This window comes from Melospiza melodia, chromosome 5, assembly GCF_035770615.1.
Source record: "Melospiza melodia melodia isolate bMelMel2 chromosome 5, bMelMel2.pri, whole genome shotgun sequence".
Classification (NCBI taxonomy): domain Eukaryota; kingdom Metazoa; phylum Chordata; class Aves; order Passeriformes; family Passerellidae; genus Melospiza; species Melospiza melodia.
In genome coordinates this window covers 33,787,218-33,854,907 of record NC_086198.1, presented here as the reverse complement: position 1 = coordinate 33,854,907, position 67,690 = coordinate 33,787,218, and the positions used below count along the sequence as shown (strand labels likewise).

The 67,690-nt window shown below is 40.5% G+C and overlaps 2 protein-coding genes across 3 annotated transcripts; one reads left to right on the top strand and one right to left on the bottom strand.

The window, feature by feature from the left end:
• The first annotated feature begins 10,841 nt into the window (after positions 1-10,841).
• Positions 10,842-54,847, top strand: TBC1D9 (TBC1 domain family member 9). Of its 2 annotated transcripts, XM_063156976.1 has the most exons (21): positions 10,843-11,062; positions 24,344-24,454; positions 26,908-27,026; positions 28,625-28,853; positions 29,793-30,054; positions 31,151-31,358; positions 34,130-34,336; positions 35,712-35,882; positions 36,337-36,487; positions 37,871-38,085; positions 39,431-39,548; positions 40,476-40,761; positions 41,460-41,589; positions 44,281-44,379; positions 44,507-44,575; positions 45,837-46,077; positions 49,124-49,189; positions 50,429-50,515; positions 51,403-51,477; positions 51,617-51,717; positions 52,658-54,847. In XM_063156976.1, the coding sequence occupies exons 1-21, from the start codon at positions 10,936-10,938 to the stop codon at positions 53,375-53,377; spliced, it is 3,792 nt and encodes a 1,263-aa protein (XP_063013046.1). In that variant the 5' UTR covers positions 10,843-10,935; the 3' UTR covers positions 53,378-54,847. The 2 variants fall into 2 exon arrangements, with proteins under 2 accessions (XP_063013047.1, XP_063013046.1); XM_063156977.1 differs by lacking the exon at positions 51,403-51,477 and having other exon boundaries at positions 10,842-11,062.
• Positions 54,848-56,121: 1,274 nt separating this feature from the next.
• On the bottom strand, positions 56,122-66,565 carry ELMOD2 (ELMO domain containing 2). Its single transcript, XM_063156978.1, has 8 exons — positions 66,382-66,565; positions 65,139-65,167; positions 64,447-64,541; positions 63,446-63,575; positions 62,511-62,644; positions 61,868-61,936; positions 60,304-60,437; positions 56,122-59,944 (listed from the first exon to the last, which is right to left on the bottom strand). The coding sequence occupies exons 1-8, from the start codon at positions 66,524-66,526 to the stop codon at positions 59,787-59,789; spliced, it is 894 nt and encodes a 297-aa protein (XP_063013048.1). The 5' UTR covers positions 66,527-66,565; the 3' UTR covers positions 56,122-59,786.
• Between the last annotated feature and the right edge of the window lie 1,125 nt (positions 66,566-67,690).

Below are 67,690 nucleotides of genomic sequence, written 5' to 3'. Positions count from 1 at the left end.
ATCCCGCATCTCACATCCCGCATCCCGCATCATCCCGCACCACATCTCACATCCCGCATCCCACATCCCACATCCCACATCAACCCGCACCACATCCCGCATCCCACATCCTGCATCTCGCATCCCGCACCACATCCCACATCTCACATCCCGCATCCCACATCTCACATCCCACATCCCGCATCCCACATCCGTGTCTCTCCAGCAGGAGGCTCTCCCGCCTCGCGAATCCGGCCTCGGGCGCCCTGCCCGCGCCTGGCTTCATTTATTGAGCCAAATCTGTGACTATTTGCCGTGCTAAACAAGCGAACATCCCACTGTGGAGGGTTTCTCTGATCTCCCTGGAGCGTTCCTGTCGGTGACATCTTTTATGAAAAATCCTTTCCGTAGGATTTTTCCTCCTGGGAAGCTGGGAGGCCTCAGGAACAAAATGTAAACAATGGTTATCTGCTGCTGTGGAATGCAGCAGGTGCATCTGGGATTGGCCCATGTTGGATGTTTGTAATTAATGGCCAATCACAGTCAGCTGGCTCGGACAGAGAGCCGAGCCATAAGCCTTTGTTATCATTCTTTGCTATTCTATTCTTAGCCAGCCTTCTGATGAAATCCTTTCTTCTATTCTTCTAGTATAGCTTTAATGAAATATATATCATAAAATAATAGATCAAGCCTTCTGAAACATGGAGTCAGATCCTCGTCTCTTCCCTCACCTGAAAACCCCTGTGAACACCGTCACAGGCAGCCTTGCTGCTTTGCTGTATTCTGCAGAGCATGTTTTCTTCTCTGCTTTTAATGCAAGTTCTCAGCTGTTCATATTCTGATCACACAGGAGGAGCTATTTTCTGCAGCAGCAGCAACCTTCTGTGCTGACTGTGCTGCATGTGAGAAGGCCTGGTATTTGATTATCACCAAAAAAAACAGGTGGAGAAAAAGATGGTTCTCTAGGATGGATATGAATTAATTTGAAGTATGGTGGGGCTTTTTGATGGAAGATTGTTTTTGCAATTCATCCTGGGGAGCTGCCTTGGGCAGAGGAGCCACAGCTGCCTTCAGAGCTGGCTCCTGGGATGGAGATGGAAATCACATTGGGCTTTAAGTTAGCTAGAGTTCTGTATCTGCTTTGAGCCCTTCTAGTTAGTCCAGTATCCAATATCTCCTATAAGAAGCACCTAGAGAGTCATAAATACTGCAGGATACTAAGCACTTCCTACCCCCATTAAAGATGGATATGAGAATGGGTGTTTGTTCTGTAGAGAAAGCTTAAGGGATGTGTAAAATGCCCTTGCAGAAAACAGCCATGTAGTAATAATGTAGTTACTTACTTCTGCCTGAGATGAAGGTGTGGAAGATGTGAGACCTAAAAGCAATGGAAGGAAATAACATAATGCAATATCCTATTGATCTGTGGGATTTTCCACTGCTTGAGATGATGGCGCCACAAGCAATGTTTGCAGTTGTACTGACTAGAATTAAAATAATTATAGCATGGAAACAAATCATGACAAAAACTCCTTAGGGCTTAAAGCTCTCTGCTTCTCACTTGTGGGCTGATGGGGTCCAGGGGCTTCTGCCATGCCTGTATATTACTGCAATGCCCAGTTATATGTGCTGTGAGTGCCTTCTGTCTCAGTCTGGAGCCATGGTAATATGGAGCTAACATGAAACAGTTGACATCATTCCTTTTCAGGATGCAGCAAAAAGTGTCCACTACACTTCAAGCCAAATATATTTTCTGCTATTCGAAAGAAAAAAAAATTAAAATAAAATCCAGTGACTGGAGGAGCCAGGGGATTTTTTTCATGGGAAGGTTTTACTGCTTTAACTTGCATTAAAGCTGATCGATGAGGACTCAGGTTGCATCATCCTTCGTAAGAGAAGCCTGGCTCACAGGAATAGCTTCTTCTCTAGTGATATGCTGCTTCAAAGGGCAGGTCTTGGAGGCCACACAGGGATTTAAAAACAAGCCCCAAAGTTACTCCATCAGTCCTCTGTGAAGTGACACATAACAGTTACCAATGAGAACAAGGCAGACCACAAAGGACTGATGCCTTTCTTCCTGCATCCTCATTTTCTTCCCCCGACCCCAATACCCATGTGTACCCTTGGATCTTACCAAACAGTCATTAACCAGACCTGTGGGTCTTCTCTTCACAGCAACAAATGGTCAGGAGGCCAGGTGGGAACTGAGAACTGTGCTACAGACTTTCACACAGGCTTCAGTTCAATACTTACAGCACTGGCTGGGGAAAGACACCTTAAAATGTGTCTGCTGGGTTTTCAGCTGCTCATCTAGGAGCAGGCACTCATAAAGCTCTGTGTTTTTATCCACCAGCCCAAAAATGTGTTGAAAATATTCCTGTCAGAGCCAGGTAAGACAATTTCCTTTTCGGTTCCTAATATCCCCTTACGTTGCCATAATATCTTGTTTTCCATGTGTACTTGCTTTTCTAAAGAAAGCCCAAAGGCAGGTGAGCAAAATTCTTTGCCCATTGGAGCCCCTTTCCCTCCCAAGTGATGCTTCAGCTCTGAATGAGGCTCTGCTATCAGCCCACAGGGATTTCTGCTGGCTCTGGAGCTCAGCATCTGAGTCATGCTCCAAAAATAGCCAGGGAAATGTCAGCCCAGCCAAAGTCACTGCCTGATTAACGAGGAGCTCTCACAGTTCCAGGTACGTCCAGATACGCTCCTGATCTTAACTACGGAGCCAGGCTTTTTAAAAATAAATATATCATAAATTTTATGGGTAGCGAGTGCTTTTCTATGCATGTGCTCAGGTAGTGTGTGTGTTAAGCAACATGCAAAGATGTTTTGCTAGGGCTGGTAGCTAACCAAAGTTGCCATTAATGACAAGGAAGGGAGGGGGAAAGCTTTTAGGCTGATATTGCTGAGGTGCTCTCCTTTAAAAGAGGAAGGAAATGTGACTCTCTGACAGACCTCCTCATGCTTGATGCAGCACAGCAGGATGCTCTCTGCAGGCACATCCTCCAAATAGCTTTTCTACCTCAAGAGTAATCGCTTTCTCCCTGCACATCACAGCTCTTGTGGGCACATGAAGGTAAAATCACATAAAAAAACCCTGTCAGAGGTACTCAAAGGTAATCTACTGATTGGTAATCAAAGGAAAACCTCCAAACCTTGAAATTATTCCTGCTCCCATGCTTGTGAGCTAACATGCAGCTGCTAAAGTACCATTTGAAAGTAGTTTTAATAGCAATCATTTTTAATTTTGTCCTTCTTCAAAACACAGGTCTACACATGAAAACCAGCTTAGGTCATGGGAGGTGTGGGTTTATACTACTATATTTGTAACTGAAGGGTTCCTTGGAGCATAATCTTATTCTGAGAGGAAAAATGTAGTCACTTGATCCAGATCAATATAATTCACTTTCAGACCTAGGCTTGAAGAAGTTGAATTTGTTCTTAAATGTGTCTGAGGAGTTACTTTGGGATGATTACACAGGTTATCCATTACACTGGAGCTTCATTCTTTGAACAGATTAGCAGATTCCACCGATTTATTTTTCCTGCCTTTTTTCTCCTCCTTCTCTAATTACTTTGATGCTCTGCTGCTAAAAGCAGGCAGGAAATGCTCAGAGATTGACCTAGAGCTGGCAGCCAGCCTGTGGAAACCTCAGCAGCTCAGAACAATGCTTCCTTAGCGCTGTTTCTCTCTGCTTTCTGGAACTAGAACTGGCGTTTTATTATCAAGATGATCAGAAGGTAAATGCCTCTCCACAAATTGTCAGGGTTGGGGATTTATTTGATTGGTTTTTAACAGGAAATGTGGCAGAAGCAGGTGTGTGACTCTTTTGCACACTATCCACCTGTGACTGGGCCTCCTGTTTTTTGTATATGTTAAATGTCATGGGCTGACTACAGCACCGTCTCAATATCCTGATGATGGTCTGCAGAGAAATGCTCTCTAGAGGTCCTTCTGCATTAGAAAGAGGTTGTTTCTTCATTTTGATCCCAGCAAGACACACCCTACGTTTAAATGGATTTTACTTTGTTGATGGTCCTCTACTACAGATGATTAAGGAGGGTGCCTCTGATTCAGAGATCCCTTCAGTGCTGTTCTCGCCCCGGGTTGTGTGTGACATCTGAAGGTGTCACAAGTTTCCTTTGTGTTTCTGGGCACACTGAGGACTCTCACAGATTTGAACAGAGGGTGTTAGATACTTTTGCAGGCATAATGAGAGGCTGGGGTCTAAAGCTTAGAGCCAGCCATTGAAACTTGAAGATTTGATTTTCAACTACTTGATCTTTTTTTGCAGAAACAATCAAAGAATCACAGAACTGTTAGGTGTACTAGTTTCAAAGCAAATTAGGGGGAGATTCCAAGCCAGAATGGTTTGTGTTGAAATAGACCTTCAGGATCACCTAGTTCCAATATCTGGGTTTGTGTTAGTGTGAGATTGCCTTCATCTCCACAGCAATCTCTTTCTGTATCAAGAGCTTGCTTCCTTCCCCCTCCTTGCTTTTTATAGGAAAGAAAAAAAAATCAGTCTGATCCAGACACACATGACTTTCCAATATCTGAAAAGCTCTGTGTCTCTTCTTGCCTTGAGAGTAATTCATCTTTTCAGAGCAAGGCACAGATGCAATAAGTCAGGAAGCTGTGCAGAGAATAAAAAGTATTTCTGGCTGCTTTTCTCTCAGATGTACACAAATTGATTTCTGAGATTTTTCCATTGTGTGTATATATATATATATATATATATATACACACACCCATGCATTTTGAAATATATTAGGGCTAGTGATTATTTTATGTAAAATTGAAAATTGAACCAATCTTTTCTGAAGTTGTTGTGCCAGATTACCTTAGAAACTTTTCCACCTCAACTTTCTTGATTAACTGCCTTGCATTTCCATGACTTTTTTTCATGGCTACAGAAATTTCACTCCATGCATAGGCTGCCAGAAAAGCTGAATTCTGAGATATAAAATAGCTATTTCTCCTAAATTACTTGTAAAATGTTAGGGATTGAATGCTTGAGCCTCCATCCCACAGCACAAAATATGCAATGATAGGGACTTTGGTCTTTATGTGAAAGCCATCTGTGCTCCTACAGGAAAAAAACCCAAAGTACAACATTTTATGGTCATTATTTTCAATGTTATTTTTGTCTGCAGTTGCTGAGTTGTGAAGAGCTGTGTGCTGTGGACTTTTGAGATAGCTGCTGCCCATGAATGGTTCTGAATGGGGAGGAAAAAACCCACAGGTCATCAGGTTTTTCTTTGGCATTTGAAAGCTACTAGAAGGGACAAACCAAAGTCATTAGTATGAGATTACAAAATTGTTGATAATGCATGTACATACAATATAATAATACATCATAAATTAATTCTACAGAGAAACTAATTAAGTTCATCCCTGGAGAACCTCTAGAGCAGTACTGAGAATTTCAGAGCTTCCAACTGGTAAAAACACTCACTTGTTAAAAGACTGGCTGTTGTTAATAGAAAATTTCAGTGTTTTGTTCCTAAACTTGTTTCAACCCTGGAATCAGTTTAAGATACCCTACAAGTTACTTAGAAAGGAGTTTGGGGTTTTTGTGTATGTTGTTATGTTTACAGAATGCTCTGCATAATTCATAGCTGATAATTTATGGAATAATGTAGTGTTTTGATTCAAAAGTATGCCTAACTACCCAGCACAGCTAAAGATTAAGTAATGCCTCTGGTGCCCTACCAGAATTGTTGTGAAACACTTTCATAGTTAGTCATACCCAGAAAAACTAGTGAAAGTGCTGAAAGTGGTTTCCTGTTGTGGTTATATGCCACTAACAACTCTGTTTCTGGATGCTGCACAGAAAATAAAACAACCTACAAAGCAGCTTTTTTGTATTTTAGTGTAGCATACAATACTGCTTGAAATGTGTATTTCCTGACAAATTATTTTGAAATATTCACTCAATACATCCTACTCTTTTCCTTTTAGGACAAAATAGAGATTTCAGGAATAATCAATTTCAGTAAGGCAGTCATGGTGTGCAACACTGATATACTTACTAACTGTGAGATAATCACTTTTCTCCTTGAATCTATTAAGTAAATTCTTCCACTTTCAATCATAGGTACAGGCATATTTTATTCCCTTTCTGATTTATCATTGCTGTCATCTTTCTTTATTTCTGTCATCTACAGTTTGTTAACTGTTTTTTCTTCCCAAAGGTAGTTTTGACCCTTCTGATATGAAACTCTTTCTGGAATGGTTCCTTTAATTCTTTGGTATTCCAGTGTCTCATCACCATGTTCAGTCATACTTGAACCCTCAGCTATTTCCCTGTCTTGGGGTGATTATATGATGATTAGTTTATTCCCTGATCATTAATTACAAACATCCAACATGGGCCAATCACAGATGCACCTGTTTCATTCCACAGCAGCAGATAACCATTGCTTACATTTTGTTCCTGAGGCCTCTCAGCTTCTCAGGAGGAAAAACCCTAAGGAAAGGATTTTTCATAAAAGATGTCTGCGACAGGGACTGATGTTCACATCCATTTGTCCAAACTGCTGCTTTTGTTCTTCTCCATTCCTTCTTCCATATATTTTTATCAGTTGTCTTTTTTTCTGCTTCTATATTTACATATACTTTTATCTTCTTTCCCTTCAACCTTAACAATTTCTTTCAGTGTTCTTCTTTCATTTCTCTCATGCCTTTCTTTCACTTTCATTTCACAGCAGCCAAGAATGGGTTGAAGAAATGATTCATCTTCCTCTTTTAGTCCTGGCAAAGGTTACAGAATGGCTCCAAGGCACGGGTTTCCTCTGACTTCTGATGCTAACAAGTGATGGCTTTCCAAATACTTTGCATATTTGCATCAAGACAGGATATGAGCCTCCATCAGGAACATTTTTTTGGAGTGCTTTTGCTATTTCCACATATGTGTATGAGTAGGTACCCTGGAGCTTTGTACTAATATGTTTTGGTCCAGTGCCATAAATAAGGGAAAGCCTAGTTTTGCCTTAGAGCAGAACTGTGGGAAGACACCAGGACCTTTTTGGGTGTCTGGGAAGCAGGCAGCTACTGAACTGAATTAACCTGGAGCTGTGCAGCTTCCAAAAAGCCTTCTATCAGAGAGGCTGGCTGTGTGATGGTAAGGGGATTGGTGGAGAAGCTGTCAGAGCATCCAGACTGCTACAGCAAGGTAAGTGAGCATTGAGGTGTAAAAAGATATCAGAATTCCTATAAGACATTTAACAAAATTACACAAATCCCTAGAAATGCTGGTATCACGACCATCTTAGATGTAACAGTCCATTTGAACTGCAAATCAAATGAAAAGCAAAGTAGAATATTAATTGCATTGGAAACTCCTGAGGTAGCCCATGTTGTATTTCAATTGGTACTGAAGTTGTAATTCCATTGCTGTAGCTGTGCATGTGCATGACTTGTTGACTGTGTGACTTTCTCAACAGATTTCTGATATTTTCCACAACTGCCTTCAGTGGCTGTTTTCAAGCAAAGAGGAAAATTCCATAAAATTCCCCTAGGTTTATGAGCTCTACACCACTTGGAATATCCACCTGAAAAGATCCAAAATATAATTTTCTGCAGAAAACCACTGCCTCTACACGTAGTCGGCTGCAAAATGTGATTTATTTTAGATAGATTTTCCTAGGTAATGGGACGGAAGGAAAATGGTTACAAACGACTGATGAATCATTTGTAAATATTCCTTAGGGGAATATTCCTTATTCTTACCAATACCTACTGGTCCCTCATTCCCTCTCCAAATTCTGCCCATACAGTTCCCTTGGGACAGGCAGCACAGAGCAACTCCTTCCATAGGAGCCACAACACAATCACAAACAAATATGAAGTAATTGCCCAGAGCCCACAGCAGCAATTTTCTCCAAGAGGAGAGGAAACTGTTGTTGTAGTCTGAAGTTTGCCACTAATTTTGTATTTTTATGTCCAAGCAGCCAACTTCTGTATTTTCCTGAAACTTGCACAATGCTATGTGCTGGTACTCAGCCAGGTCAGTGTTCTTCTACTTGGCTTGTTCAGAAAATTAGCAGAAACCAATTTATCTGCTTGGGTTTTTGCAAGGCTGTGTGGAACTACTGCAATGGCAATCCTCTCCTAAGTTAGACCAAGTACAATGACATTGTGTATGGGAGATTTTCACGTATTCCACTGCAAATGAGTACAGTACTTTCAAAAGAATTCAGCTCTTCATATTTCCATATCTCAACTAATCTTGGTGCTGTCATATTATTTTCAATAAGCAGGCAAGTGGTAAACAGTTTATTACCCATCATTTACATGTCAAACCAAGCATATTTTATCAGCATTTCAGTAACCATCTAGCTCCTTCATGAACATGCAGCAGAAGTTTTTAAGTGTCAATTCAGACACCAGCTGCCACATAATAATTTTTAAAGTATTTAGTGGCAGAAAGAAACATTGAATAAGAATCCAGCTTCACTGATTGCACTGAAGTTGCATTATGTGTTTCTAATACTTTGTGAGCAAGTACAGAACATCTCAGACACTTAAAACAAACTAGGGAAAATGAAAATAAAACCAAACAGCAGAATAACTTGTGAAATACTTAAGTTGATGATTATTCAACTATACCCCATTTGTCCCAATAAATAACTGCAAATTGACTTAGCTCTGTAAATCCTTTAATACACAGATGTTTAAGTGGACAGACCATTATCTTGGCTTTTACTTGTTTTAGCAGGTAGGCTTATTCCTCATTTTTCATGGAGTGTTGCTTCTCTAAATTATTTCACATCAGATGTGCACTCTGTTTTAGGATAACACAGATGACAAAACCAGAAGAGCAAGGGACATCATGAGAGGGTAAACAAAATTTATTCTGAATTTAAGGATAAACAAACCCAACTACATTATGAGTGGGCAATGTTAATTAAGTCTTATGACACATATCAAAGTATTTAAATTCAGATACTCAGCATAAGCAATTAATGAAGGGATTCTGGGGTAAGTAATTACTGAGTATTAATACTCTTAAAGCCAAATTAAGTCCAGCATTTCTCTGTTGTTATGTCCAACATAACTTACGTTGTTCCTCAAGAAATTTGTCATCCCCAACTGGTTAAAACAGTTAATTACATGAGCATGCAATGAGACCATCAAAATCTTTGAAAGCACCTTTATTCCTTGCCAGTATTTGTTTTCGAACATTCTCACTCCTGTCATGCTAAAGAAGCAGTGCTGAGGAAGCTGTTGGTGAACTGGTTTGGTGACTTCTCATCTGCCTGCTTGCTGGTGGCTCCAGAGGTGCCAAAAGGAAGGTGCATGATGGATTTGGATCACTGAATTTCAGAAAAAGGGCCAATTCTGCTGTTACCAAGATGTATACCTCCTTTTTTCTTTTTTTTTTTTCCCCTAGCATCACACTGAAGCATGGTAGTTGTGCCATTTTTAGGGCACTGCTACATTAAAATATCAGCTGCCATCAAATGTTTGTTGCCTTTCCATTTACGTTAGTAACTGGCTCAGCTGCATGTAGTCTCCTAAGGCATGTTCAAAGAGCTGTTTTTCTTCTCAGCTTTATCATTGTCACCTTTGTTATCATAGGAAATTTATTAACTTCTTTGGAGTTTTCATTCTTAAACTTTTCCTGTTTTCATTCTTAAACCTTTCCTGTTTTCATTCCTCTGGAATATCGCAGATGTTGGAATTCATACCTTTATCTGTATAGTGATGCAGTTTGCACATGTTAAAGCAAGCAGCTCTATTAATTAGCTAGTCAGACTTAACTAGGGACTGGTTTAGTGTATCACTGAACTTTGTTACAATAACAGAATAATTAATCTGCCCAGTGCTAACAAATACTTCCAGGATGAGAATACAATTGTTCTTGCACAGTCTTGTGGAAGCAGATCCTGACAAACAAAGCTTCCTTCTGTTGTGGCAGGGTGAAAACTTTGGTCAATAGAAATAGTAGGGTCGATATCATATGTCTGAATTTTGCCAAAGAAATTTATTTGTAACAACAGATTGTATATAAAATTAACTTGGTCATAACGCCTGGGTGTAAAACCAACCCACAGAGAATGGTGGGTTTTGGCCCGCTCATGAAAGCCTGGACTCCACTATAAAGTACAGCCTGCATGAGCAGTTTGTGCCCAGAACGTGGCTTCATGTCGTGTTTGGGGCTTAATTTAGCCTTATCAACGTCTTTAATAAAACAAAGACACATACCTGATTGGAAAGTAACAATTTTATACCTCAAGGGAGGGAGGTCAGCGTGTACAGTCCTTTCCTGACAACTTGGAAACCAAATGGCATTCGGAGCTACAAGGGTAGAAAATGTGTTATCTATACACACTAGTGTTCCCTTTGAGTATGCTTTGTTCTAGGGCTCTTGAGGTTCTCAGAAATTACCCTCGACTTTAGCAGGCGGGGTCTCGCCGGAGCAGAGGGGCAGCATCCCCTCCCTCACCTGCCGTGCTTTGGATGTGCCCAGGACGCGTTTGGCTCTCCGGGGGCGAGCCGCCTTGCCGGCTCGGGCTCACCGTGTGCGCTCCGGGCAGGGCGGCACTCGGTGCGCGGCTCCGGCCCTCAGCGTCCCCGCGGAGCGATGCCGGGCGCGGCCCCGCCGCCGCCGCCGTGCCCGTGCCCAGGTGCGGGGCGGGAGGAGCGATCGGCGGCGCGCACGGCGCGGGTGCGCGCCGGTCCCGCGGGTGTTGTGCGAGAGGCAGCGCGGAGGGGCCGGGCCGGCGTTGATGTCACCGCTGCGGCGGGAGCTGCCGCCGCCCCCGGCCGCTGCAGCCGCCCCTCCGCGGCCGGTGGAGCGCGGGTAGGCGGCGGGGGCCATGCGGCTGCTGCCTCCGCCCGGTGCCCGCCGGTGCCGCGGCGGCCGGGCATGGTGGCGCCCGGTGCGGGCGGTGCGTGCGTGAGCCAGCCCCCAGCCCGCCGGGCCTGCTTTTGTCCGCGCCGGGAGCATGTGGGTGAACCCCGAGGAGGTGCTGCTGGCCAACGCGCTGTGGGTGACGGAGCGGGCCAACCCCTACTTCATCCTGCAGAGGAGGAAGGGCCACGGCGGCGATGGCGGCGGCGGGGGACTGGCGGGTAAGGGCGGCGGCGGCGAGGCCGGGCGGGGCCCTCGGCGGCTCCCGGGCGCGGGGTCCCTCAGGGCCGGGGCGCGGGGTCCTTCAGGGGCCGGGGTCCCTCGGGGGCCGGGGCGCGGCTCTCCCCGGTCCCACCGCCCGCCCCAGCCCGGGAATGCGCCGTGGTTCCCACGCGCATTCGGTGTGGGAGCGCACCGGTGACCCACGGCTCCGTGCATCAGGGTGGGACTGCCGCACGCTCTGGGAGAATTTCCTTGCCGAACCTTTAGCACGCGTTCCGTAAAAAGAGGCGGTGTTGTAATTCAGAAATTTACGAAGGAAATAGATTTGCTTCGGCTTGTCCGTATTTTGCAGATGTCCTTGTGAAGTATGTTGCCCAAATGCTTTGTTTCCGATTGCTGGCAGCTGGAGACGTTTGGGTCATACTCATCTAGGTCTTAATAATACTGTGCATGTATGTTCATCGAGGTCTTCCACCCTTTCTTAGGCAACGCATATGTGTTTATATGAGATTGGAGATGCAGAACCCAATGGTGTTTCCTCTGGTACTTCTTGAATTGGTACAGAATAATGAAGCTGCTTCTCCTGAAACCTGCACACTGTGCTTCCTTCTGTGCGCACTTCCATGATGATTAGTACTTCAGGCTAATCAAAATAAACATACGGACTGCATCTGTGTTTGGTTCAAGGTCCTGTACGTGTTTACTGTGAGATTAAGTGTTTCTTCAGACCTTCAATGCTCTACGGACTTGTAAACAGTTCATAATGTAAGCTAAGGCACTGCTGTGAAGTGTGTTTTCATTTCAGACTGCTGAGGCCTCCAGGCAGTGTTGTGTGTTGCTATACTGCCTTGTTCCTGTGTGGGAAATGACCAGCAGCCACTCCACATTGGCCGTACATTTCTACATTTTTTAACAATCCTTTGAAGTGTGGACAGGATTGACAAACCTATAAAAAAACGTGTTTTGCCTCAAAAGTTCATCCTTGCTTTGCTTACTGAAAATTTGTTTTCAGGCTCTCCTTTCATGGATTGCCCCCTGGCCTCATAAGGTCTGAAAAGACATTCTTCTACCTTTCTGACTTTGTTATCTTTGAGTTAGAGATGGTTTTAGAGAGCCATCAGTTTTCCAGTCATTTCTCAGTTATTGTGGAGACAGGTTGAGAGTTTGGGGTTCTGTTCTTCAACCTGCTTGCACAGTGCATGCATATCCAAGTGTTCTTGCAGCTGGATGTGTAATAGTCAGATTGGTGATACCACTTTACAGATGGAGAAAAGACTACTGGAAGATCTTGTCCTTGTGTGGAAGTAGGATTCATAAATGGTGCACTCTTTTTTTATTTCTCTGTGGAGGCCAGAATAAGCCTGCAGCGTTTGTTAGGAGCTCAGAATAGAGAAATAGTTATTTGTTTCTGCCTTTTGGAATTTAAATATTTGAGTGCTGTATCCATTATTTTAGTATGTGAATGAAGTCTGTATAGTCTGGATATGAGTATTATTTAGAAGGTGAAATTCTCCATATATTTTGAAATGGGCTGTCAGTGCTCTTACTCTTAGCTCTTACTAGTGCCTGGAACTGCAGCTGCTGTGGCACTGAGGTGGTAGCCACGAGTCAATTTCCAGGGGTTTTGTTTGTTTCTACCAGAAAAGGGCTGGTAAGAAGTTGTAGCTTTTTCCAGTGTCTTGCCAAAACTATAACGAATCAAACCCCTGTAACTAACTCATTTGTTAGAGTCAGCAGGGTTTAAAGTAACCTATGGGAACTTACCAGACCTTGTGCTGAAATGACAAGGGTTTGTGACACACAGAAGGTGGGAGAGCACGGGAGGGATGGATGTAATCTCCAAGCCACTGCCAATGTGACAGGCACAGTAATAAGTGCAACTTAGGTTTATTTTATTTTTTTTTTTCATGGAAATGCTGGAGTTTTCTGCTGGTTCTGTTAACAGCTGTTCTGCCAGTAAAGGGACAAGGAAGGTGGAGAAAGCCAGTGGGTTGTTCTTGGTAGGAAAGACTGATTAAAAGCAAGGTATTGAGGGATCTAGCTGATCCTGAGATAAAGAATGAACATAGTAAACAGGATACATAATTTGTAGTAATTACAGCATTTAGGATGACCCTTTGGAAGCTCCCTAGATGACACTGACCTTGTGACAAGGGTGGAGTTTACCTGGTCAAAAGTAAACAGGGAAAAAAAAGAATTTTGGGTGTGGTAGGCTGCATTTTTTTTCTCCTTTATTAGTGACATAATACTGAAATTTGGTCAGATATAATCTAATAAGTTAGCCACCCATGAATATGGTATAAAATTTAGCTTAGTTGCTCTGTGGGAAACTAACTTACATGTCCTTGAAGTTGACTAGAAATATTGTATACAAGATTTTTAACTGTGCTAGGGATGATCTCAATTCATATTTGCAAGAGAGGATGTAAATACAGCTGTCCTTTTTTTGTGTGATCTAACTTTTGCTGACTTACGCTCCCTCATTATTGACTCTTGAAGTCATTTGTCTTGAATTGTAGAGTGAGAATTGACTTTCAGATTGATGGGAGTGTGGGTAAGATGGCATTAGATGGCTGCACCATGTTAACTTAAGCAGTGGCTAGACGATGAGAAGCATTGATTCTCTGGCATTGCCCTCAAATCTGGGTTTGCCATGAAGCTGTCATCGCCAAACTGATCAGGGCTAAGTGTACTGCCCCTCTCTCCATCTGTGAATGTGGCAAACTTCTTTTGGCGTGTCAGTCTAAGGCCAAGTATTTTATGTAGCCTTGGGGGTGGGTGCAAGTGCTTCCTGTTGGCTTTGTGTTGGAGCAGAACAACAGTGCTGGAGTTCTCTGTTCTCCTGGATCCACTCTGAGCGCCTCAGTGCTTTGCAGGAAAAGGACTATCAGTCACTTTGGGGGAAGGGGTGGAAAATCTGGTGTTCTCCTCTTGGCCTTGGTTTATGCAGCAGTTGAACAGAGAAACTCTTATTTAAATACCTGTTTGGACATTGGAGACCTTTTCTCCGCTATATTGTATTGTAACAAGCTAGGAGAATGATGGTGATCTCTTAATGTGTCAGGGCAGCGCTGATTAGTGAGTCCATAGCAGTAATCTCTGCTAACAAGGTGCATTAGATCAGTGGTTTACTTCAGAGATAGAGCTTTCCTCATAAGCAGTGTGGATCCATTTTTATACTGAATCAGGGTCTGGACCCATTTAAGTTATTGTGTCACTGTCATTACTGGTCACATCAGTGGGGCTTTTCTTCGTAATTGTGCCTTAATTGAAGGGCTGTTTGGATTTTATTTTCCTTTTTAACAAGGATAAAATAGAAAAGATTTTAAATTGGATTTTAAACTGGATTTTCATAGCTGTTCTGCAAACTCACATTATCTTGCATCACTGCATTAATCTTTCAGGACAAGACCAAAAAATGTACTTTTCTGCTTTAAAGGTATTTGATGGTTGATGAGCTTTCTCTGTAATTAAATTGTTTCATGCCTTGCACATAATGCCATGGTCAGAAGTTTCATCTTCCTTTAGTTCACCAACAGGGAAAAAAGTATTTTCTTTCCTCATATTCTTCTTGCTTCTCTGGGCTACCAGGTCCTTTGGCCTGTATGACATAATTCCTTCTTCAGAGGAATGTGGTGTATTTATTTCCACAGCAGCCTGCATCATCTGTTGTTGTGTGCAATCTGTAGCAGAGGCATTTGGACAGAACACAAACCCAGATCTCTGCCATCATGTGGGCACTGTGCCCTCTGGGACAGTATTACTTTATGGATATAAAGATCTTGAACATGCCATAAACCTTTTAAACAACTAAAAGGTCATGTGTTAAGTATATCTTGCATTCAGACGCAACAAATAGGTTTAAAAATGCCTCTTAACTTCTTTCTGCTATACTGTGATAATGTTTGCCAAACTCCTCTACTTCAAGACATTATAGTAAGGAATTATTGCACCTGGTAATGGGTGGCAGAGCAATGAATTCACTTGGAGCTTCCAGGAGGAGACACTGAGGTGTGGTACAGTCAGCTAGTGGCTGCTGTGCTCCTTTTGCCTGTGTACATCTGTGTGTGTGAAGCAGAGATTAAATTCCAGGTGACTTTGTTTAAATGTTATTGTGAGATCTCTGAATCCCAAGGGAAGTAAGTTGTTCTTAGCAAGAACTGTTTTAGAAGTGAATTCTTTTGCAAGCAGGGTATCTGTACTTACAGCTGGGACAGTGCCTGTGTGAGAGATGCAGGAGGAGCTGTAAGTCCATGCCGTGTTGCCAAGAATGATTCAAATGTTTCAGCAGAAGAGAGCAGATGGAAATGTGCTGACTTCTGGTGATAAAAGGATCTGATGAAATACTACTTCTCCCCAGATATTTTTGCAAAAGGAGTTGTCATTTAATTTCCACACTGGAAGGGCAAAAAGGAGAGGTTCTGAGCTCGGCTGGCTGATATGACATATCAATGTCAGATCTGATATAATTTTTAATGCTTTGACAGTGTTCTAAATTGAAAAGCTTTTCTGCAGCCTGGCTGGACAGCACAATTAGTATTTCACATTTGGAGCTGAGATTCTGTCTTGCTCACAGCCTCTCAGTTCAGAGAGTTGAGGAAGAGATTACTTGAAAACTTGTTTATGCTTAAGACTCAGAAAAGTTTTGGCCAGTTGTTCATCTGCCTGAACAAAGTGTGGTCCGTGTTTTAACAAAGTTGTCACTTTCTGCCTTTGTTGACTCAAGCAGTTGGGGTTTTGCATGTCAGACTTGCATGAGTACAAAGCGTGTGCTCTCTGATACTTGAAATACAGTGTTTATCAGAATGGATGCAGTTAGCATAATGGGTGAGGGTGGTCCGCCTGTCCAGCAGCTTTCTGTGATTGTTTTGGCGCACAGAGTGGAAGCTGGTCTCTCCTGCTCTGCTTTCCTTTCTCAGTACATCGAATCTGCTCTGATTCTCTGAGCTGCTCCTTAGGCTCTGCTGTGGGTGTGTTTGCTTCCCCACACCAGTCCATTTCCACTTCAAGGAACCTGCAGATGTCTAGGGCTGAGTTGGTGTTTGATTCCCCACACTGACTCACAGTCATTCTGTTGAATTCCCAGATGCTTTTCCTGGTTCCTCACTTCCTGCCTAATACTTCTCTGCATCTCTAGCTCTTCTGTTGGCTCTAGAGACATCTCGAGTGCCTGAGATGTAGCTTTGCTTCTCCCTCTAATATTTCTTGGTCAAAGACTTTCCTTGCACAGTAATTTACCTCCGATACTGTGAGCAGTGTGGCCTCTCTAGGCTGCTGAGCTGAGCTGCCTTTTGCCATCTTTGCCCTTGAAATCATGTTACTGTTTGACACATGGAATTCCAGGGTGGCCTGCTCCTTTTCCTGAGATCTCTGTAGGAAACTGTGTTGGAAGTGTTGCACAGGATCACAAGATAGTAAGCAGTCAGTCTAGGCCACTTACTGATTTTCTGCATTATACCAGAGTTTGTATTGCTTACAGGGTTTTTGTTATTGTTCTTTGGTCCTTCACTGAAAGGGGTAGATGTAGCACTTCTTCACATCAGTTTCCATATTTCCATCACTGCATCCTGATCAATGTTGATATTCAGAAATTACATTTGCATTTTGACTTTAAATCTGGTGCTTAGGTGATCTTAGGTTCTAGAGGGCTTCTTCCAAATCTTCCCATTTGTTTTCTTTCCAAAAGAAAGGTTGTGTTTTCTATGCTGGATTTTTGATTTTTTTTTTCCCCCTGAAGTTTCCAGGTAGGGGTGTTTGAATTTCTACCACAGCAGTAATCTTGATTTCACCAGTACATTTTTAATGTTTTGGATTTTATTGTTCTTTCCTCATAATCTGTCTTGTTCTTCCCCTCTGTTTTTTCCAGTATTTTATCAGCCGGAGTTATTGGGATCTTCCATTCAGCATTGCTCATTTCCCTGGTAAAGTGCCTCCTGTGATAGCTATTGAAATCTGATTTATCTGCAGGTGTCCAATCAGAACTGTGAAAATTTAAAATTCTAAAATTCTCTATTTCTGAAGCTATTGCTTCTTTTCGGATTTAGCTTGTATTTCAACATGCTTCAGGTCTGCTCCTTTGAGTTCAAGCTGTTTACTGTGCCCCCTTCAGTCCTCAAACTAGATTCAGTTTACAGTAATTTTTCTTAGGTTAGGAGTGATGTTTGGAGGTTTTTTCTGTTTTGTTGTTGTTTTTTTTTCTTAATGTGCTCATACTTACTTGATTTATTCTTTCATCTTACACAGTTTATCTGAATCTTATGTTGGTGCAGATTCAGATTTAAATTTTCCTGTTGGATGAAATTTATTAAATTTGCTTATGCTCCTGTGACAGAATGGGATACCTTAAAATAATTAGTTGTGAGTGAAGTTCAGTGACTTCTCTGCTGTTTTGATACTTGATTATGCTTTCCCTAAGTGTTTTTTACAAACTTATGAGTAATTGTTTATATCACACCTAGAAGGCATTTGATAACTTCATCTATATTTTTCTCACCATTTTCCCATAATTTCATAAAGTCTGGTGTGATTGATATGTAGTATAAATTTTTTTTCAGTAGTGTGAGATAAGTTGTTTGGGGTTTTGTCAAAATACCAGTTTTCTCAGTGCTGTAAGCCTTCACATACTTGTAACTGTGACATGTCCTGTCAGTGCTCATCTCTTTCTGTGAGCTCCAGCTTAGCAGAAGTTACAAAAAGTTGAAAAAGCTGAAAGTCTAAACCCAACCAGATTTAGGTTCAAGTTAAGATACAGATATTTTACAGGGTTGGTCATGAGTTGTTTGGACACCTTAACAAGTACAGCTGATAGCTTTCAAATTAACACATTTGGAGATAAGCTGATTCAATCACAATTGTTAAACTTGAAGGGTGGCTGAAAGCTTCATTGTTTCTTGCTGTTTTATCTCTTGGTAATCAGGCCAGATATCACACCAGCCCTTCCCAAGCTTTTTCTTTAAGTATCGGTGGTTAGTTGTTCAGTCTCCTCTCATTTGTGTTCATCAGCTTGAAGACAGAGAAGGTAACTACTGGTTTTGCTGCTTTTCTTACTAAATGTCAGTAGAGTGACAATTCTTCCTCAGAAGCAGTCTCACTGAACATGTTTGAAAACTCCTGTGCAAATAAAAGGGTGGCTGGACAAATCTATAGAACTATGTTGGTCAGAAAAGAGAGCAGCAAAGGCAGGCATTGGGGAAAACTTAACCAATCCTATGAATTCCTTCTTAATTATTTAAGAAATATATATATAATTATTAATTTATTATTTCATTAAAGAATATTAATTGTTGTAAGTCCAGAGGAAGAATTTTGTTTTCTTGATGCTGCATTAGATGCCCATATAAGGCACATGGGAAGACAGTTAGAAAATAAGTCTTTAGAGGTCATTTGACCTTGATTTATATGAATGAACACCTATTAAAAAAGTGTAGCCCTTCATGACGTTTTAAGGGCAATGTTGTGGGTATTATTGCCAGTACTGGAAGTTTAAGACTTGGTTATTTTTGTGTGGTCTGTAATATTTTCAATTTATATAGGCATTCCTGTGAAATTAAATCAAGTAGCATTGACCCTCCCTTTGAAAAGGATTTGTCCATAGTATTGCCCATGGAGTTCAGGCTGTTGCTCTAGGTCGAGTTTTGACAGACAAGTAATGGGATGATCTCATCCTGTAATAAAAAATGAGAGAGCTAATAACATAAACTGCCTTGAGAAAGAGTGGAAGAGTGAGGATTCATTATCCTTAGTATGAAAAACAATACCTAGTGCTGTATGCTTCAGTTATGTGTTGTTAGGAGTTCTTGTTTTTATAGCTCAGGAAGCAACCCTCCAATTTTAGGAAGAGTTTATTCATTGTCCATTAAATCAATATAAAACTGAATGCTCAAGGTGTAAATATGATTTAAATCAACCCTATTGATTGGAGCTTTCTTAAAGATCAGCTGACATCTACAATCTAAAGAGGTGCCGTGGGTGTTTCAGGTTTATGAGCAGAGCTCATTATGTGTCCATCTTACTTTGCTGGAAAGAGGAGTCATCTTTAAATACTGAGGGCCCTTTAAGCAGTATGTGTTTGATTCAGTGTTGGAATGTCACAGTGCCTGTTTTGAAAAGGTCCTGCTTGTGACACATGTGACATTCCAAGTTTTCCTGGTTGTGCTGTTGGGCTCCTTCACAAACAGGCTGCTGACATCCATGAGACTCTTTGAGTGACAGCTCATGAGCCTGGCTCTGAGAGTCACCTGTATTATATCTCAGCTCTTTTGCAGGGTATTATTTTCTATTTACTCTTAGTGCTAAAAACATGTGTGCTCTTTGTTTATACATTTTGAGATAAAGATCTCCAAACAAAAGGTATTTTGAGGTGTGGATTCATGTGCACCTGGAAGGAGGATGAGACAGGGCAGGGCTCTTGTCCCTGTGAAGAGCCATGTGAATAACACACGTTTTGCACTCTGGCAAACTGGGGAAGGGAGGGCCCAGCAGTCAGTGGCACCAGGGCATCCCTCAGCTCGAGGCAAAGGGTGACACATGCTGCCTGTGTCACTGGAGAATGGATGTGTCACAGCTCCCTGGTGTGTGCTGAAAGCACCTCTACTCTGAGGTTTGAAATTGCTAGGAAGCACCACTGTCTGTTACTATCCCAAGCTTTTTGGTGCTTGCTGTGCAACACAGCCAAGGCTGCTGGTAGTTCTTAAGCTTTGAAGTGCCGTTATTTATTATAATTCATTTGCTTCAGTGTTTTAATAAGGTACACTAGAGGTAATGTATAATCCAGATCCTCACTTTTGAATATGTAATCCAATTTAATTTGAGCAGGTAAAACACAAAAGCTCTCAATTATAATACTGCTGTGAGGGGGACTGTAGAAGGGTGATAAAGACTACTCAGTCTTTGTGGTTTTAATGACAATGTGGCTTTCTGTGGAAAAGGGTTACTGTTTGTCATAAGAAAATCCTTTGCTAATAAAGAGTTTGTTCATGTGTACAGTGCATAAACTTGCTTTTCCTTTAAAAACACAGGTAATTGATGTTTTACAAAGACACTTGCAAGTTATTATGAAAGATAAAAGAAAGAAAAGAAAGAGAGAAATATTCCTGCGGCAAATATCTGTGCCATGAATATCCAACTAGTCACAGATATTGAGACTTAGGGCAGGTGTTTGAGTCATGTACTCTGAGGTGTGCATGCTTAAAGTGTACCAGGTTGGTTCTGCAGGCGATCACCTGATTTCATTGCTGTTTGTGGGTAGTTTGTAATCAGTCTGGACTGTAAGTCATCTGAATACTGGTCTCTGAGGAGCAAGGACTGCAGTGGTGCTTGGAAGAATCTCGTCTGGCTGAAGCTATTGGCTTAGTTTTCAAACCAAGATGACCTGTCTTTCTGAAAAATGTCCTTTGGTGAGATAGGAATGATTTGTGAAGGAGGTCTGTGTTATGGAGGAGGTCAGGCTTCATGTGGTCTTAATCCTTTGTAGCAAAAACAACAGGTTGAAAATTGGTTGTGGTTGTAAGGATGCAAGTAGAGCACATCATACATTAATTAATGAATATAAACGACTAATCTGTACTTTCTGCAAGGGTTATAGGCTCCCCCTCCAGCTTCTGACTAAATGTGAGCCACCACTGAATGTGGTCAGGTAAGTGAAATGCAGTGTGATTTCTTCCTTCAGCACAAAGTGCATTGGGTAACTGAACCTCTCTTCCAGCAATTCCCTCTGGTGCATTGTATGTCCTTCCAGTAACATGATGCAAGAGCAATTGCCCAGGCCCTCAGCCAGCTGTGGCTTTGTATTCCCTGCTTCCAAATACTACATATCATTATTTTTCCTCTGCTAATGCCTGTGTTTTACAGAAAAGAAAGAGAATACTGATCAATCTTCTGGACCTTCACTTTAGAATTCAAGCTTGCAAAAGAGGAACCTGACTTTATTAAAAAGTTGTATCAAGCAAAGTGAAGGCATTATGCCTCCCTTTTCCCCTCCTGCCCCATGTATAGGTATGGTTGCTCTGGAAATTTGGCACGTGTGTGTGAGGGGACTGTTTGTCCCCTCATGGTTACTCATGCTTGAGTGCCTTTAGGATTGGGGCTCCCATCAATTAGCCAGATGCTAATCCTACAAATTACACCGTGTGCTTTAAATAAAACTTGTCTCATGAAAACCTCTTGCTTCAACAAGGGCTTGTAGATCTAGTATTCTTACATTGGAAATTTCTCACCTTAGTTCATTATGCAGTCAGAAACCTGATGAAATAATGGGAAAAAATTTGCAGTCAGTATAGTCATGTGATTTGATGCCTGGGTAATTCACTGGCTCTTGCCCAAGGGCCAGTCTGATATAAGGAATATGATTCTTGGTTGCCTGTTCTGTTTCTATAGAAACTCAGTTACTTAATCATGTCTGAAAAGGTACTTGCTATGTGAAGAATTCATGAGCTAATGAACAGTATTAAAATTCTCTTAATTTTTTTTTAATTTTCATTTCTACTTAATGTAGAAAATCCTCAAACAGATTATCAGTATGAACTGCTGTGATTTCATTCTGGTTGCATCACATGTCTGCATTGCAAAAAAACCCAACAAACAATAAATACCCAAACCCAAACCAACCAACACTGATCTAACAACACAAAAAGGAATAGAACAGTTCATGAAGGAGAGCAAGCAGGCCCAGCTGCATGATTGCACGAGTTTTCATGTGATAAAAACACATGCTTTTTTTTTAATATCACACATATCATCTGTCAGAACAGCTATTGCATGATACAAGTAAATGTTACTGATAAACTGTCAGTTGCAGTTAGCTTGCTAAGCGCAGATTTGAATTTCCCTGTGATGTTCTGGAGTTCTGTCAGATTTCTTCCTTTGACCTCACTACATGGTTATTTTTTCAATTTGTTTACTGAAAAGCTTCTGAACAACTCCTACTTACTGCACCATTGGAGAGTATTCTTTGTTTTCTTTTCTTTTCCTACCTGCCATGTGTTTTTTCAGTCCCTGCTGGCTTCTCTCTTTGTTGGTGTTTGTTTTTTTTTTTTTTTCATAGTGCTCTTCATATTTCTTAAATGCATTGCTCTGTCTTACAGTGTTTGTTGGCACAGGGGGATGTTCATCTCCTCTCTACCATATCCAGAGGAGAAGAAAGTAGGATGGGAAGTTCCTTTGAACCTGATGTTGCTGTTCAAGTCAGTTGGTTTATTCTGATTTTCTAGTCTTACCTGCCTATCCCAGGTTTTACAGCACTCCAAGAACTAGGGCAGAATTGTTTGGCAGGACCACCCATATGCTAATGAATTTGGAAATACAGCAGGAGGAAAGAAACAAGCATGTTTTTAAAGAATACAGGGAATGAGCAGTGTTTCTGTATCTCAGAGAAGATTGCATTTGGCCAGCATACAACTTTATTTAGATATTACATCATGCCTGTTGCATATTTATTACTGTCAGTAGTCATGTGAAGCTGAAAAGCAAAAAGAAAATATTCCTGCTGTATTTGCAGCAAACCCAGCTAATGAACAAAGTGCAGTGTCTGCTTGGTCCCCACTTTAGCTGAGCAGTACTGGAGGCTTTGTGCTGTACCTTGGTTGAAGTGACATGTGCTTTCTGGGCCAGGGCCATACTGCATTTGTGAAGCTCAGATGGAGAGGAAAAAAATAATTAAAGGCACATTTTAACCTACCTCATTCTCCTGAGTTTGAACAGAGCCAGGGTGTATCTAGAAGGGCTGGTGGAGAGTTGTTCAGAGGAAGCTTGTCAGTGTACAGCCAGTAATCAAAATGTGAGAGAGATGAGGGGCAACGAAAGCTAGGGAGACAAATGCACGCTGGGGTATTTTACAGTCATGTTTTGTGTTTGTGTCCTGTAATTGTCAGATAGCTTTGGAGCACACCTTACCAATGGCCTGATGTGCCCAGACTTGTTTCTCATGTCTTGCCTAACTCTTGCATTAAGAAGTGGTGCATGTTAATTCATTGAGCACAAAGAGATTACAGTTGATCCAACATGAGAAGATCTGTATAAAACAAAATGCAAATAAAAGGGATAGAATGGGAGAAGTACAAAATCACTGCTAGGTGGGGCATTTCTTAGTATCAGTTTCAGATCACATTTGTGGGATCTACTGAGATGGAACAAGGGTACTACTTTTGTGTCTTTATGATGCACAGCACAAATCTGAAGAAACAGCAAGGGAAGCAATATTGCATATACCAGTTTCAGCAGAGAAGAACTAATAAAACTATGACAGTAAAAGATGAACACATGAGGCTTGAAAGGAGAAGAGAACTCCTAACAGGAGAGTTTTAAAATGCTTTTGGTGCATGCAATTTATTTCGGCTGTTTGAAAAAAAACTCTAATTTCTGCCCTAATAAATATTTTCACAAAAAATCTCTGAAAGTTCATCCATTTGTTGTTTATCTATTTCAATTTTTTTTTTCCCAAACAATTTTCTGAGAACTTCAACATGAAAATTTAAATCTGACATTGCTGCAGGGGAGATGAAAATTCTTTGTGGAGATGAAAAATAGGAAAACTTTTACGTAGTTTTAAAATTATGTAAAAAAACCTCTCTTCTTGCAGAGAGTTTGGGAGGGTAGAGTTTTGTGTTATGTGTAGTTTATTATAAAAATAGGATCTAGAAATTTTGGAAGTAGAGTTAGGAATTATTGGTAGCTGTTGGTATGCGATTGCTGGTGGCTCTCTCAGTAGCAAAGAATTTTCAGTGCTACTTCTGGAAAACAGTATGGCTTTGTCTTTCCTCAGTATCCTTTCATCTGAAAAACAGCTTGACTCTTAAGGCATTTTAATCCTTCCTACCCTAAATAATCAGCTGTTAAGTAGCACAATTATTTTTGCTGGGAAAATAGTTTAGTTTTACCTAGCTGACATTCAAGTTTTGAACCCTTATAGGATGTATTGTCTGGGACTTCTTGTTGGTGTTGGAGGAGGGTTTGTAGTTGGTAGGTTTTTTACTGCTCAGGGTTCCAGCAGTGTATGAAACACAGGAAAAACTAAATAACTTTTAAACATGAATTTATAACACAGCTACCTTCTGCTTTGCTTCAATTTGCCTGTCTTTATGCTAGCATTGATGTACATTAAAGAGTTGAAGTCTTGTTTAAGCTGAAGATGTTTCCCTGTTAAATCATTCTCCCTCTTTACAGCCTGAGACAAGAAGTGTGAAGATGAATATGTAGATCTGGGTTTTGCTGTGGAGGGTCAAATGGAATGGGGAGGGGCTGCAGAGCCCTTTCCTGTGTATTCATCAGAATTTCCTCTCCTGCAGGTCTCCTTGTGGGTACTCTTGATGTTGTGTTGGACTCCAGTGCCAGAGTGGCACCATATCGAATCCTCTACCAAGCACCAGACTCCTTGGTCTACTGGACCATTGCCTGTGGTAAGGACAAATGCACTGATGTGGGTTTTTATTCTTCCTGGACTCTGTGTCACATAACATAATAGAGAGCATCCTTCCTGCTGAGCACAGTCATGTCAGGACAAATAAATGGGTCAGAAGGAAAACCGGCTGTAGTGCTGAAATTCAGTGGCACTGGAGTTTCTGCTAGTCAGACTTGGAATGCCAGCATGGGAGAGTGTGTTAACCACAATGACTGAATGCTAACAGAAATGGAGCAGGGATGGAACATCTATTTTTTCCTACTTTTCTTCTCCCAAAGGTGTTCCTAGACCAGCAGTACCCATTCCTCCTCCTTGCATGCTCTTCTCCATGGCCAGGGCTCACTCCTAGAGCACCTCTGAAGTGAGCATTCCTGGGTGAGAGAATGGTGGAACACCTGAATTATAGCACCCCAGTTACCCACGCAGGGCACCTGGCTTCCCTTGCAGTGGTAACCAGGAAGAAAATGCAGCACCAGCACTCACACAAACACTGAACAGCAAACAGTGAGACATTTCCTGTCTGCTCCAGGATAAATACCAGCTAGATCCCAGGGATGCCCTGCTTCCTGGATGTTTATTTCAGACACTGTGTGGTCTTTCTATGTATGATGTACTTAGAAGTCAGCAAGATGGTAGCTAGGTTAAAGTTAACTATAGAACTCTATGTTCTTACACAGATGCAACAACTTTTAAGAGCTTTGGTCTTTAATGCTCCAACTTGGACAGATCTGGTTATGGTCCCATAATAAATAAATGTACCATACATGTAGAAATGTACGGTGCTGCTGAACTGTGAGAATTTTGTTGTTCTTCTGAGAAAGATATTGTGGATTTTATGTAGAAGTACTCTGTCTTCATTTAGGCTAGTATTAATAAACATGCTCTTCAATTATGAATCTTAGCCCTAATTGAAATTGCTAATGTAGTTAATTTATATATCTGTGATTTCCGTTTGTGGAGTATTTCTTAAATGTTTAGTCTCCTAATACCTGGTTGATAGTTTAGTTGTTTTGATCAAATTAAAAGACTGCATTGGTGTAGTCTTGTCACTTGACTTGAGGGGAATAGTGTGGATCTTGCAGGGAGATAAAATTTTACAGAGAGCAAATAATTTATCTGTGCAACCTTGAAGCTGAGCAGCCCAGTGTTCCCTAAGGCTCTGTGCTGTGGTTATTTTATGAATTTGCAACTAAGCAATTCTTTCTGAACTGATCAAGGGTTGTTGAAATGGTACAGGTTACTAAGGGCTTTGGCTGCTTTTAGCTGTGCAACTCTCATTTGTTCTGCACTGTTCTCTAAGGGTAGACTGTTGGTTATTTGGTACTTGTAATCTGTTTTTACAGAAATTTGTCTTTTTCTCCTGCCTTCAGTAAAGAAACTATCTCCATCTTCAGTAAGTAGCTGTACAGAGCGACTTGAAGAAATGCGATTGTTTTGTGATTTGTTTGTGATGTTTGGTCTTGCTCAGTGCAAGAGTATTCTGAGGATGAAAGCAATCCAGGGGGATTGTCTTCTCTAAAATGACTGTTTAGACAGATTTGGATGTGAAATGTCTTGGATATTAACACTACTGATCTGGGCCCTGTGAGCATTCTGGCTGGTGAATCTGAAGCCTTATGGCTCTGGAGAGAAGCCTTGTGAACAGCCCTTTCTCCAGTGCAGGGTTGAGTTAAAGGTGTCACAGCTTAGAGTTCTGTTTATTGAATTATACAGGAGAATTTTTATTTACTTTTCAAGAACAATTGATGGTCTGGGAATGCAAAATGCTGTACACAATCAGCCTTTCATATTGTAGTAGCACTTCTGTGTCCCATGCCAGTGTCCCTCCCAGTGTGCTGTGCTCAGTTGAAGGTGAAAATGGTGCTATATTAAGTTCTGTTTGGAAGTGAACAACTTTTTTAGATCCTTCTCCACCTATAAAGTTAATTCTTCTAACAGTGGCTTTGTGTGTTTTTCAGTTATAGAACTGCTGTAAACAGGTTTTTTGTGATAATGGTAATTATATGCATTTTCATGCAAGTTGCTATGTTGTAGCTATTTTCATTTTTATTTCCTGCCACTCTTGAGGGCTCTGTATTTTGAAGTGCAGTGTTTTAACTGTTAAATTTGGTTTCTTCCCCTTTCCTGAGAGTCAGAGTTATTGAATAATTTACCTTAAAGGCCAGTGTTGGTAAAATGGTGAATACTTTTAATATGCTAAGATAGGTAAAAACTTTCCAGCAATAGTGATAAAATAACCTGTAATTTAAAACATTGCAGCAAGTATGTATTTTAGCCCTGAACAAAGAGAAAGACCTTGCCTGTCATGATGAATTGTTGAGAAGTGGGGTGTAGGTTTTGGGCTGATTGTGTGATCTGCTGTAGGGGAGACTGGGAATTAAAAGGACATTGACACTAGTGAATTATTTATTTTGTGACTTTTGGTTTGTTTGTTTATTTGTTTTTATATAGGTTGCTCAAGGAAGGAAATCACTGAACACTGGGAATGGCTGGAACAGAATTTGTTGCAAACTCTTTCAATCTTTGAAAATGAGAATGACATAAATACATTTGTCAGAGGAAAAATACAGGTAGTGTATTAATTACTGCAGTTGTTGTTAGTGATAAATATGACTGGGGAAAGAAAAATGATGTGACTTTGAAATAAATTGGAGCTGGTAGTTCCCAGGCTGCTCTGCCTTTTTGAAGGACTACCAGATGCTAAGTAGCAACATGTGTGTAAAAATCAGGGAAACTGGGAATAGTGCATGTAGCTTAGAACAGTGTGATTTAAAAAAAAAACATATAAATATATAGGCAGGTCTTAAGGCATTGCAAGTTCTAAAATTAATTGCACTGTCTTAAACTTTGACAGTTGTCTGTGCTACTGTTTTTCCATTGCAAGGCTTAATTTTAACTTTTTTCATGCACTCATAATGTCTCCTCCCCCTCTTCTGTGCAGTTAAGTCCTGTAGTATTGGTATTTGCACTCCATATAGGTGTTAGGGTTGCTGGTTCATTGATTTGTTTCCTTGGTGGGAAGTGGGAGTGTTGATTTTCTCAGAATTTCTTTTTCTCTTTATAGGTCAGATAATAACTATACTGGCAAAAAGTACTTTTTTTTGTACTAAGAATTATCTAAAAATACATACTTTTTTCAAAGATTGTAAGAAGAATTGCTGTATTTATTGGTGTGTGTTCAAATTATTGGCTTTGTCTCATTCCTCTTTTAACATTTTGTATCATAAGTCAGCTCTCTTACAAATCCTACAGTTGCTTGTGTTTCCCCAGTGAATCAGGCATGAGTGCTATAGATGGTCATGGAAATACCTTATATGTGTGTTTTGAAATATAATCCTTAAGGAAATTGTTGCTTCTTAGATTTGGATCAATACTAAATGTGAACGATGTTTCTCTGTCTTATACTCTGCTCTTCATGTAAATATGGAGCAAGTTGAAGGCAAAAAGTCACAAAAAAGGCAAAAATTTTATAACTTTTATATAAAAGACAATAGAGATTGGGAAAATAAGCAAATAAAACAGAGTATAGAACAGAAGGAACCGTAGTCTTTAAAAATATCAAGAAACACTTTTTGACCTGTTGCCTCTTCAAATTTCATGAGGGTCATCTGCACCTGAAAGTGGGAAATTTTTTCCACTCTATTAGTAAGTCTGATTGAAGATTTTTTTTTTTTTCTTCTTTCTTCTCCCCCCCCCCCTTTTTTTGCTCTTTTATGCTCATGGTCCAATAAGAGGGGTCGTAGAAGTAATATGAAATTTTCTGTAAAGAAAAACAGTTCCTTTTTTTCTTCCCTTCAGAAAAATGTCATGTGAAATCCTGTGTCTGTTTCCCCAGGAAGGAAGAGGAAAATACTGCAGGCCATGGGTGCTTCACGGGGCTGTTAGGAATGTTTGAGTTAGGTTGGATAATTTAAAACAAGGCACTGGCAAGGGGGTTGGTGTTTGGTTGCTGTTGACATGGGCACAGCAGGGAGTAAGGCCATCAGAAAGAAAACCTTGAATAAAGTGAATAACTACACAAGCCAAAGAGTGAGCAGAACAGTAAGAGCTCCCTGAACGACTTCCTTGGCAATGCAGTAACCATTGTGGCCTGGATGTCAGTGGGAATTAGGATATCTGATAGCCCATGGCCACTAACAGGATGTGTTCTGGTTTTATTCCCTGCCAGGGCATCATTGCTGAGTACAACAAGATCAATGGCATCAAGGAGGATGACGACACTGAGAAATTCAAGGAAGCCATAGTGAAATTTCACAAGCTGTTTGGGATGCCAGAGGAAGAGAAATTAGTGAACTACTACTCCTGCAGTTACTGGAAGGGAAAGGTTCCCCGGCAGGGCTGGGTGTATCTCAGCATCAATCACCTCTGCTTTTACTCTTTTCTCATGGGCAGGGAAGGTATGTTAGCAGTGGAATGGTAATTTGTGCATCTCACAATGGTTAGGAAACAAGTTAAATGGTTAGCTTGTTTCTTTTCACGTACTGATCACTGAGGATACAAAGACACTGCTGAGGAAAGGAGAAGCAGGGAGCAATTCCCTGATTAGTCACACTGCTTAACTGGGTGCTTGTTCCCTTGTTTGTTTGGTCTTTCTCAAAGTAGTTCTCTGTAAAAAGGAAATAGGGACAAGATCACACCAGTTCTGACTTTCTTTTCTGCTCTTGCACAATCCTCACGTACTACTCTGGCAGACTTTGCAACCTTAAATCAAACATCTACATTTGTTTAACACCAGAACATCAAAAAGGTTTCAGAGGAGACCCAGAATAAAGAACTGCTTAGTGTGGATGCAACCAGTCTGCTCTGCAGGGAGTTAATTCAAGGCACAGTGGAGTTGAGCAATTCAGCACTATTTTTGGTTATGGGCAAGGGATCACTCTTGGGATTTAGCCCCTGCTTTAAGGACACCAGCTGTATTGGTCCTGGGAGAAAAGCTTAGGTTCTGTGTGGCTGTAATATTTGAAACTTTTTGCTGTATAAAAATAAGACAAGCCTGTCTGATGTGTTCAGACTGTGTTTCTTTGCTTCCATAGGGAAAGGAGATCAGAGTCTGAGCTAGTGCAGTGACAATAATAAGTCATGTTAGCTTACCTGGCCTTGCAATGCTTGTGTGGTGTTCTGTAAATAAAGTAAATGATATTTAAACTCTTTTATCTCCTGTTTGTCAGGTGACAGTGGTTTGTTTGTACAAACTTGATCTATTTATGCTGTGCTCCCAACTTCTCAGGGTGCTAGAAAAAGTCAGTTGAATGCATTTTATAGGACGAGGAAGCTAAAAGCTCCTGAATATGCTCATTTTTGTACTGAACCTTGTTTTTTTGTTTGCTCCTGTTCAGCAAAGTTAGTTATCCGTTGGGTTGATATCACTCAGCTTGAGAAGAATGCTACGCTGCTCTTCCCTGACATGATCAAAGTGAGCACGAGGTCAAGTGAACATTTCTTCTCAGTATTCCTTAACATCAGTGAGACATTTAAACTGATGGAACAGCTTGCCAATATAGCCATGCGACAGCTTTTGGACAATGAAGGATTTGAACAGGACAGGTCATTGCCCAAACTGAAAAAGAAATCCCCCAAAAAAGTGTCTGCTCTAAAGCGGTACGTAGCATTGCCTCTTACTCGTTTGTTCCTCCTCAGTCCTTGTACTTGCAGGATTTTGTCCAAAAGTTTTCTAATGTTGCGGCTATTTACTGCTACTCCAAAAGGAATGATTGATTCCAGCAGTGGCAAAATGTGAATAATTATTTAAATATAATTACTTGGTATCTTGTTGAAATAGGAATACGAGCATGTTACAGAAATAAGCTTTCTTGAGCCAAATGCTCATTTGTTCAGAATCTGTTTAGTGTATCTCCTGATACTGGCCACATTTTGGTATCTGTTATAAGGCCATTTTATGTCTGTATGGGAAGGTAATGAAGTGAGTAATGTGCTGTTAAGAACTATACCTAGTATTCATATTTTATCTTATCACTGGAATTGAGGAATTAGAGTCTAGATTAACAGTTCTGTCTGGAATATAGTTTAGGTAACAGCAATACAGAAATTGACATAAAATTCTAAGGAATGAAAAGTTATCTGAAAAATATTTCTTCTTCTTTTATATCATACTTCAGCTTGTTAGTTTCTTTTTCATTTTTTCTTTATATGTCATTCATGTTAGTGTACCATACAGAATTATAGCCAGTGCTTGTTTATATTTCGCATTATTTAGTGACATCTGACACGCATTGTATCACTTTTGTTTGTCCTTACTGTTGAGTGTTTTGCGCTGAATGCATTATCAAGACTAAGTCTTGAAATTGTTACCAAACTCTAACCTTAAGGATTCCATAATGTTAATAAAAAAGCCTCAAAGAAGCATTTTTTTATTATTAATAGCAAAAAATGGATTCACTGTATATATTCTCAGAAAGTGCAGCTGAATATGGAAGGCTCACTCAATCTTTCCTCTCTGAGAAGTGAAGATGAATGTCTGAGTCATTCATGGCAGACTTTTTTCTCAGGTGGTTTTAGAACCTTCCAAAAGTGAAGACTGTATCTCCACTATAGGCAAATTATTTCCAGCTTTTTGCTGTACACTCCTTGCTTAGCTATGTGTTGCAGGTAACTTGCAATGATTTGCGTAAAATATATCTTAAAATGTATTAATACGTTCCCTAAACCAAGGAAATCTTTCTGTGGATTTTTTTAGAGATCTTGATGCCAGAGCAAAGAGCGAGAGATACCGCGCATTGTTCCGACTCCCCAAGGATGAGAAATTAGATGGACACACAGACTGTACTCTTTGGACTCCTTTCAACAAAATGCATATTTTGGGTCAGATGTTTGTGTCTACAAACTACATTTGCTTTACTAGTAAAGAAGAGAACTTGTGCAGCCTTATTATCCCTCTTCGAGAGGTAAATACTTGTATTTTTTAATTTATATGGCAATTTAAATAAGCAGTGTCTTATTTAGCTGTGATTTTTTTATTTTGGTGGGGGTTTTGACTATATTTTTTTATTCTTTTTGGAGAAAAGCCTCTTTTCATCCTTTTTATCTCTTGTGAGCATACCATACTGATGTGTTCTAGGTAATATTTAATGACTATCTATCTTAGTTCATGGTTCCTACTACTGAAGCTTGCATGGAATTTTTTCTATCAGTTTTCGTAACCCTTGTGAATTCTTCCTCTCTCATATCTTGTATTCTGATTTACAGCCCAATTTTACGTTTTTTTGTGCCTCATAGGGAGGAGTGGAGGGTGAAACTTCCTAGAGTGGAAATTCTGTTAAAGAATCTGTCAGATAAGATTTACTTTTGTCAGATGTAATAAGATTCATAATCCTAAAGTTTTGAGTTGCCTCTTCACACAGACTTGCAATTGTTTATTCTTGTATGTGGAAAATATTTTGTCTGTATTTTTCAAATTGGTGTGTTTCCCTTTTCAAAGCTGGTTGCTTAAAGCAGATCATCAGTAAGAAGAGTTTCTTTGATGCAATTAAAAAATAATTATGTTGGGGAGTTTTTTTATGGTTGACTTGATTTGTGGGTTAATGGAAAATTGTGGTAAGTAAGTTTTGGAAGTAGTAGCAAAGCTGATGTAACCAAGGACAGTTTGGCTTGACTGAAGAACCATGGAATACTTCAAGGCGCTGTTTTCCCCTGCAAATCATAAAGAGTAAAACGAGTACATGTTCAGAAACTTTGAAGTACAGGTTCTCAGCAGCTTGTTGCAACCACTTTGGTTGTTTGGGATGAGACATTCAGTTATGGTTTCACTGTTTGTCTGAAAATCAGAGGGAATGGCAGTCCTGCAGGTAAAGTGGTGGAGAAGGAGTCAAAGTCTTTATTTAACAGGACCTCTTTTCCTGAATGCAGATTCAGCAACTGCTTTTGATAGCCACAGTCACAGCTGCACAGGATTCAGAGCAGCTCCAAAGCTTTAAGAGACAGAAGTAGGTGAAGGAATAAATGCTTCTGTTTGAACAGCTTCAAGTCTCAGCACCAGCAAGAATAGTAAACCAGGGGGGTAGTGCCAGTCCTCAGAAGATCTGATCAGTACCTGTAGTTATTAAAGGAAACCTTTCTATCTAATGAAAGCTTTGGGTTAAACCTTAAGTTAATTCCAATGTTCTGTAATATCCTGGAGGTGTTTTGACAGATGAGACAATAGCAAAGCATTGATTCAGAAATTATGAAGGGGAAAGATGCTTTTCAGTGGCTGACTGCACTGCTCACTGCACCTTCAGCAGGTGCCCTCTCCAAGATAAAGCACCTCAGATATGTGTGTGTGTCTGTTGAATAGGAAATAAGTGGATATCAGCTCTCATTATAGCAGAGTTCTAATTAGGCTTGCTTTAATAATGACTGTCCTGTGCCTTTAGAACCTGTATTGTGTGCTGATTGTACTCAGACAGCTTTTAAGTGGAACAGGAAACATAGGGAACACTGTTTAGCTAACTTCAATATGCTATTAGTGAAGTCCTTTAAGTTAACAAGTAGCTAGTAGATTTGTAGTTAACAGAAAAATAAAAGGAGGTGGAGAGAACAGAGAAGTGGTTTAGCCCCTGAGTGGTGCACTGCAGTCTTTAAGTCTTCAAAGAGAGTGCATGAAAAATAGTTACCCTATCCATTTAGGTAGAGCTATTAATATTGTAGTACTCATGTCTTACCATTGATTTCTGGTTTTAAAAAGGTTAAAGGAGCAAGAGTCAAAGTCCTAGTGAAATTAAATGTCCTGCTTTCTGTTCTGAAGGCAGTAAGTCAGTTTTCATTAAGAAATCATCTAAAGTAATAAAAGCAATAGTTCAAAGTATTTATAATTGTGATTTGTGTTTTGTTCAGTGTATGAACTGCACAAGCTTGATGGACTGATATGTTTATGAGGTAATAGTTGGTAATGTTTAGGGCACACAACTGTTACATAATTCATCAACAGTGTATGACTTATCCCTGAGATTTCTGTGTGTTAATGTGCTTTACCAAAACCTCAGGGAACTCATTCTCTGTACTCAGTAGATTGTGGTATGAGTACTGTTTACAGGCTGGAGTTCAGTTCGATTAGTGACTGTTCCTGTAACAACTGAAGGCCATTGAGAAGCCTCCACCTCTCTGGGTTAGATATTTTCCTTTGTAAGGGAAGACATAGGGCTAATTTCCCTTTGTTGCAAGTTCCTGTGTACTGTGAAAATGCATTTAAAATACCACTGTGCAACTGTTTTCACAGTATATAGCTGTAGTACAGTTGTGCAGGAGCATCATCTCAGAAATTGTTTATTCACATGTATTGGCACTAAAAGGTAGGCCAAGGTTTCTGTGACCTGTGCTGATGACGTTAGGAAGCAAGAGAGGGATTTGGAAGTCCTACAAAAAAGCTGATAGATTTGTATCCCACAGATGGAATTTTGTTTTACTGATTCTTTTAAAATGCAGTCTGAGTAAAATCAGCTAAGTAGTGCAGGGGAGTTTTGATGGAAAATGTACTGAAACCATTTGTTTGAGGGCTTACAGCCTTTATCTTTCAGGCTTGTAAGCCCTTGTATGCAAACCATGTTTCTGGCAAAGGGGTGTCCACTGGGATTTGATATAAGGGTGGAAGGAGAATGGCTTTATTGTATTAATATGGTTTCTTACACCAAGCAGCTTGATTACCTAAAGATCTTAAGCTGTAGCAACTGTTTGTTCCTAGGTGACAATAGTGGAAAAGGCAGACAGCTCCAGCGTGCTGCCCAGCCCACTGTCAATCAGCACGAAAAACAGAATGACATTCCTCTTTGCCAACTTGAAAGACAGAGACTTCCTTGTGCAGAGGATCTCAGACTTTCTGCAACAAACCACCTCAAAAATATACTTGGATAAAAATATTTCTGGAAGCTATATCAGCTCGGATGATGAGGTATGTGAAGGAACACGAATAATTTACTAGAAGAGGATTTTAACTGGTGTGGGGAGAGGAAGCACCTTTACGTTTTTGTAAAGCTAAACCTTTAGGCACAGAAATGTGACCTCTTTTTTGTTAATGCCTTTGAGCTGAAGTGTTAAAATTTGTCAGTTAGGATATCTATCTTTTTCATGTTAAACCTAAGAGAAGTGTCATAGTTAATTAACTGGTTAATTGAATAGTACTTTTAATATCTATTTACTTGTTCCAACTGAAATGTAATTCTGGAATTTTAATAATTTGAAGAAATTATCAGTTGGCACGAAACTCCTTTTATTCAAGACTTTAGCTGCTAAATCCTGTCTTTTGATTCTTCTGAAAACAATGCCTGAGCTGAGCTGGCTTGTATGTGCACTTCTAGTGAACTTTGGAACATTTGACCTAACAGGAAAAAACCAGCTCTGTCCTGAGCATCAAATGACCCTATTCTGAACCACCTCCTTACATATGTGTGCAAAGTAAATAGTTCTTAAAAGTTATGACTAGATACACTTTTTTAGGTGCTTTGAATGTCAAGCCACCTGCTGAATTACAGGTCATATAACAACCTCATCAGTTCTGTTAAACCCAGCAAAGTATAATAATTCAGATCTCAAAGTAGAAGAGGCTTTTGTGGTGTATCATTTTGGTATGGTGTTGGTATATTTCACATTCCAAGTCTGTCCTAAGCCATACCTTAGTACTGTCCTGTGGAGCCCTACCCTATTTGCAATGTGTGTGTTCAAAGAATTTTTCTACTTGCTTTGTTGGGGGTGAGGTATAATTACTGTGCTGTTGTATACCAGAGCATGTAGGCATGTATAGTGCTGGAACTTTTGCTGTAAATGGATCTAAGTGTTCTACCTACTGAATTATAAACACAAATTATTGTAAGCATTTACTACAATTCATAATATGACTACATATCTAGATACGCATGACTGACTTGCAATTTCAGGCATTTGGTGTGAACTGCTCCATGAGATTTTACTATGATACAGTTTCAAAGCTGTTTGAGAAGTCAGAAAATCCTTTTTCTTCAAAATACTTTTCTTCCAAATCACAACCTAGTAGTCCTATGATGTTGCCAGATCAAGGGAGCTGTTCTATTGCCCAGGGCTACTTAGGGCTGACATTACCCTAGCAGCTCTAGTTCTAGAATTTGGTTGTGTTTCAGGAGAGCTGTTGAGAAACTGGAAGCTATTCTGTTATTTTCTCTCTACTGGTTAATTTCTGCTGGCTTATGTTTTTGTTAACCGTTAGCATGTATACATTTTGAGGTAAAGTGAAGTAAAAAGTCCAGACACTGGCTCATCTTTATGCCTGTATTGCTTGTGACTGCTTTCTCCAGGTGTTTACAAGGTCAAGTAGTTTAATTTCTGCCAGCCCTCACAAAAGCCTGAGCTCCGAGTCAGAGGGAGAGCGGCAATTCAACCTCAATGATAACGGAATTCCAACAGCAACTCAAGCTTTAATGACAATGTATCGGCGCAGGTCACCCGAGGAGTTCAACCCTAAGCTGGTAAAATACACTTCTGAGTGCTCCACCTGACTGAAAAGGCTGTCAGATTATGTTTGCCTTAAAACCCATGTTGCTGACCCAGAAGAGTTTGATTCTGACAGACAGTTAAGAAGAGGCAGTATTTTTCACAGAAGTAAAGGCTTGAACATATTGTTGTTTTACCAGTACAAATAACTTCACTACATAAAAGCAAATCTGGATGTAATTCAAGGGGATGTTGTTGTATTCCTGCTCTGAAGTATAACTGCTTCTCTTAGCAGCAAGGTCTACTGGCATAGAAACTGGGGAATGGGAGGAGGCAGCCCATTAAGAAGGTAACTGGACTGCAGCCAGGTTACTTCTTGCTCACTTGGAAGGTTAGGATATTGCAGGCTTTTTAGCACTCAAGATTTTAGTGGCTCAGAGTGTTAGAAAGAGAAGCTGCATCTTTATGCCTGCCTTTCTTTGCTTTTAGGCCAAGGAGTTCCTGAAGGAGCAGGCCTGGAAGATTCACTTTGCTGAATATGGCCAAGGGGTCTGTATGTATCGTACAGAGAAAACAAGAGACCTTGTGCTAAAGGGCATTCCAGAAAGCATGAGAGGGGAGCTTTGGCTGCTCTTTTCAGGTAGGTTTCCCTTTGAATGTGTCTGTGGGATATAAGCAAAGGCATGAGGGAAGAAGGGAATTCAAAGGTGATTAAAGGTGCACATAATAAGTGTCTGAAAATATTTGGAGTAAGTAAGGCTGTGATTATTAGCGGGCACCAGACAAGTTTAGACAAGATTTCTCTAAGACCAGCAAATGCCCTTCCTCAAACAGGCTCACATAATTAAGGAAGAATACATAAAAAGCAGAACACATGCTTGGCAACCAGAAGCCAGTCGTTTAGGGACCTTCTAGGCGTTCAGCAAGCACCAGCAAGCCTAATTCCCATTTATTTAATAATTTCTGGATCCAGTTGAGCTTTTAGCCTTCACAGCAATTGTTGCAAGGAATTCCAAAGGATACTCTAGATATGTGTCCACTTAAAGTTGTTTTTTTTTTAATTTGAACAATTTTATTACTAGTTATATGGAAATCCATCCTACCTCAGACATTCTTCATAACCTATCACCACATGCCTTCTTTAGCTCTACCCTCCCGAAGATAATTACCACAGCTACCCACTCCACTTATGATATGAGCACAAGGGCCTTTTATCTGATGACCTCATGATGCTTTCAAGTTTGTTCTCTATTTCTTCCCCAGTAATATAGTCATGTACATTTTTTCTTTGCTGCTGGGCACTAGAGGAATGTTTTTGGAAGATAGACACAGGAATGCAGAGCTCTGTTTTGCATCCTATTAACAGCTAGTTTGGACTAATGTTCACTGTGTATCTGTAACTCATACTTTCTGTGTAGATTATTTTGTGCTACTGACGCTTGATTTTGTTTCTGGAGAAGTTGTAAAGCCAATAGTGAAATCTCATAGCAGCTCTGTGAGCATGTAGTGGTATCCCTAAGGCTGAGTGCCCTGCCCAGGATCACAGCATCATTTTCAGAAGTAGGAACAGAACTCATGAGTTTTTGTTTCTTGCTTTTGGCTGACATGTCATACTCTCCGCAACCAGACACCAATCTACTCTGTTCCCAGGGCATGTAGCTTTCTCAGGGACAAGTTTTGAGTTATTTAGGATAACCAAACCCACAGCCAGCTGCAGAGGGAGCTCATGATACCATGTGACTGCACAGTTGGTTTGTTCTTCACGCCTCCTGTTTCGTTCTGGCTGAGAGGGATTTTAACCTCATTATAAAATGCCTGTAGAGAAGACAGGAAGGGCTGATAATCACCAAAGCACATACTTCTAAATTTTTTAATCACCTTTAAAGAAATAATATTTTCATATTTGCTTTTAGAGTTCTTGGTGACACTTGGAATGGAAGGGGAGCAGACGATCATGTTGAAGTACTGTACCTGCTAAACCTTCCATTTTCTCCTGGTTTTAACGCTCTTCTCCTACTCCTAGGAGCCATTAATGAAATGACCACTCATCCTGGCTATTATGAGGACCTAGTGGAGAAATCAATGGGAAAATACAATCTTGCTACAGAAGAGATAGAGAGGGATCTGCACCGCTCCCTTCCAGAACACCCTGCATTCCAGAATGAGATGGGTATTGCTGCTTTAAGGAGAGTCTTGACAGCTTATGCTTTCAGAAATCCAAACATAGGATATTGCCAGGTAATTGAAATCCCCTGCACTTCTTCAGTTTCTGGAGTTCCAGTTCTGTCCTTGCAGTCTGTTCCTTCAGTCATGCACGTGAGGGTTTGGCTGTGTGAAGCACACTGAGCTGTGGATGGTGCTGTGAGCTCAGTGCTGCAGAGAGGCAGGAATGCTGAGGCCAGAGGGATGTCACACAAGGACCTGCTCTAACAGCACTATTAGCAGCACACATTGAGAGATTTTCTGTAAGCATAATTTCTGCTCATAAATCTACAAACTGGACAGATGATAACGGAGCTGTCTAAAGAAAATGACAATGTACCCTGAAGAAAGATTGTTTTCATATTAACAAAAAATACCCTCAAAACCAAAACACATTGTGTTCAGTCTTAAATTTTTATCTATTTTTACCTGTCCATCTTATAATGAAATGTTATTCAATGTATTAGTTATAACCCTGCAGAACCTCCTTTCCTCTTTCAATGATGCCATGTCATCATTCAAAACAATGAAAAGAAACAAAACCAGAAAACAACCGAAAAACCAAGCAAAACCCCCCCAAACACTTGGGAAAAAATAAAGTATCCTAGGAGATATCACTGGGAGTCATAACCATATATCTGTGGAGTTAATGCTGACCCCAGTGCATGGTTTTGAGGTTCTTATGCCCATAATTCAAGTCACTAGTTTCTGGTCCTAAATATTTATTTCATACTATATAATTTTGGTTTATCGCTGGGTCTTTTTTTGCCTTCCTACATACTTTTGCAAAGAAGAAACTTAGATTTATTAGTGTTAAGAAGCCTTATTAATGTCTAACTTTTAAGACTTCCAGATGCAACTTGAGTAAGTGCAAGCAGCTGTAACAAGATGCCATAATGAATTATTTAATAACACATGAGGTACTAAGTAATAGCTACGTTTTTAAAGATTATTTAACAGAGAAGCAGTAGAAAGACATTTCAGTTCTGGTCCCTAGAACTGTCACAGTAATTAATAACCTTGAGGTTTGGTTCAGCTACAGTGAGAATTCAGGCACATCACTACTGCTGTGGGAGGTGTTCTGGCTGCACCCGACCCAGATTCCCCAAGAGCACCTATGGCAGAATATCAGTAGCAGTGTAACAGATGCTTGCAGACCTGGCTCAGCCCTTGATTAGGAAGAAAAATCTTGATTTCTTAAAAAAAAAATCTGCCACACAAAACTAACAACCCAAAAAAACCCACCAAAAAGCCCCAGTGAAACAACAACAACAAAACGAAAGAAAAGCCCTACAATTTTCTGTGATTTGAAGTTTCCTAACCACTTTTCCGCCCAGGTACAGTGCTAGATACTAAATAATTGTATTTCCCTTTCTTTTAGGCTATGAATATTGTCACTTCAGTGCTCCTCCTTTATGCAAAAGAGGAGGAAGCTTTCTGGCTGCTGGTGGCTCTGTGTGAGCGTATGCTGCCTGACTACTACAACACAAGAGTTGTTGGTATGCTTTGGGGACATGTTTGAAATGACACTATAAAAACTGACCAAATGAACTGGTGTCATTTGTACTGAAACAAATATATGGGTGGGTGCGTCTGTGCATGCTGGTGATGAGCCAGCCTGCTCAGGAGAATAAAGGCAATTTCCTAAAGAGGTAATGTTATTGTTAATAGTTTATCACCTACTCAGGGTCAGATGACATTCTAAATTGGGGTTAAGTAAAGTAGATTGTTAAGAAAAGATGGGAGGCTAAAATTTGAGTTTTAGATGATCCAATTAGCTGATTAAGGTAAGGTGGAAACAGGAGCTTTAGCAGTTTGCAGTAGAAGTCTTTGTGCCTGTACCTCTGATGTGGAAGGGCACAAATATCAAAAAGCTGTTGTTGTCAGATGAGCTTCCTTGTGCATGTCAAAGACAGTGACTTCAATTTATCACGGAATCTGCTTTTACTATAGCTCACAAATACTTGAGATACTCAGCCTTAGAAGTTGTTCTTCCTGGCCTGTTTAAAACACTAATATTGTGGCATGGGAATGTATAATACAGAGTTCTCTTGAAGTAAATGTGAACCCTCACAGTCACTCTGGCCTCGTTCAGCAGGTGATGCTGAGGTCTTGCTCCAATTAGTAATGGTAATATCAAGCCACTATTTAACTTCTGCTACTGCTAGACCAAATTACTCTGTTCTTATTTATTCTGAAGTGTATTATTAAAACAGAAAAAAACTTATTACAGTTCAATTTGTATGTATAGTAATGTAATGGAGTCTGTTACTCATTTGAAAGTGAGAAAATGTGCATAAGCACCATGCAAAATATTCTTAGGATTTTTATTTATATACATAAAATATATAGGAGTTTTTTTCCTCCCCTAAATGGCAATGTATCAGTTGCTCCTGAATTAATTCAGCCTTATTTATCTTCAACAGGAGCATTGGTGGATCAGGGTGTCTTTGAAGAGTTGGCTCGTGACTACATTCCACAGCTTTATGACTGCATGCAGGATTTGGGTGTAATCTCCACCATCTCCCTGTCCTGGTTCCTCACTCTTTTCCTCAGTGTAATGCCATTTGAAAGTGCAGTGGTAGTTGTGGATTGTTTCTTCTGTGAAGGAATAAAGGTGATATTTCAGTTAGCACTCGCTGTCCTCGAAGCTAATGTAGACAAGTTGCTTAACTGTAAAGATGATGGAGAAGCCATGACAGTCTTGGGAAGGTATTTATTACAGAAAATTAAGTATCTTCGTTTTTGTGGTTTTGGTTTTTTTTTTTTGCTTGCTTTTCTGATTTGTATTCTATGTTGAAATACTAAATTTAAACCAGTATCTTATATGTAAACCTTTTACATACTTGTAGTCTCCTTTCATCCATGTAAGGTGCTCCTTATATTATTTTAAAATAATGCTAAGTGACTAACAAGATGCAAATTCTTCTTTCAAGACATTCGAATAAACTTCCCAAACCTAGTTATAGAAATTTAACTTGATTCATTATTTTAGTGGATTACATGGGTTTTGTTACTTCAGCCTGCTACCTTTTATGTATTAAGAAAAAGCCTTGGTGTTAAGGAAGATTGTTTTGGGAATAGACTAAGTTGGACTCAGAATAATTAGGTAGGATCTTGAAAAAATAGATTTCAGTGGCTTGAGTCATTCTATCAGAGCTAGTGCTGCTGAGTGTAGCCTCTGCTTTTCTTGGGCTTGGTAATGGTGTTTAGTTTTCCATATGCTTCTGGAACTTTGGAATTTTTTCATAATAAATTTCAGTAGTATAACCTTAACTGTTCCTAGAGAATGGTTTTATCACTTCTCCATGTAATAATCAATATGTAACCTGTATGCTGTTAACCCTCAGAAGGGAGGGCATACAAATTTATCTTGAATTTCTCATTTCTTTTTTTTTTTTTCCCACCAGATACTTGGACAGTGTAACTAATAAGGACAGTACTCTTCCTCCCATTCCTCATCTTCACTCCCTGCTCAGTGATGATGTAGAGCCTTATCCTGAGGTGGATATCTTCCGGCTAATCAGGTCTTCCTATGAGGTAGGATAAGACTTCTTAACAGGAACTTAGCAACTAACACAGCTTCTGCTCCACCGAGGAGTTTGATACTCTAGTTTGGCTTTGCTTGAAACAGAGAGAACTTAAAAGAAATGCAGACTCATCTGAGAGGCCTGAAATGGAGCAAAGAAGAGGAGTTAGACTTTCTTCTTCTTTTAACCAAGACTTTTAATTGGAGCTGTTTTCAGAGAAGTGTGAGGCCTCAAAGGAGAGCAGCCCACAACCAAAAAGTGATTTACTAACAAAAGGCTGAACTTTTAATTTGAAAGGAGTTAATTCTCATTTAAGCTTTTTTGTGCTTTTCCAAACTGAAATAGTAGTGAAATCTGTATGATTTCAGAAGACCTTTCTTTTATCAGTGAAACTTTGTTTTAAAAGTGCTGATTTTGACCATGGGCCACTATATTCTCTACTGTCACCAAAGCTAAAAGAAAATCCAAGTGAAAGGAGCTGCTAATAACTAATATCTATTAAAGGGCAGGACAAAGCCTGCAAAACCAGCTAAAATCTGCACACTGCTTTAATTGTCCTTAAATTAAAAAAAAAGCCATCAGTTAAAATATGTCTGGTTACTCTGACATACCCATATTTTATAAAAATCAAGGAAAAACTGTAAAGATTTTTTCTCTTTAATTTCCATTATTCCCTTCCATTGATATGGAGTTGATTTACACTTAGCAATAGCACAGCTTTCTACAAAGGCACTTCCTATGACCCTAAGCCCCCCTTGCTTTAATACACCAAATTTAATAAGGAAGTAGGCAGTCCTTAGTATGTTCTGTGCTGAAGGGAAAAGTGTGTCAGGATAGATGGATGTTTGGTAGATGTCAGAATGGCCAGCAAGGTGTTAATGTGAAGTTGTGTTTCCCATGCATTTTTCCATTCTCCTCATCATGAAGATTTCTTGCATTGGCTTAACTGCTCTAAAATGAATCATCTGACTCCGTGCAGAGCTAGTTTGTCTTTTTGGGGCTTTGGCAGCACAGAACCTTGTATGTCCTTCTAGGTAAATAACCAACTGCTCTTCAGTATAATTAGGCAAAACAAGTAGCATGATGAGTGAGGAACCATGAGGAAAGCAGGAGCTGCTTGCAAAGAGAGAATTCCTTTCAAGAAAGTTGCTGTTAATTAATTTATTTTAAAAACCCTAATAATTCTATAATAAACTGCATAATAACTGGAGTTTTAAAAGCCTGTGCATAACTCACTAGCTGTCTGTGGAGTGTAGACTCACAATCGGAGCTGTTACATGTTTAACTCATTTAATTTGTGTGTTAGCTAGTTAGGAAAAAAATTGGCCTTCAACATTTCAGCTGTGTGTAGAGTGGTGTCTGGCCATACTAACTCAAGAACTGACACTGGAAGGTCTGGGCTGTGGAAAGGTTTGATACAGCTTTGACCTTGAACAGGTGACATCTTTCCAACAACCCCTTGTACAATTTGAAATTTAGCATGGACAAAGGACCATTCCCAGAAGGTAATCACCTGCAACCTTGCTCTTTTGAAGACTACGTGAGTTTTAGTTTTATGGATGTGAACAGACCATCTTATTTGGCCCTCCAGTCCAGTAAATAAACTGATTACTGGAATAGGTGTAGCCTCAGAAGGTTTTGTGAATACCTGAAATACCTCTGTGATACCTGATATTCATTAATTTCTACATTCTACATGTTTATCTACATTCTATTTTTGTCAAGACTTCTTCATCTGCAACATGCTCACAAGTACATGAAGCATTTTTTTACTCCCTAGGTACAGGATAAAGATGAACACCTTTATAGATAAATGCAGCTTTAGCATGAATTTCATTTTACAAGGATATGCCAGCATATTATGACCTGCTTATGTAGGTGCACTTGCACTGGAAATATAAATCCATCTTGTATGAAAGTGTGTCCTGCCACCCCTTTATGCTTTACATGTGGTGCAGTTGATGTCTGGCATTTTTGTTCCTGCTGATCATCTGTGCATTCCTAGGTGTGTGGATTTTGGATGGCAAGAAACGTCTGCTTATAATACTTCTACAGAAATGAATCTTAGGGATTTGGCATTCCTCTGCATATGAAAACATGGAATATTATTCCTAATAGGTTTTCCCCCATGATGCTTTTGTAGTATGTGCAGGAGCTCCCTGACACTGTTATGTGCATTTTGGAAAAAACTTCTGAAAATAAGACTTGGGTATTAAAGAGCATCTTTTCCTAGTGGAAATTGCATTCTTGCTACTTTGTTTCAGATCCTCAGAATGCAAGGACTGCTGTACTGTCTCAACCATTAGAGATCCAGCTAGTTTAATATTCTCTTTCTGTTGTGATTATGAGACATTCCAGGACAAGCTGAAATATAACTCTGCCGGAGGACTTACAAAACAGTCTATTCACAGAGGTTTGCCAAGCAAGAAGTTTCTACCTTATGAGATTACAGTTTGAAGTGAGAGAGTTTGAAGTTGAATACAGACCTTTCAAATTAAAATAAGCTATTGGGAAAAATAAAATCTAGTGATATAGTCCTAAAGTCTTTGTAATTTTGTGATGTGCTTGAAAAATGCAATAACAGCAGTTTCATTTGTGGTACATCACAAAATTAAATTAATTTTTCTAATAAATTAAAGGCAAGCTGAATATTCTGAATATTAATACACAGACAATCATGTACTGCTTTTTCTCTTTCAAGAAATTTGGAAGTATCCGGGCAGATTTAATTGAACAAATGAGATTCAAACAAAGACTGAAAGTCATCCAAACCCTCGAAGATACTACAAAGCGCAATGTGGTCAGTACTGAAATATAATATAATAATGTTCTTTGCACAGAATAAGTTTAGTCAGTTTCTGAACTTAACTTAGCTTTTCAGTGAAACATGAATTTCTAATCTGTAACTGTTGATGTTGTTTCCAAAGGTACGGACTATTGTGACAGAGACTTCTTTCACTATCGATGAACTGGAGGAACTGTATGCGCTTTTCAAGGTAAAGCGAAGTGAAGATAAGGTCATGTGCCTCTAGGAGGTGTAAATGTTCATTTTGGTGTGGGAATCTGTCTTTTCTAAGCACCAAGTCAAGTCTGTCAGTTATTGTTTGGTATCTTGATACAAACTTGGATTAGCTGCTGTATTATTGATATACAAAAAATCCTAAACTCAAGCAGTTTTTAAAACATTGAGAAAGGTTTAGTTCACTAATTGATTTGTCCATGGAAAAAAATATATACTGCTAAAAATATAAAATGAAAAATGGTATAGAGGCTTTTGATCAGTCATTAGAAACTAAACATATGTGTCTGTCTACCTGACCCAAGTTTTGGAATTTATCATAATTATTCTGTTATCTCAGATAGTTAATACTTCTGTATAGCAGTAGCTGATTTTTGCTATTGTTAATGCTTTAATGCATTAAATGGGAATTGAATGCCACAAAGTGATGTGTCTTTGTAAGTTGGTTATACAGCAGTGCCATTACATCCACAAATTTAAAGGTGAGCATTTAAATGTGTTAGCTTCACCTTTCTGCACAGTGTCTTAAGTTACTTTCTTCCTCTGTTTTGTTATGACAAGAGATTTTTTTAAAATATCATGAAGAATTTATATCCTCTTAATTTCCCATCTGTAACAAGAAGTCCTAGTTGTCCAAATCCTGCAGTGCCTTCTTTCAGTCTTCCATGAAATCAGTGAGACCAAGTCCCACAGTCTTCCTGGTTAATCACTGTGCAGCAATGGGATCTTTTTCTCTCTAAGCTTCTGAATTGTTTTGAATTAGATTCTGGCAAAATCAGCCCCAGAACCTCCACTGACTTCAGTAAGACTGAAAGAACAGTGCATTATTCACTGTTTTTGAGGATCTACAGGAAATATTTCAAATAACCAGCTATTTTAATATGAGTAAGGAATAAATAAAGATTTCATGAGCCTTCTGACTTAGCTGCATGATGAGGCTGACTAAGCACAACAAGCCTGGGAAGTCACAGCTCCGGCCAAAACAGATATTTCATGTTTCATCTAACTGAAAGGCAGAAAAAGTTTTGCTTTATCTCCTTTTTTCCTTTTTTTTAGTAGAGGGATGGTTTTTTATGCTGTTTGGAGGAGAAACCCCTTCCAAAAGCAGAAGGGCTTCTGTTATGTCGCATTGTTTTAAGAATGCATGTGAAGAGTTGTTTGGAATTGTTTTTATCGTGGAGGGCGATGAATTGTTTCTAGAGGTGCTGACGGTGTCCTGGTGTTTGCCCTCTGTTCAGGCAGAACACCTGACGAGCTGCTACTGGGGAGGGACCAGCAATGCCACGGAGCGGCACGACCCCAGCCTGCCCTACCTGGAGCAGTACCGCATCGACTTCGAGCAGTTCAAGGGCATGTTTGCTCTCCTGTTCCCCTGGGCCTGCGGCACCCACTCTGACACGCTGGCTGCCCGCCTCTTCAGGCTGCTGGATGAGAATGGAGATCTGCTCATCAACTTCCGGGAATTCGTCTCTGGCCTGAGTAAGGCGGATCCACGGCTCTCTCAAACTAACGTGACAAAACAGTTTGTTTCCTTTCAGCTCGTTTTATCGTGCCTGTGGCAGTGGTTCCCTCAGACCTTAGCAGGTGAATCTGCATTAGGCAGTGGTGTATCACACTGGGAAAAGGACAGTACATGAGCAGATCCATTAGGATCTGAGGATTTCACTGGCTGCTAACTCTCAACACAAAATCTAACTGCAACACAGGCGCTTAATGGTGCGTTTCCCTAGGCATTAGTTAGAGTGTGAGGTACTACCTCTCTTGCTTCTGAAATCAGTAACCAAAACTGCAGAGAGCAGTTTGGAAGTCCCCTGAAAAGGAGAAAACGGAGGTGCAGGTCAGAGAGGGAGGCTGAATGTTTTAGTCCTGAAGAAGCAAGATTTCAGGACATGAAAAAGGACATTGTGAGCCCCAGGATTAGTGTGAGGAAGCAAAGATGAGGCAGGAGCCAGCCCCTCCTTTTTTAAATATGGCAGGAGTTGTTTGCTGTAAGTGACCAACATCTCACCATCTACCATGTGTCATTTCGTGGCAATGTGGAATTTCTGCCAGCTCTGTATTTTGATTCTTTTTGAGAGTGAAAAGGTTTCCTTGTCTGGCTTTCAGCAGCTCTTTGTTAATTAACTATGTTTAAGCATTGAGGCTCCAAATGCAGCCTTGCATTAAACCTCTGTACAGAAGTAGAAGCACTTGTTCTCTTGTAAGTGCAAAGTAGCTCTGACAGTAAAACTGGCTGCACACCTCCCTTTCACACCACCCCAAAAATCCCAGTGTTTCTTGTGGTGCAGTGATTTGTATTTGAGGTACTGTTCCATGTAACACACTGGGGCCTTTTGGGGACCCAGAAGTTAACCACTCTTCCAGTTTCCAGGATGCTGTCAGTAACAGTCAGCCAGCTATTGATTGAGACAGCAAATTTTGGAGCCAGTAATGAATAACATGAACAAGGGCCAGTATTGAGCACTGTGAGCAGAAATGCATGTGAAGTGCACAGATGTGGCAGTAAGCTAACATGACTGAACTAAAACCTTGAGTGGGCAAAACAATTATAAATGCTCATTCTGAAATCTGATATTTTTCAGAAACTAAGCCCACTGTGGTGTAATTTGAAAACCTTCTTTTTTTACTCCCCTAAAAAGTAAATCAACCCTGCTGACACCTTTTTCAGTTGAGAAGCACATGAGTGGTAAGGACAACATAGTCAAGAACAATGGACCTGTTTGAGCATATTTCACCATGCCCCAGGACTTCTAATCATTCAATTTCTTTTTCATTGTCCCTACAACAAATAGCTCATGAACCTCCTACTTCAGGTGCCTCTAGGGCCTCAGCTGAGCAAAGATGGAATAACTTTGTGCATTCTTTATGTTTACTCTGTGCCCTGTTACAATAATATAGCCCAAATATAGGAGTGGTTTGCCCAGTGAGTTGTGCTGCTCAGAAGAGGTTTTCAGCCTTGGTGAGGAGCTCTTTAAGTTATTCACTCTTACAAAGCTCCCCTGCACTCCTGTAACACACTGCATGATAGCATGACAGCTGTTGCCTGCACATCCAAGTAAGCTGCAGAGATCTCTGCATGGATTCCAAGTGGCCTCCTGCCTCCCATCGTGTTTGGCAGTGCCCCCTTCTCAGAGCACACAGCTCCCCACTCCTCCAGTGGCTGCTGCTGACTGCAGTCCTTGGCACAGCCTCCTGTCAGAGTCAGCACGACGAAAGCTGTGTCTTACAAGGAGTACTTGAGTGTATTTTATTTTCTTTTTGCAAGCAGGGTTTTGTCGACCACAGAATGCAGGAGATTGAAAAAGCAGAGTGGTAACCTCACCACTTCTCCATGCCTTTCAGAGGCAGGATCACCTCCCTTGACCTGCTGGCAATACTCTTCCTAATTTTGAGCAGAAAGGAAGGAGGGAAAAGTGTGCATCAGGAAGCACATACAGATTTTTCTCAAATTGTAGCTATGGAGATTTTCAGTTCTCTTCAAATCTGGGGACAGAGAGAGCAGCAAGCCTACATGTGTCACCCTGTGCCCTGAATCCTATTTTGCAGTTCCTGTTGATGGAGGATGCACAAGTGCAGCCCATTCTGTCCTTTGGTTATGTCATGTTGCCTTTACCAGAAGAGAATGCATTATCTGCATGGTGTGATACACCAGATGGGAACATCATGAGCTTTTGTGCTTAAAAAGGACCGCGTTGACAGCAAAATGGCTCATGGGGTTGTGCTCAACTTTTTTTTGGCCTAACACCTGTATTTATTGGAGTGTGAGGCTTTACCAGAGACTGTGACTGTTAGTACTTGCCACACCACACTCTGAAGTTTGCATAGCAGAGGTACATTGACAGTCACCTATAAGGTAAAATGAATCTCTGCACTATCTAATTAGTAGAAGTTAGTTCATTTATTTATGGATGGCATGTCACAACAAGTGAGATGTATGAAAGTCTGATTATCTCTTATTTAGTTACTTGAAAATTAACTACTGTCCATTTAATTAATTGGAAGGAGGGGCTTCAATAGACCTCTCGGATTTCATACAGTGTAGATGTGGAAAAATCACTAGAAAGCATTGCCTGAACATCAATTTAGCCCATGGCTAAGTATGATTAATGCTGTTTATTTGAATTTATCTCTTTTTAAAAATTTTTTTGGTAAATATCATACTGCTCTGAGACATGTGATGTTGTTATTAGATCCTCAGACCGGAAAGTTTGAAGTCCACACAAAAAATGTCTTGTTAAGTTCCAGCTGGAGGCCTTTCTGAGTGATAATGCCATAACCATAGACAGTTTTATGAAATAGGCATTTAAAAAAGGAGCCAAGATTGCAGTACGAAATTCAGGGTAGATTTGTCTGTGTTCTCTTACTGTTTTTACTGTGTGAAGGCGAGTGACTGCCTTATGATCTTGAGCTTTAAAGGGATACAGTACCTCCCAGCAGAGTGAATGTAGCAGCTGTTATTGTGGCAATAACAAATCAAATGGCACAGAATGCTGACTAGTAATGTACTGCATGTAATGTTGTGTAGGTGCAGCATGCCATGGAGACCTGACAGAGAAGCTGAAGCTACTGTATAAAATGCATGTTTTGCCTGGTAAGTAAATGATGTTAAAATAGCTCTTGTTTTGCTGAGAACAGGAATTTGGAGCAGAGTTGTTTATGGCTGGCTTTCCCAATTAAAAATTAATTTGTGGGAATTAGTGTATCTGTTTATGCAGCAGTAAAATAAGGAAGCTTCTACTCTAACCAGACAGATTTGGAAAGTCTGAAAGCTTCCTCACAGCCCTGAATTGTTCCCTGCACAAACATATAAATGTCTCTTGCCTGTTAAGCTGGGGTTGGTGATATCCTCCAGGCATAAGTCCAGTGTTCTTCAGCATATGTTACCACAATGCACTCCATTTAAGCGTTGGAAAATTAAGCTAGTTTGAAATGTTCCTGCATGTCCTGGCTCCTCATTTCTGTCCCCAGGCTTTCTTCTTGATTTCCCCTTTGGGCTGGCACAAGTGTTGGCAGGGAGAAGCTCCAGATGGTTTCACAGATGTGTTTTCCTGGGAGCTGTACAAAGCTGGGCTCAGCTAAGTGAGAGAGGCAGTTCAGGGTGGAGAGGGGATGAAAACACCTCAGAGCAGTTGTGAAAATTCTCTGCTGGAGCTGTGTCCTCTCTGGCTTGTCACCCACATGCCATAAAGAACCCACTGCTGTCCTTTCTGAACATTGCTGCTGCTTTGGTAGTTTAGTTCTTGTGCACATCTACATGCTGTGGTAAACATATCTAAAAACTTTAGAGGACATTTCCCCTTTGTGTACTTTGAACATGGCTGATTGCTCCCAGCTGGTTTTGCTTGGAGGTAGGCCTGAGTGATTCAGTAATTTAAATGGGAAAAAATACTTTCAAATACTTTCTAAAAATACTTTAAAAAGACATTGAACTATTACCAAAAATATCTGGTTTTAAGAATGCAGTTTCTCATATCTGGGGACTGGCAAGCTCATTCCAAATGATGAGAGGTTGTTTCAAGGTAGGAAAGAGGGCAAACCCTGCTTAGGACACACTGAGCTGTACAGAAGAAAGTAATGGAAGTTGGCATGGGAGGATGGGTAAGCCAGCCTCTAGAAGCAAACAGCTCCATGTGATACAGTATTGGATGTTGGGAAGGAGCCAATTGAGGTCCAGTTGTTCATCTCCTGTGAGTTAAAAAGAGATGATTCCTAGCACATCAGACCCTTGTACTTCTAGAAATCTACATTCTAAATGTATTAATGGAAATATCTTTCAGTTTTTAATTAAAGGGTGAAATTTTTAATGAAAGAATCTTACTGTGTTGCTTAGATCCATCCCCTGAGCAAGAAGAGCCAGACTCTGCTTTTGAAGCTACTCAGTACTTTTTTGAGGACATCACACCAGACTGTACACATGGTAGGCATCTTCTGTCTCGGGCATGGGAAGATGAGGTGATGCATTTCACTCAACATGTCTTTTTAGGGAGCTACTTTTTAATTGGATTAAACTTAGTTAGCAAAGTATTCTCTGGAAAAAGTATTATGAAGCATTTGTATACGTGTTGATATCTTGAGAGGTGCAGGCATGTGTACACTCAGAGTCCCCCTGAATTGTGCATTGCAGAAGTACTTGTAGAATAACTCCATGTGTTGTAATAGAAGTAATTTTGTGAAGAACAAGAATAAATAGATTGGCTTTCAAGATGTATCTGGATCAGAACTTAAAACATTCTAAAACACAGAGAGCAAAAGATACATCAATATGTAGTTCAGCAGTTTGAAATCTCATGTGCCCTTACGAGAGCCAGGGCCTCATCACTTCTGCTTTATTGACTTTCTCTTTCTTGTTATACTTGATGTGAAGTTTCTTTTTGATTCAAGAAAAATATAACCCATCCTTCAGGTTATAAGTGGGAGGAAAGTTGTTTGAAAATACAGGTAAGAGTTAATAGTCTAGAAATGGCAATTTCAGCTCCTGAGAGGCAAGAGGATGCACTAGTACAATCACCAAGCATGTATCATGCTAGGAGGTGTGTTGTGTTAGCATGGGTTAATCATTTTACTATGTGGACAAAACCTAAGGTTGTCCCAGCCTAAGTAGTGACAGTATAAATTAAATGGAATTTATGGCCAGGTTTAAGGGTAAACAAAGCCAGAATTTATACCTGCAATTTTTCTCTGCTTTTTTTGCAGAGTTTGTAAATATTTGTAAACATTTTGTTATTTTGCACTGTGCATGTGAAAACAATGTCTGTATCTAAACCCACACTGATCTCTCTCTCCCCCTGCCCCTCCACGTCCTAGTTGTTGGCCTAGACAGCAGGAGCAAACATGGAGTAGATGATGGGTTTGTTACAGTGAGTCTGAAAACAGACAAAGGTATGCTTGGTGTCTCCTTGTGAGTTACATCTTTCATTTCATGTAAAGATGCTCCTTTTGAAAATGGGGAATAAAGGGAATAATTTGAGGTTTCTTCATGGACTTTTTCCTCCCTCTCTGGGTAATTTGTTGGCAATAGGCAAGAAGAGCTCACAAGAGAATCGAAATTACCTGAGAATGTGGAGCCAAGAGAATAAATCCAAAGCAAAAAACACAAAGGACTTACCCAAGCTAAATCAGGTACTTCTGCTGCCACTTTTCATTAAATTTAAACTTTCTTCACATATCTATAAATATTCAATGTATTAACACTGAACAGAGGTTTTATTTTGAGCAGATACTTTTTTACCAGAGTAGCAGTCAGCTGATTGCAGAAGTTTATTGTTTACAAAATAGTTTTAACTGGCATTCAGCTCCCAAAACATCCCAAAAATGAGATACACACATGTAGGAAAGGTAAAACATATTATTTTGATCTTTAGACAAAGGATGTGACGCTGAATATCACCAGCCAGCTCTTCATGTCTAATAAGCATAACCTGAAAGTAGTATTTTGTGTTTTGTAGTTTGTACTGCTAGTCTCAATCCCCTCAGATCCACAGCTGCTGGGGAGGAGGAGGAGACCCATTGGGATAGCTCTTTCCTCCAGAGAATGTAGGGAAGGTTTATTTCCTATAGAACAGTGATTCTTACTTAAGGTAGCCCTGAGCAAATCTTCCCATCTCATTTATCAGTTTTGAATTTCAAATAATTGTATCCAACTTAGTTACTCCTGTCAGCTAAGTGCTGCGGGACTTGATTGTTCATTACTTCTCATCAGTTTTAGCAAACCCTTAGTTATACTTAGCATCATTCCTACAAGAGAATCCACCAAAATCAATGCAAAGTGTCTCACTGCTCACCCTCTGTTGCCCTCCTGTGGCTGCAGAGAAGTCTATTTGTGATATGTTGGACAAAACATCCAATCATTTATTCTAAATACATTTTAGAGATGCTACATATGTGACTGCCCAGCCACAGAGTATGCTTCCTAGACTGCACCTGCATTATTTCAAATTTCACTTCAGTCACGTAAACCCTTGTGTCCTGCCTCAATCCCAGTGTTTTAAAACTGGTTTGGAAGACGTCAGTGTGATTTTTTCCTGCTTGTGTTAATGTTCCCTCCCCCTGTGGTGTTTAGGGGCAGTTCATTGAGCTGTGCAAGACGATGTACAACATGTTCAGTGAGGACCCCAACGAGCAGGACCTGTACCACGCCACAGCTGCCGTGACCAGCCTGCTGCTGGAGATCGGGGAGGTGGGGAAGCTCTTCAGCATGCAGCCCCCCGGCGACACGGACAGCAGCAGCTGCAGCAAGGCCGCGCAGGGCGAGCTGTTCCCCAAGAAGGAGCAGCAGCAGTTCCCCCTGGAGCAGCACAAGGCGTTCCGCAGCGGCCTCGCGGCCGGCGAGGAGGAGGCGGCCGGCACCGACGGCGCCCTGGGCATGCACATGGAGGACATCAAGCTGGAGGACTCCTCTCCCAGGGACAACGGGGCCTGCTCCTCCATGCTCATCTCGGACGACGACACCAAGGACGACAGCTCCATGTCCTCGTACTCGGTGCTGAGCGCGGGCTCGCACGACGAGGACAAGCTGCACTGCGAGGACATCGGCGAGGACACGGTGCTGGTGCGCAGCGGGCGCGGCCCGGCCCTGCGCCGCAGCACCAGCCTCGACAGGGACTGGGCCATCACCTTCGAGCAGTTCCTGGCCTCCCTGCTCACCGAGCCCGCCCTCGTCAGGTACTTCGACAAGCCCGTGTCCATGATGGCCAGGATCACCAACGCCAAAAACATCAGGATGAGGGGCAAGCCAATCACCTCGGCCAGCGACTACGAGATCTCTACTATGTCGGGATAAAAGGCAGCCGGGTTTTTTATTTCAGTTTTCTTTTTATTCTCTATTTATTAGTACCTGGCAGAGGCCCTGGTATTTTAGTTGTTTTCACTAATGTGAAAATGTTGGGGTGCAAACATAACTATCTTCAAGTATAATCACTCTTTCTGTGGGAAATGTTACATATGCAGATTTTATTCAAAATACAGAAAAGAAAATGCTTGTCAGTGAAGTGTGTGTATTATTAATATTGCTGTCCGTGTATAATGGTAAAGATTAGTTCTTAATTTCTAAATGTAAACTTAATGCCAATATTTATGAGCGTTTTTAAAATAGGCATGTATAGAGATCTGATGCTTGGGGAAAAACAAACAACAAAATGGGAAGAACCTAAAATTTAAAGGGACGCTGTCAACCTGAAAAGGACCTCAGGTGAAAATAAGTTCCAGGCAACATTCTTGAATCATAATTTTATTTAGTATTTTTTTTTTCCAAAAAGGAATGCTTTGATTTTACTTTTCTGAATCTATGAAAGACCACTTCAGTGACACCTGCCTGGCTCCTAACTTCCTGTGCCTGAGACTGGTATGCTCAAGTGAGAAGTCCATCCCAACCTAATGGGTTCACCAAATCAGGCAAGTGTGGATCAATGTGATGGTTTCTGCCCATTTGCCTTTGCCAGCTGGGGCCACCAAAGGAAGATCTCCAGCATGACCCTGCCCAGAGCTGTATTCCCAACCAGTGGACTTGGAAGCTTTGCTGGTGTTCTCCAAAGACACTATGCAGGTCCCAGAACAGATTGGGAGAGTCTCTTTTCAAAATTTGAAGTCTGTTTTTAAAAGCTTAGGGGAAAAGAAGTATATATGTATCTGCTTCTAAGGCTGAATCTACAGCACATATAGCTTAGTTCTTAAAACTAACCTTTACCACCAACCTATCATATTCTTGTTAGATTAATAAAAGCCTGTATTGCATAAGTCTTTATTTACTACAGTGTAAAGCAGCAGTAATGAAATCTGCAAGATAATGTAACTGAATGTTTAAATCTTACTGAGAACACTGTCACTTTATATGAAATGAATAGTATCCTGTATTGACTTACTGAATAATGTGTTGAAATGAAAACTGGAGCACCTGCACTTTGAATCCTTGCTTTTTTATACAGGTATTTGGGATTTTTTTTTAGATTTTGTTAGCTGTTTTTTAATTCATATTTGTTTGTTTCAGGATCATGCCTACATGCCTAATCTTTATTTGCTGTTTTGAGAATATTTTCTGTAGAATACTGTTGATTTTTATACTCCTGTATAATACTGCATCCACGTACCTTGCAGGTTTTTTTAGCACAAGCTATGTTTAATTCTTTGGTTTTAAAAGAATGCTTTTAAACTGTCAGATTAAGTGGTTTTTAACCACAAATAGGTAATGTGAACAAATAAAGTACACTCTGCACAGATTTGATTTTTAACTATTAAAGTCATGCTAGAGGGAAAATGAGGTGGTTGTGCTTTATTACACAGACAAATGTTAGTATGTCTCCTGGTAATGGTATGAAAAAGCACTGTATGCTGTGGCTGTGGATGGGTTTACAGATGTACCAAATAATGATATTAATCTGAAGCCATGATCACCATTTTGAATGCTACTGCTTTGTTTTAATTCAAGAAGCCAAAGTGGGGGCTTTATTACAATGTATGGCAGCTGAATAAGCTGCCATGGAAGTCTTCAGCACTAAGAATTAGTATCTTTAAGTGGACCACTGACCTTTTTAAGTTCTCCAAAACATTTTTCTTTTAAGAGCTTGTCAGCTTTGTTCCCACCCCACCCACAGCAGGGGATGCAGGGCTTGACAAGAATTATTTTGCTGTTGGGGCTCCTGTCACAAGAAGAGGCAGCCACGAGTGGATCTCTGGTCAATTACAAGGTAACTTTATTTTGTTTTGCTCCAGTGCCCTTCCTTACCCTCCTGATCACATCAGCAAAGCTCCCAGGTGTGAGCCCGCTCCTCTTCAAGGATGGCATTGCTATAGGCAGCAGCCAGGTGAGCTGATCTTTCCCAGTTTGGTTTGGATGAGGCTGCCCCCCTGATCAGGACACCTGGAAGTGTGTTTGGTGACAAGATCTGCTGTGCCTGCTCTTTAGTAGCAGTGTGGGAGCTGCTGAACAGAAAGCCACACAGGAATTCAGGTGACCAGCATACAATGGTGTGAAACTTTGGGGAAAATGATAGTATTTTTAAAGGCTTACTGTATGTACTGTATTCATGCCAGAAGATATGGAGTGAAAAAAAACAACAAACCAACAACACTTGAGGGTTTCTATCTCCAGAGTTGTTCTCCAGCTTTTAAATGTTGTTCCTCCTGAGCAAAAATGCTCAGATTTTGAGTTGCCTCTGAGAGTTAACTTCCAGGTCCTTCAAATAAAGTCATTGTTGTGGGGTTTTGGGGGGGGTTGGGTTTGGTAGGGGCTTTTGTTGTGCTGTGGATTTGTTTTAATTTTTTTTTAAGCTTGAGAGAGTGCTTCTTTTCAAGTGAAGATTTTAAAAGAACTGAAACGAAGCAGTAATAAACCTGTACGACTTGCAGCAGAGCACAGCAGCCCATCTGGGAAACAGGACTGAGAACCAAGGACCTCTCAGCAAGCTGGGGGCAATCTAGGAGGATGGGGGGGAAGAACAAACTAGGAGAAAGCTTTCACTCATATCCCAGTGCAGGAAACTGAAAATTGTTCCATTTTCTAGCAGGCCAAAGACACGACTGCTGGCAATATTTTGGACTAACCCGTTCTTTATTTGCTACCATTGTAAACATCTCTATTACACAGACATCACAGTACACATTATTGCTTTTACATTGTGGTAAACAGGAATTCCTACTGGTATGCAGCTGTCTAAGCACAGTGTCATAAGAAGAAACTGCCCACAAGTTGTCTTGGGCATGTCTGGGTTGTTCCCAATTCCCCAGAGAAAGACAGTATCTAGAATGGCACAAGAAACACCAGTCCAAGGATGGGTCACCGTGGTACTACAGCAACACAAACAGCAATGACAGGGAAAGCACAGGCAACATCTTCACCACATCACTAGCAGTATTGTCAAGGGTGCTGATTGCTCAACTCCCACCTAACTAAACACAAACTTTTCCATCATAATTCCTAAAAAAAGGCTAAGTTATTTCTTTCGTGAAATTCTATTTAAACTAGGACGGAAAATCTGGAAAACCAATGGAACTGTGTGTGTGTTTAATTTTTGTTGCATTTTTCAAAGACTGCTTTTTGTTTCGTTAGATGTTGCATTTTTGTTCTGCTTTTCAAAGACTGAAAGTCTGACACTATGTACCTGGGGTGTTTGAATTGGCCCCTTTTGCCCCTTAGGACAAAATGCCCTATTCTTTACAAGGCTGTATCAACTGGCACAGCCAGTTTGAAAGGATTGTTCCTTTCTTCCTATGTAACACTGCCTTCACATGGCTTTCCAATCAAGTTCTTACCTCTGAAACAACATGTTTACTTAGTGAAAGACTAGACTTTACATTTGCTTGTAGTAAACTTCTGCTTATCTCCAGATAAATTTGTTCATAGAGTGGCACCGTGTTTCAAGCATACACTAAACAACAAAAGTGAAGGTAGTTTGTTAAACATTTGCTACAGGAACAACAACAAATTTAGAAAACCACCCTTTCTCCAGTTTTAATTTTTTTTCTACTATTGCATAAAAGCTTTCACATATGTTTTAAATGAGGCAGCAAGTTAGAAAACTAACAGCACTTGCAAGTTCTAAGATAATATGTGTTTAAAACATGATGGTTAATAATACTGAGTTTTTAAGACTCTTAGAATAACCTGTGAGCAACAAATTCTGGTGTTCAAGAATGTATCAACTTGCAGAAAAGTGGCCTGCCTCCATTTCCAGTCTTCCATAACCTTAGGATTGTCACGTTACAACAGAGTTAGCAAAAACAGCACTGACTAGTAAAGCCTTGTCCTTGCCTTCTCTAAACACAATTTTACCTATTTCAGTACATTTTCTAGCTACCACCACAACACAGCTAACCTACCAGGGGTGCACACAGGGACAGCCAGGATTAGTCTACAAACAGTGAGTGACTCCTAGACAGGATTACTGGGCTAGCTGACCATACAAATCCACATGCAAATCCTAACTGGCTCCTGGGAAGGTGCACTGCAGCCTAAGATCAACATTCACCTGAATTACTACATGCAAACTAATGCATTCCCTCGTGTCTCACTCACCTGCTGATGGCTGGCTTTACTGCCAGAGTTTGTTTCCCAGATCACCCACTGATTTAGGAAGAAAAAAAACTAGCAAAGATGCATTTCATTAAAAGCTTGAACTACATTTAACACTAAAGCATCTCAGGTGTGTGGTAGGAACCCTGAGACTCTATGGGTGGGCTTTAGAAGCCTCAGCAATAATTAAATGTCAGTCTCCTGGTGAACAAGGAGCCCAGTGGAAGTTTCAGTGCTGGAAATTAATTTTGCAACTGTAGGGAAAAACAGGAAAAAAGCTTGCAGACATAGCTCAGGGGAGCCTTTAGAGATGGCTCAAATGATTCTGGAACTAGCTGGCAGGCAGAAGATGAACACAAATGGCATCTCCTTTGCTGCTGCTGCCAAACATAATGGGGATCACTTCTGGAATTCAAAGTCAGTCGTGTTTTGCTTGCAAAGGAGAGCTACAAGCCATAGAGAAAGTTACTAATGCAGACAAACTCAACAGAAGATGGGGCCAGAAAGGAACCACCTGGGCCATTTTCCACTTCCTTCCTTGGGTTTTTGGCATGTACAGGGTCTCAAAGCTCAGAGAAACAGAAAAGCAGGGCCCTCAAAGGAGGCTGCTCAGGGCTGTGTCCAGGTGGCCTTTGATGCTCTCCAATGCAGTATTACACATATTATATTTCATACTTATGGAGTGTAATAACACTCATTACAAACAGGGGGTTGTCTTTTCTTTTTTTTTCCCTTATCATGCTTCCATTCATTGTGTTCAATGCTTATATTCTTCAGGAATCTCTTCTGGAGTAGTCATTGACTAGAAATGAACTAGTTTACCTGAGATGATTGAAAAAAATACATGAAAGCTTGTATAACATACAAATTTTGTGCCACTGTGAACCATTCAGGTATAGGTGAAAAAATCTTTCTCAAATTACTCAAGTTTCTAAGGCTGTGATCTAGTTAGAAGACTCAAAATAAAAAGCTGATTGAAAACAGCAGAAGGCACTTATTTAATAGAAGGTCTTAGAAAACAAAGTGATGGTCATACCAAATCCATTTAAAGTTGCTCTGAGCAATAATTAGTCACAATACAGACATGAAGTTCTATCTATTAGATTGTCTGAGGAGGGCAACACTAAGGAACACATCAAAGTTGCATCCCTTCCATGGAAAATACATCTTTTTTAGACTTGTACTCAGATGTGAATTTATTTTTACAAAATAAGGATTGCAGCTGCAATAAAGGGGTTTTTTTAAATTTATAAAAGGGCTAAAGTAAATCTGTTGTATCTCCCACTAAGAATACCCCCTTAGCTGCTAAAAGAAAGGGCTGACACCAGATTCTGAGTCAATCTTTCTCATCATTTGAAGTCAGATTAGAAAGAATCAAAAGTTTTACAATAGGAATACTTCTAAAAGAGTAGCTTTAGCCTGAGGATCTTCTCCTCATGCTGATGACACGTGGTTCTTTTTGTTTGTTTGCAAACTAAACTTCTTTCAAGCATAGGAATTGGCTGGTACAAATCCATAAATAAATTTCGTTTTCCAGAAGTAATTTCTAGTAAGTAAAATATGCTGATGGATGAAGCCTCTTTTCCAAAATTATAAACAAATAACACATCTCCTTTGAGGACCTCTTAAATACAAAGAAATTTAACATTGTTGAGTGAATGATCGATGACATATAAAGGAACAAGAACACAAAGAATCTAAAACCACAATAATTTCAACTAAACCCGAACCTCAACCATTACATTACAAGGTTGGAATTTAAATTCAAATTTGAAAAGCACAACTTAAACTGTCTTTTAAAAGACCATTAACAGTCAAACCCATTCATAGAAAATATGATGCAGCACAAATACCTGCTTCACATTTCTGCACTAAGAAGTATAAAAGAAAATGTACAAGTAAGCAATCCAGAGGTTCTTGAGATTTGTGGGTTGTTTTTGTGTTGGTTTGTTGGCTGGGTTTTGTTTCCTTTTCAGAAAGCTGCCCTTTGGAGAATAGCATAAAAATACCTGTAAACAGAGGTTGATTGTCCAAGCTTCCCTAACTGAATTTTGCTAATTTTCTTTTTTTTTAATGTAAAAATAAAAAAGTTCTGTTGTTAGACAGTTTTTGGTGAAACACACAAACTTTGCATCTGAATGCATCACTCAATTTTTAATACAGAACCTCATGTACTGCAGAGGAATTAAGGTTTCTTTGTATCTTGTAAGGTCAGTACCACACTGTAATCCAGTAGAAGTCCCTTAATTTTTTCATGGAATTTCTCTCTGTACTGGTTGAAGTGCATAATGCTTTCTGGTTCCTCTTCAAACCAGAACTTGTCAAACTCATAAACTAGATAACCTGTGAAGAAAATAAAATACAGCCAGTCCTAGAGTGCTCCTTTAGACTCTCTTCAACCCCTTAAAACAAGGACTGTCCCATCCTGATCTACAGCAAGCCTTTGGATGCTTTAATAATAAATAAAATATAAATCTGCAAACACTGAGTTTGCAGACTGGAATATCTAAAATACAGAAAGCCACAGAAATGATCCTTAAATGTACATTTCTGCAGCACAGTGTTTAGGCAACCGGTGCATTTCCAATACAGGAGACAAGCAGCTTGCTCTGGCTAATGGAAAAGAGTGGAAATGCACTCCAAGGAGCCCAAACTCTGTGTTGTGGCCACCCCTGAGTACTAGAGCAGCTGGGGGTACTCACAGTAGAACTGATGGAAGTGCTCCATCTGTGGCAGCCCAGAGACCATGTTGTAGAGATGGCCCTTCAAAGCACCATTCTTGAGCAAGCTGTATGCCATCTCTGTCAGATTGATCCCAACTATGGCATAGGAGTACCTGCAACACAAACCATGGACTGGGAGACTTAAAGGTTCCCTGGCACACTCTGCTCTAGGAAAGCTCTGACAGTCCACAACTGTCCTGTGATACTTGTAAAAGTTACTGTGAGATTGAGATGGCAAAGCTAACCAGCTGACTTCAACTTAATCACTTGAAATCCTTAGATCTGCTGGAATATTGAAAATTGGATGTGAAAACATTGCTGCAGTGTAAATGGAATGTCTACTTTATTACCGCGCCTGAGTGGGTCGCAGCTGGTGATAGAGAGACGGTGAATCTTGTATCTTGATCAGAAGGCTGATTTATTAAGATATTATATATAATACATTATTACTATACTAATAGAATATTGAGAGAGGTTTGCAGAGCTGCTAGCTAAGCTAAGAATAGATAGAAAGAAATCCAAACAAAGTTGTGTCCAGGGACTCAGTCCCCTAGCTTGCCCTGGTGATTGGCCCTTAATTATAAACATAGAAAATGAGCCAATCAAGATGAATCCTATTGCATTCCACAGCAGCTGATAACAATTGTTTACCTTCCCTTCTGAGGCCTCTGCCTTCCAGAAGACACAGAAATCTGAAAGAAAGGATTTCTGTGGAAAAACGTCTGCGAGATTACTTCAACCTGCTGCTCAAGCTGAACGAATCTGGTTTTCTATAGCATGGTATAAAAAGTATTAGAATAGAAATTCTTAAACAACAAGTGTTTGTAGAGGACGAAAAAGTAAAAATCAATTAATTTCTACCAATTATGTAATTGAACAAAAAGTCTCACATAACCTGTTGATGACAGAGTTGCACAGGGTAATCAGGGTTATTTACAATCAAAGTCACGAAGGGCTCCTGTTTTTTGGTAGCTCATCAAGTTAACAACGAGCTAGACAGATCAGATTATTTTATCTGACTGGTTTAAGAGCATATTTCTCTGTAAAAACTGCTAAATGCCTAAATATGCAAAGTTTTTGAAAACAAATTTAAACAAACACACCACCTGTTTGTAAATACTTATTACACAGCAGAAACCCAGAGGGAGAAAAGGACCTTAAGAGGTAATCTAAACTATCCCAACACAGGGGATCAGTTAAGAAGGTGAAAAACAAGTATGAATTTCTAAATCTAATCCAAGTCTACTATAAATAAAACCAACTACAACGTTAAAGGCATTTACTATGTTAAATAAAGATGATATTTTGCAACGTTTTTGCCCCAACAAATCTATTCTGGGAAAAAAAAAAGCTGCACTTAGTTCCCAGCTAGAAATTGCTTTCTGTGTTTGGTTTCTCACATTTTTCTATTTTGACCCTTTTTTCATCCTTTAATGGAAAAAGCCCACATGTATTTTCCTCTTTACCTTCTGGACACATGTTTAAGAGTATTCACTTAAGTTCTGACATAGAAGCAGCCAGAAAAAACTCTGGAGTGACTTACCCCAGCTTTGGGTGATTGGACCGAGAAAGGATCTGACGAGCTTCACTGGTGTAATGCTTGCTAAAATACCTGCCAGTGTAAAATAGTATTTTAGATTCTTTGGGAAAAAATACTGAGTTCATGTCAACATTAAAATCTGTACCTTTAAACTGAAGGCAAAAATTAGCTTTTAACTGGTAAATGGCACAAAATAAAAACCATGGAAAAGGCAGCAAAATAAACTATATTCAGCGTGAACTAATACTGTAAAAAAATAAAAATCATTGTGATCTGAACATCAAATATGAAGTTCAACCTAGTCCAAAAAGTTAGCTTAGCAAAGATATGTAAACTTGCCTATTTTCCATTACAGTACGAATTTTTACATTCAGGAATTTTTAAAGCTTTGGACAAGTTAGGTACAACCTACTGACTCTATCATAAGGCAACATCAAAATAAGGTTGGGCAAGTTTCTGTCCCTTCCCTCACTTCTTGTCCTTACCCAAGCACATCACATGTTTACAATGTGCAGCCACCAGAAATGTAGAACACAATACTTTTTACTTGCTTCTACTCAATTTCTATTAGAAACAGCATTAACGAGAGAAAAGACAGACACTGCAAACTAGTTACAGAAAGCATGAAATCCCTCTTTTCACTTACACCAGGTTCACCAGGCCCAGCAGCCCCATCCCTCTGAAGTCAGTTTTAGGATCGTCGCCCTGGAAGCCGATGTCACACCACTGTTTGCTGATTCTGGCCTTCAGGTTCTCGTGAGGCATCAGCAAATTCCAGAGCTGCACAAACAGACTGCCATGTTATGTTATGTATCAAGTATCCCGGGCCACAGCAATTCAGAACGTTGCTGCTGCCACTGGAAACCATTCACCAGGCTGGAACAGGGCACAATCTGCATGCTGCTTTTCTCTGTGAGTGCCAGTCTGGGCTCTGCTACAATGGCTCACTCCAGCAGTTATGCAAGTTATTATATTGAACATCAAGTGTGCTATTTGCCCTTCACAGACAAAGGTGCTGCAGGAATACTGAAGAAACAAAGACTTGTTTCACTACGGAAATTAATTTGTGCATCATTTTGTAATAGGACAGCCATAAACTGAAATATAAATTCTCAGTGAATACTCATTTAACATGTCACTGCTGGGGCTTCCATAGCAAGCTGAGATAATGATGAAGTTTTATCTTCCAGCACCAAACCATCTTCCTTGATACTGACTGGGATGCAGTAATAAGAAAAAATTAGTGTCTTCTTTATTTAGTAATTAGTGGTTTACAACGTTAGATGTGTCCATAAGGTTATAAATCTTTTGCATCACCCACTAATTTTTCTACATATATATTGTTATGTCTGATTTCACACAAAATAACTCCACTGCAGGTAACTCTAGCTTTTTTCTTTGAGGTTATATTTTAATATGTCATTTCTGCAGTTTGCAGTTCTGCTTTGCAGTTTGTAAGCAGAAAAGAGCTTTAAATAGGCCAGCTGGTAAGAATGCCACCAATAAGTTCTTTCAAGGTGTTGGACTTGAAGGGGGGGGAAAACCAACCAAACAGCGCATGTATTTTAAAAATTATTTCACCTCAATCAACTGTTCCTCGTGTTCTTCATTTTCTGAATCATATGGGACCTTCCTCAGGTTCTCCACATCCAAATACAATTTTTTATAACCTGATATCTGTAGCAAGGATATATGCAAATTTGTCTTAAACCTGAAATAATGACAAAACACCATAGAGGAGATTTAAATAGGCTATTCAGCCATGAATTCTAGCTTGAATTACAAAATAAGACCTTTCTTATGTAAACACCAGAATTAGGAAGTGCTTTATGTGTACCTTTATGAACTACAGCTGGTTAAGTACACTTACATACTTTAAAGATCTCTAGCTGATTGCAGGGCTGCAGTCAGACACCATTGCCTTCAATTATGGGGAAGAAAAAGAGAGAAAAAAACCGCCAAAAAATAAAAACAAACAAAGCCCCAAAAAAGCACACACACACAAAAAAAAAAAAAAACAAAAACAAAAACAAAAAACCACCCAAAAAAAAAAAAAAAAAAAAAAAAAAACACAAAAAAAAACCCAAAAAAACAACCAAAAAAACCTGCTAAAATCTGTCATGGCACGAAACTCCATATATCATCCTGACCATTGTACCTTCACCCACCCCCAAACTTTTTGTAAGTCTTACATGCAAAAAAATGAAAAAAAAAGAAGAAATTTGGATTATTCCCTGTCACTCACTAATTACTTATGCAGATGAATGCAAACAGTAATCAGGCATCAGTACATTCTCTCAAATATATCTAAGGAATTATATAGTTCTTGTAATCAACTTATGCAATGATCATACAAGTCAGAATTATGGAGTACCAGAAGGGACTTGCAAACAGACACACAGTAATGCCAAATCCACATGAATTAAACTTTGCAGTTCATTTTCTAGAACTGATGAGAACATAACCACACTCATTTTCAGATTTCATTCTGAACACCTGCGTTGAATATAAACATTGCATCAGGTTAAGCAGCTGGAAGAACATGGAAACAAGTGAGAACAGAGAAAGGTCTCCAAACACACCTTGTGTCCTTCTGTCCAATCTTCTTTGCTTTCATGACATCTCTGACACACTTCTCCACTTCAGCTTCCTCAATGTGTACAGCATTTCTCAAAACCTAGGTGGTTAACACAGTAAAGAGTTCATGAGCAATGAAAACATTGTCTACTTTATTATTATTGCTCAGCTTCTCTCTGTCTGTTGTGTGTATTATTTGCTATCAGAGGAAAAGGGTCAGTTTAAGGCAATTGCTTACAATGCACTGGCTCAAACTGCACGTAAAACATCTGCAATAATTACATGAGAGTGTGATTTGTGCTTTGTCAGGCTGTAAACAGCAATGTTTACATAGGAGTTGCATAAAGAATAAATACAAAGCTGGAGAGTTGCTTGCTGTAGGTTCTTGTTTGCTTTCAGCTGCTGACATATTCTTCCTACTCCAACTGAAACAAGTGCAGCCAAGAAAATGTTTCAGAATTAGAAGACAGGTAGCTAACAAAGCTGAGATTTCACTCAAAAAATGTTTGAAGGGCCATGGGATTATTTTTGAGAAACCTTAAATAAACTCAGCACACAGAACACAAAATTCCAAGTTCTCTCTGTCCTTTACTCATCTTCAGTTTGCCCCTCTCAGAAAGTGGATGCATGTGTTATTTTCCTGGGATCTGTCTCTGAAAAAAGGTTTTATTACACTTTCATCTCTGCTATCTCTTACCTTATTTTTTGATGATTCCAGTGAATGTTCTGCAATATGGAAAAAAGTAGATTTCACCGTTAAATTGAACTGTTTTAAATAATTGTCAATAAGTGTTCTTGCAGTATATAACCATTATAAAATTCTGCATCCCTTTTATACATGTAATAAAAAAGTAATCAACCTTAAAATGAACCGTTTATCAGGTAACAGAATGTCTTAATTTACACAGATCTTTTTTTATAACTCTTCAGTACAACGCTGAAAGTAGATCTGGATTTTTTAAAGCATCAATTACATGTACAAAACAAAGGCAAATTAGAAAAGGTGTCAGGAGAGAAATATGTCAATTGATATCTTCCTGTTTCACGTTTATCACTGAAGAGTAAGGAAGCACGGTCATTTCTGCAATTTATTGTAAAACCACAAAAATGTTCAGCAGTTTCTTGAATTGCTATTTTGATCAAAATTCTGCATCAAGCAGAACTGTAAGTTAAATCACTCTTCCTCACCTCCAAAAAATGCATTTATGGATATACAATAAAATATAAAAAAATAAAATGTCAATTTTTTTAGTAAAGTAAGGTAAAAACATATACACAAAGTTACAGGAAGACTCTAGCGAAATACAATTTCTGATTCACTTTTTGATGACACTGGGATCTCCTTAGCAAGGAGACAAGGAAGCTGGTTCTGGCATTCATTCAGAATTCTCACAGGCTAGCTGGGGTGAAAGGCAGAGTGCCAATACAATTCTGGGGCGCACACCAGGTACCGGTGTGAATTGTGAAGCTGGTTCTGGCATTGATTCAGGATTCTCACGGGCTAGCTGGGACGAAAGGCAGAGTGCCAATACAATTGTGGGATGCACACCAGGTGCTGCTGCGAAAGCAGGAGGCTCAGGGGAACCTGCGCTATCCCTACACGCCTGGGAAGGAGCCTGGGACAGGAGGGGCTCGATCCCTTCTCCAGGTGAGCAGGCACAGGAGGACAGACACGTGCTCAGGTTGTGCCAGGGGAGGTTCAGGTTGGATATGAGGGCAGAGCCACCCCCGAAAGGGTTGTCAAGCACCGAACAGGCTGCCCGGGACAGCAGTTCAGTCACCACCATTCCCGGCGAGGTTTAAAGGAGGTGTGCATATGGCACTGGCAGACAGGGTTCGGTGCTGGGTTAATCGATGATGACGGAGGTCATTTCCAGGCTAAATGACGCCGGCACTGCTGCCGCTCCGAGGCGGCGCCGCGGCCCCGGCCCCTCCATTACCTACGCTCAGCGTCCTCCGCGCTCCCGGCTCCGCGCCGCCCAGGAGGCGCTGCAGCTCGCACTTGCCCGTCAGCAGCCGCAGCAGCCACTTGAGCCAGAAGCGAAAGTAGTGGCTGTACAGGAACCGCCAGACGTGCGCCCACATCTCCGCGGGGCCCAGCGCGGCCCGGCCCGCCCGCGCCCCGCGCTGCCCCCTCGCGGCCGGGCCGCCGCCGCCCCTCAGAGCAGCGCGGGCGGGCAGCGAGCGGGGCCCGGCGCCCCGCGTCCCGCCGGAAGCGGAGCCCGACCTGGAAGTGATCGCGGGCACGGCGGGCGGCGGAAGTGCCGCCGGAGAGGAGGCTTCCCTTGGGAAAAGGCTTCCCCTTCCCCACGGCCCTCACCGGCTCCGGGCGGTGCTGCTCCCTGCCCGCTGCCCGGCGGAAGTGCCGCCTGAGAGGAGGCTTCCCTTGGGAAGAGGCTTCCCTTTCCTCACGGCCCTCACCGGCTCCGGGCGGTGCTGCTCGCCGCCCGCCCCTTGCCCCGCTGCCTCTGCTGCCCGCAGAGCCGGCCTGAGCGCCCGGTGCGATAGCGAGAGACACTGGAGAGAGACATCGAGTGCCTGTTTCAGAGTTGCACAACCCTGGGCGGTTAATCCGCACATAATCCACACACAGATCAAGCGCTCCAACGATCAGCACTTGTCCCTATTTATACATTTTACTAAACAAAGGGGTTGCTGTTCGTTGGCTGCAAGTTACACAGTTCTTGTAATACTAATCAGTATTCTGGTGGTTAATGTTCTCTCACCTCTGGTGCTCACTAATCCCGTGCCCGAGGGGGTTGGGGCCGGTGCTCTGTGAGTCGGTCGGGATCTGCCCCTGCCGGAATTCCCAGCGGGAGCCGATTCCAGCACAATTACTGAGTTATCTTCATTGGTCTCTTCCTTACCTTGGCAGTTCTGCCAGGTGTGCTTGTGGCCCCTAAATTCTGCATTTGTGGTGGGCACTGTGGTGTGATGGTGTTCACACGGGCTTTCCGGTGAGAGAAGAGAAAAGGATCTGACTCCATTATTCAGAAGGCTGATTTATTATTTTATTATATATATTACATTAAAACTACTCGAATAGAAGAAAAAGTTTCATCTCAGAAGGTTAGCTAAGCTAAGAATAGAATAGCAAAGAATGATAACAAAGGCTTGTGGCTCGGCTCTCTGTCCGAGCCAGCTGACTGTGATTGGCCATTAATTACAAACATCCAACATGGGCCAATCCCAGATGCACCTGCTGCATTCCACAGCAGCAGATAACCATTGCTTACATTTTGTTCCTGA

Coding starts and splice junctions, on each gene's coding strand:
- TBC1D9 (XM_063156976.1), top strand. CDS start 10,936: ATGTGGGTGAACCCCGAGGAGGTGCTGCTGGCCAACGCGCTGTGGGTG. Junction 30,055..31,150: donor AAAGTGTCTGCTCTAAAGCG/GTACGTAGCATT, acceptor GGATTTTTTTAG/AGATCTTGATGCCAGAGCAA. Junction 36,488..37,870: donor GCTTTGGCTGCTCTTTTCAG/GTAGGTTTCCCT, acceptor TCCTACTCCTAG/GAGCCATTAATGAAATGACC.
- ELMOD2 (XM_063156978.1), bottom strand. CDS start 66,526: ATGTGGGCGCACGTCTGGCGGTTCCTGTACAGCCACTACTTTCGCTTC. Junction 63,576..64,446: donor ATTGGACAGAAGGACACAAG/GTGTGTTTGGAG, acceptor TCATTATTTCAG/GTTTAAGACAAATTTGCATA. Junction 62,645..63,445: donor ACGAGGAACAGTTGATTGAG/GTGAAATAATTT, acceptor CTGTTTGTGCAG/CTCTGGAATTTGCTGATGCC.